This window comes from Plectropomus leopardus, chromosome 4 (assembly GCF_026936395.1).
Source record: "Plectropomus leopardus strain MGB_pleo_1.0 chromosome 4, ASM2693639v1, whole genome shotgun sequence".
In the NCBI taxonomy this organism is placed as follows: domain Eukaryota; kingdom Metazoa; phylum Chordata; class Actinopteri; order Perciformes; family Serranidae; genus Plectropomus; species Plectropomus leopardus.
Window position 1 is genome coordinate 33,994,782 of NC_142179.1, and position 72,089 is coordinate 34,066,870.

The window sequence follows — 72,089 nt, forward strand, 5'->3', positions numbered from 1 at the left end:
GCACGTTGAAAAACTGGACAAAAATGGCATACTATACTATGGTGAACAATGTCAAAATGTGGCCCGTCCCAAAAATAGCTGAAAATGACATTTTATAGCTTGTAGATAGGCATTATACCATACAAAATGGAAAGAAAGTCCAAAAAAGTCCAAAAATGTCATTATTTAGCACGTTGAAAAATTGGACAAAAATCGTGATACTATACTATGGCGAACAATGTCTAATTTTGACCCTTCCCAAATATGGCTGAAAATGACATATTATAGCTTGTAGAGACGCACCATACTATACAAAGTGGAAACTGTGGCCAAAAAAGTCTAAAAATGTCAATATTTAGCATGTTGAAAAATTGCCAAACTTCACATACTATACTATGGCAAACAATGTCTAATTTTGACCCTTCCCAGAAATGGCTGAAAATGACATATTATAGCTTGTAAAGATGCATCATACTATACAACGTGGAAAGAACGGGCAAAAAGCCCAAAAATATCTTTATTTTGCAAGTTCCAAAAATGTCAAAAATCGTGATACTATACTATGGCGAACAATGTCAAATTTTGACCCTTCCCAGAAATGGCTGAAAATGACATATTATAGCTTGTAAAGACGCATCATACTATACAAAGTGGAAAGAACGGGCAAAAAAGCCCAAAAATGTTCCAAAAAAATGTCAAAAATCGCATACTATACGATATGATAGTGAAAAATATCAAATTGTGGCCCGTCCCAAAAATGGCTGAAAATGACATATTATAGCTTGTAGATAGGCATCATACAATACAAAATGGAAACAAAGTCCAAAAAAGTCCAAAAATGTCATTATTTAGCACGTTGAAAAATTGGACAAAAAAATCGCATACTATACTATGGTGAAAAATGTCAAATTTTGACCCTTCCCAAAAATGGCTGAAAATGACATATTATAGCTTGTAAAGATGCATCATACTATACAAAGTGGAAACAAAGGGCAAAAAAAGTCCAAAAATGTCTTTGTTTGCAAGTTCCAAAAAATGTAAAAATCGCATACTATACTATGGTGAACAATGTCAAAATGTGGCCCGTCCCAAAATGGCTGAAAATGACATTTTATGGTTTGTAGATAGGCATCACACTCTACAACGTGGAAACAACAGCCAAAAAAGTAAAAATATCATAATTTAGCATGTTGAAAAAATGGACAAAGATTGCATACTATACTATGGTGAAAATGTCAAATTGTGGCCTGTCCCAAAATGGCTGAAAATGACATATTATAGCTTGTAGAAATGCATTATACTATACAAAGTGGAAACAACTGTCAAAAATGTCCAAAAATGTCATAATTTAGCACGTTGAAAAAATGGACAAAGATCGCATACTATACTATGTCGAACAATGTCAAATTGTGGCCCGTCCCAAAAATGGCTGAAAATGACATATTATAGCTTGTAGATAGGCATCATACCATACAAAATGGAAACAAAGTCCAAAAAAGTCCAAAAATGTCATTATTTAGCACGTTGAAAAATTGGACAAAAAAATCGCATACTATACTATGGTGAAAAATGTCAAATTGTGGCACGTCCCAAAAATGGCTGAAAATGACATATTATAGCTTGTAGAGATGCATTATACTATACAAAGTGGAAACAACTGTCAAAAAGTCCAAAATGTCCTTATTTAGCACGTTGAAAAAATGGACAAAGATCGCATACTATACTATGGCGAACAATGTCTAATTTTGACCCTTCCCAAAAATGGCTGAAAAGGACATATTTTAGCTTGTAAAGACCCGTCGTACGAAACAAAGTGGAAACAAATGGTCAAAAAAGCCCAAAAATGTCATTATTTAGCACGTTGAAAAACTGGACAAAAATGGCATACTATACTATGGTGAACAATGTCAAAATGTGGCCCGTCCCAAAAATAGCTGAAAATGACATTTTATAGCTTGTAGATAGGCATTATACCATACAAAATGGAAAGAAAGTCCAAAAAAGTCCAAAAATGTCATTATTTAGCACGTTGAAAAATTGGACAAAAATCGCATACTATACTATGGCGAACAATGTCTAATTTTGACCCTTCCCAAAAATGGCTGAAAATGACATATTATAGCTTGTAGAGACGCACCATACTATACAAAGTGGAAACTGTGGCCAAAAAAGTCTAAAAATGTCAATATTTAGCATGTTGAAAAATTGCCAAACTTTGCATACTATACTATGGCAAACAATGTCTAATTTTGACCCTTCCCAGAAATGGCTGAAAATGACATATTATAGCTTGTAAAGATGCATCATACTATACAAAGTGGAAAGAACGGGCAAAAAAGCCCAAAAATATCTTTATTTTGCAAGTTCCAAAAAAATGTCAAAAATCGCATACTATACTATGGCGAACAATGTCAAATTTTGACCCTTCCCAGAAATGGCTGAAAATGACATATTATAGCTTGTAAAGACGCATCATACTATACAAAGTGGAAAGAACGGGCAAAAAAGCCCAAAAATGTTCCAAAAAAATTTCAAAAATCGCATACTATACTATGTGAAAAATATCAAATTGTGGCCCGTCCCAAAAATGGCTGAAAATGACATATTATAGCTTGTAGATAGGCATCATACAATACAAAATGGAAACAAAGTCCAAAAAAGTCCAAAAATGTCATTATTTAGCACGTTGAAAAATTGGACAAAAAATCGCATACTATACTATGGTGAAAAATGTCAAATTGTGACCCGTCCCGAAAATGGCTGAAAATGCCATATTATAGCTTGTAGAAAGGCATTGTGCTATACAAAATGGAAACAAAGTCCAAAAAAGTCCAAAAATGTCATTATTTAGCACGTTGAAAAATTGGACAAAAAAATCGCATACTATACTATGGTGAAAAATGTCAAATTGTGGCACGTCCCAAAAATGGCTGAAAATGACATATTATAGCTTGTAGAGATGCATTATACTATACAAAGTGGAAACAACTGTCAAAAAAGTCCAAAAATGTCATAATTTAGCATGTTGAAAAAATGGCCAAACTTCGCATACTGTACTATGGCGAACAATGTCAAATTGTGGCCTGTCCAAAAAATGGCTGAAAATGACATATTATAGCTTATAGATAGGCATTATACTATTCAAAGTGGAAACAACTGTCAAAAAAGTCCAAAAATGTCATTATTTAGCACGTTGAAAAACTGGACAAAAATGGCATACTATACTATGGTGAACAATGTCAAAATGTGGCCCGTCCCAAAAATAGCTGAAAATGACATTTTATAGCTTGTAGATAGGCATTATACCATACAAAATGGAAAGAAAGTCCAAAAAAGTCCAAAAATGTCATTATTTAGCACGTTGAAAAATTGGACAAAAATCGCATCCTATACTATGGCGAACAATGTCTAATTTTGACCCTTCCCAGAAATGGCTGAAAATGACATATTATAGCTTGTAAAGACGCATCATACTATACAAAGTGGAAAGAACGGGCAAAAAAGCCCAAAAATGTTCCAAAAAAATGTCAAAAATCGCATACTATACGATATGATAGTGAAAAATATCAAATTGTGGCCCGTCCCAAAAATGGCTGAAAATGACATATTATAGCTTGTAGATAGGCATCATACCATACAAAATGGAAACAAAGTCCAAAAAAGTCCAAAAATGTCATTATTTAGCACGTTGAAAAATTGGACAAAGAAATCGCATACTATACTATGGTGAAAAATGTCAAATTGTGGCCCGTCCCAAAAATGGCTGAAAATGACATATTATAGCTTGTAGAAATGCATTATACTATACAAAATGGAAACAAAGTCCAAAAAAGTCCAAAAATGTCATTATTTAGCACGTTGAAAAATTGGACAAAAAAATCGCATACTATACTATGGTGAAAAATGTCAAATTGTGGCACGTCCCAAAAATGGCTGAAAATGACATATTATAGCTTGTAGAGATGCATTATACTATACAAAGTGGAAACAACTGTCAAAAAAGTCCAAAAATGTCCTTATTTAGCACGTTGAAAAAATGGCCAAAAATCGCATACTATACTATGGTGAAAAATGTCGAATTTTGACCTGTCCCAAAAATGGCTGAAAAGGACATATTTTAGTTTGTAAAGACCCGTCGTACGAAACAAAGTGGAAACAAATGGTCAAAAAAGCCCAAAAATGTCATTATTTAGCACGTTGAAAAACTGGACAAAAATGGCATACTATACTATGGTGAACAATGTCAAAATGTGGCCCGTCCCAAAAATAGCTGAAAATGACATTTTATAGCTTGTAGATAGGCATTATACCATACAAAATGGAAAGAAAGTCCAAAAAAGTCCAAAAATGTCATTATTTAGCACGTTGAAAAATTGGACAAAAATCGCATACTATACTATGGCGAACAATGTCTAATTTTGACCCTTCCCAAAAATGGCTGAAAATGACATATTATAGCTTGTAGAGACGCACCATACTATACAAAGTGGAAACTGTGGCCAAAAAAGTCTAAAAATGTCAATATTTAGCATGTTGAAAAATTGCCAAACTTTGCATACTATACTATGGCAAACAATGTCTAATTTTGACCCTTCCCAGAAATGGCTGAAAATGACATATTATAGCTTGTAAAGATGCATCATACTATACAAAGTGGAAAGAACGGGCAAAAAAGCCCAAAAATATCTTTATTTTGCAAGTTCCAAAAAAATGTCAAAAATCGCATACTATACTATGGCGAACAATGTCAAATTTTGACCCTTCCCAGAAATGGCTGAAAATGACATATTATAGCTTGTAAAGACGCATCATACTATACAAAGTGGAAAGAACGGGCAAAAAAGCCCAAAAATGTTCCAAAAAAATGTCAAAAATCGCATACTATACTATATGATAGTGAAAAATATCAAATTGTGGCCCGTCCCAAAAATGGCTGAAAATGACATATTATAGCTTGTAGATAGGCATCATACAATACAAAATGGAAACAAAGTCCAAAAAAGTCCAAAAATGTCATTATTTAGCACATTGAAAAATTGGACAAAAATCGCATACTATACTATGTCGAACAATGTCAAATTTTGACTCTTCCCAAAAATGGCTGAAAATGACATATTATAGCTTGTAAAGATGCATCATACTATACAAAGTGGAAACAAAGGGCAAAAAAGCGCAAAAATGTCTTTATTTTGCAAGTTCCAAAAAAATGTCAAAAATCGCATACTATACTATGGTGAACAATGTCAAAATGTGGCCCGTCCCAAAAATGGCTGAAAATGACATTTTATGGCTCGTAAAGACGCATCACACTCTACAACGTGGAAACAACAGCCAAAAAAGTAAAAAAAATATCATAATTTAGCATGTTGAAAAAATGGACAAAAAAATCGCATACTATACTATGGTGAAAAATGTCAAATTGTGGCACGTCCCAAAAATGGCTGAAAATGACATATTATAGCTTGTAGAAATGCATTATACTATACAAAGTGGAAACAACTGTCAAAAATGTCCAAAAATGTCATTATTTAGCACGTTGAAAAATTGGACAAAAAAATCGCATACTATACTATGGTGAAAAATGTCAAATTGTGGCCCGTCCCAAAAATGGCTGAAAATGACATATTATTGCTTGTAGATAGGCATCATACCATACAAAATGGAAACAAAGTCCAAAAAAGTCAAAAAATGTCATTATTTAGCACGTTGAAAAATTGGACAAAAAAATCGCATACTATACTATGGCGAAAAATGTCAAATTGTTGCCCGTCCCAAAAATGGCTGAAAATGACATATTATAGCTTGTAGATAGGCATCATACCATACAAAATGGAAACAAAGTCCAAAAAAGTCCAAAAATGTCATTATTTAGCACGTTGAAAAATTGGACAAAAAAATTGCATACTATACTATGGTGAAAAATGTCAAATTGTGGCACGTCCCAAAAATGGCTGAAAATGACATATTATAGCTTGTAGAGATGCATTATACTATACAAAGTGGAAACAACTGTCAAAAAAGTCCAAAAATGTCATAATTTAGCATGTTGAAAAAATTGGACAAAAATCGCATACTATACTATGGTGAAAGATGTCAAATTGTGGCCCGTCCCAAAAATGGCTGAAAATGACATTTTATAGCTTGTAGAGATGCATCATACCATACAAAATGGAAACAAAGTTCAAAAATGTCCAAAAATGTCATTATTTAGCACGTTGAAAAATTGGACAAATATCGTATACTATACTATGGAAAAAATTTCAATTTTTGACCCATCCAAAAAATGGCTGAAAATGACATATTATAGCTTGTAGATAGGCATCATACCATACAAAATGGAAACAAAGTCCAAAAAAGTCCAAAAATGTCATTATTTAGCACGTTGAAAAATTGGACAAAAAAATTGCATACTATACTATGGTGAAAAATGTCAAATTGTGGCACGTCCCAAAAATGGCTGAAAATGACATATTATAGCTTGTAGAGATGCATTATACTATACAAAGTGGAAACAACTGTCAAAAAAGTCCAAAAATGTCATAATTTAGCATGTTGAAAAAATTGGACAAAAATCGCATACTATACTATGGTGAAAGATGTCAAATCGTGGCCCGTCCCAAAAATGGCTGAAAATGACATTTTATAGCTTGTAGAGATGCATCATACCATACAAAATGGAAACAAAGTTCAAAAATGTCCAAAAATGTCATTATTTAGCACGTTGAAAAATTGGACAAATATCGTATACTATACTATGGAAAAAATTTCAATTTTTGACCCATCCAAAAAATGGCTGAAAATGACATATTGTAGCTTGTAGATAGGCATCATACTGTGCAAAATGGAAACAAAGTCCAAAAAAGTCCAAAAATGTCATAATTTAGCACGTTGAAAAAATGGCCAAACTTCGCATACTATACTATAGCGAACAATGTCTAATTTTGACCCTTCCCAGAAATGGCTGAAAATGACATATTATAGCTTGTAAAAATGCATCATACTATACAACGTGGAAAGAACGGGCAAAAAAGCCCAAAAATATCTTTATTTTGCAAGTTCCAAAAAAATGTCAAAAATCGCATACTATACTATGGCGAACAATGTCAAATTGTGGCCCATCCCAAAAATAGCTGAAAATGACATATTATAGCTTGTAGATAGGCATCATACCATACAAAATGGAAACAAAGTCCAGAAATGTCCAAAAATGTCATTATTTAGCACATTGAAAAATTGGACAAAAATTGCATATGGTGAAAAATGTCAAATTTTGATACGTCCCAAAAACGTCTGAAAATGACATATTATAGCTTGTAGAGATGCATTATACTATACAAAGTGGAAACAACTGTCAAAAAAGTCCAAAAATGTCCTTATTTAGCACGTTGAAAAAATGGCCAAATATCGCATACTATACAATGGTGAAAAATGTCGAATTTTGACCCGTCCCAAAAATGGCTGAAAAGGACATATTTTAGCTTGTAAAGACCCGTCGTACGAAACAAAATGGAAACAAAGTCCAAAAAAGCCCAAAAATGTCATTATTTAGCATGTTCAAAAAAATGCCAAACATCGCATACTATACTATGGCAAACAATGTCAAATTGTGGCCCGTCCCAAAAATGGCTGAAAATGACATATTATAGCTTGTAGATAGGCATCACACCATACAAAATGGAAACAAAGTCCAAAAATGTCCAAAAAATGTCATAATTTATCATGTTGAAAAAATGGACAAAAATCGCACACTATATGATAGTGAAAAATATCAAATTTTGACCCGTCCCAAAAATGGCTGAAAATGACATATTATAGCTTGTAAAGATGCATTATACTATACAAAGTGGAAACAACTGTCCAAAAGTCCAAAAATGTCATTGTTTAGCACGTTGAAAAATTGGACAAAAAAAATTGCATACTATAGTATGGTGAAAAATGTCAAATTTATACCCGTCCCAAAAATGGTTGAAAATGACATTTTATTGTTTGTAGATAGGCATTATACCATAGAAAATGGAAACAAAGGCCAAAAAAGTCCAAAAATGTCATTATTTAGCACGTTGAAAAATTGGACAAAGAAATCGCATACTATACTATGGTGAAAAATGTTAAATTGTGGCACGTCCCAAAAATGGCTGAAAATGACATATTATAGCTTGTAGAGATGCATTATACTATACAAAGTGGAAACAACTGTCAAAAAAGTCCAAAAATGTCCTTATTTAGCACGTTGAAAAAATGGCCAAAAATCGCATACTATACTATGGTGAAAGATGTCAAATTGTGGCCCGTCCCAAAAATGGCTGAAAATGACATTTTATAGCTTGTAGAGATGCATCATACCATACAAAATGGAAACAAAGTTCAAAAATGTCCAAAAATGTCATTATTTAGCACGTTGAAAAATTGGACAAATATCGTATACTATACTATGGTAAAAATGTCAATTTTGACCCATCCAAAAAATGGCTGAAAATGACATATTGTAGCTTGTAGATAGGCATCATACTGTGCAAAATGGAAACAAAGTCCAAAAAAGTCCAAAAATGTCATTATTTAGCACATTGAAAAATTGGACAAAAAAATCGCATACTATACTATAGTGAAAAATGTCAAATTGTGGAACGTCCCAAAAATGGCTGAAAATGACATTTTATAGCTTGTAGAGATGCATTATACTATACAAAGTGGAAACAACTGTCAAAAAAGTCCAAAAATGTCATAATTTAGCACGTCGAAAAAATGGCCAAACTTCGCATACTATACTATGGCGAACAATGTCAAATTTTGACCCTTCCCAGAAATGGCTGAAAATGACATATTATAGCTTGTAAAGACGCATCATACTATACAAAGTGGAAAGAACGGGCAAAAAAGCCCAAAAATGTTCCAAAAAAATGTCAAACTTCGCATACTATACTATGGCGAACAATGTCAAATTGTGGCCCATCCCAAAAATGGCTGAAAATGACATATTATAGCTTGTAGATAGGCATCATACCATACAAAATGGAAACAAAGTCCAAAAAAGTCCAAAAATGTCATTATTTAGCACATTGAAAAATTGGACAAAAATCGCATACTATACTATGTCGAACAATGTCAAATTTTGACCCTTCCCAAAAATGGCTGAAAATGACATATTATAGGTTGTAAAGATGCATCATACTATACAAAGTGGAAACAAAGGGCAAAAAAGCGCAAAAATGTCTTTATTTTGCAAGTTCCAAAAAAATGTCAAAAATCGCATACTATACTATGGTGAACAATGTCAAAATGTGGCCCGTCCCAAAAATGGCTGAAAATGACATTTTATGGCTCGTAAAGACGCATCACACTCTGCAACGTGGAAACAACAGCCAAAAAAGTAAAAAAAATATCATAATTTAGCATGTTGAAAAAATGGACAAAGATTGCATACTATACTATGGTGAAAAATGTCAAATTGTGGCACGTCCCAAAAATGGCTGAAAATGACATATTATAGCTTGTAGAAATGCATTATACTATACAAAGTGGAAACAACTGTCAAAAATGTCCAAAAATGTCATTATTTAGCACGTTGAAAAAATGGACAAAGATCGCATACTATACTATGGTGAAAAATGTCAAATTGTGGCCCGTCCCAAAAATGGCTGAAAATGACATATTATAGCTTGTAGATAGGCATCATACCATACAAAATGGAAACAACAGTCCAAAAAAGTCCAAAATATCATAATTTAGCATGTTGAAAAAATGGACAAAGATTGCATACTATACTATGGCGAACAATGTCAAATTGTGGCCCGTCACAAAAATGGCTGAAAATGACATATTATAGCTTGTAGAGATGCATCATACCATACAAAGTGCAAACAACGGTCAAAAAAGTTAAAAAAAAAAGTCATAATTTAGCTTGTTGAAAAAATGGACAAAAATCGCATACTATACTATGGCGAAAAATGTCACATTTTGACCTGTCAAAAAAAATGACCAAAAACGCCATAGTATAGTATGTTGAAAAATGGCAAATTTTGATATGTTAAAAAAATGACTGATAATGACATATTATAATTTGTAGGCACATATCATAGTATATAAAGTGGGAAAAAAAGGCCCAAAAAGGCCAAAAACATCAAATTTTGGAACGTCGAAAATATGACCGAAAATGTCATAGTATAGTATGTTAAAAAAATGGCAAATTTTGACATGTTTGACAAAATTGCTGAAAATGACATACTATAACTTGTAGACACGCGTCAAAGTATATAGAGTGGAATAAAAGTTCAAAAAGTCATGATTTAGCATGTCAAAAAATGGCAGGAAAGGCCATAGTATAGTATGTCGAAAAACGTTAAATTTTCACTTGTCAAAAAATGGCTGAAAAGGACATATTATGGCTTGTTGAGACACATCATAGTATACAAAGTGGAATAAAAGGTAAAAAAAAAAAGGCCAAAAACATGATAATTTAGCATGTTGTAAAAATGACTGAAAATGCTATAGTATAGTTATAGTATATTATAGTTTCTAGAGATGTGTCATAGTATACAAAGTGGGAAAAAAGGCCAATAAAGAAATGAATTTGTATGCCCAAAAAGTGACAGAAAACACCATATTACAGTATGTCAAAAAAACAGCAAATTTTGACGTGTTGTAAATATGGCTGAAAATGACATATTATAGCTTGTAGAGGCTCATTATAGTATATAAAGTGGAAAAAAAGGTCAGAAAAGGCCAAAAACATCATGATTTAGCGTGTCAAAAAAATGTCCGAAAGTCGTCAAAAAACGTCAAATTTTGACACATCAAAAAAATGGCTGAAAAGAGAATGTTATAGCTTGAGAGACGCATCATATGCATCACACACGTTTAAAAAGTTACATTAAAATGACATATTATACCTTGTAGACACGCATCATAGTATACAAGTGGAATAAAAGTTCAAAAAAGGCCAAAAATATAATAATGTAGAATGTCGCAAAAATGACCAATAATGCCATAGTGTAGTATGTCACATTTTCACAACTCAAAAAATAGCTGAAAATTACATATCATAGCTTGTAGAGACGCGTCATACTATACAAAATGGAAAAAAGATAATGAAAGGCCAAAAAAGTCATAATTTAGCATCTCAAAAAATTGGCAAATTTTGACGTTATAAAAATGGCTGAAATCAACTTATTATAGCTTGCAGACATGCATCGTAGTATAAAAAGTGGGAATAAAGGCCAACAAAGTCCCAAAACGTCATGATTTAGCATGTAGAAAAAAAAATACAGAAGTTGCCATAGAATAGTGTGTTGAAAAACGGCAAATTTTGACATGCCATGTACATTGCTGAAAATGACGTTTTATAGCTTGTAGAGGTACATCATGGTATACAAAGTGGAAAAAAGGCAATTAAAGGTCAAAAAAGTCATGATTTAGCATGACAGAAAAATTACAGAAAATGCCACAGTATAGTATGTCGAAAACGTCAAATTTTGACGTCATAAAATGCTGACAACAACATATAATAGCTTGTAGAGACATATCATAGTATACGATGTGGAAATAAAGGCCAAAAAAGGCCAAAAACGTCCTTAAGTAGCATGTCGAAAAAATGACCGAAAACGCCATCAAATAGTATGTCGAAAACTGTGAAATTTTGACATGTCATAAAAATGGCTGAAAACGACGTGTAATAGCTTGAAGAGACGCGCAGGCATGTCCAAAGCCTGGCCCTGGGGCCAATTGTGGCCCTCAGACCAATTTTAAGTGGCCTTTGGCTTGACTTTCACAATATACTCAAGTCTGTCACACAATATTTGTTAATCAAGCATGATCACTTTGCAGTTTCAGGTATTTTCACATTATATAATTTGGCCCCCATTCAAAAAAGTTTGGACACCCCTGCGCTATAGTATACAAAATGGAAATAAGGCAAATAAAAGGCCAAAAACATTATTATTTAGCATGTCATAAAATGGCCAAAAAGGCCAAAAACGTCATAATTTAGCATGTTGAAACAACGGCTGAAAACACCATAACACAGTTTGTCGAAAAGCCTCAAATTTCAACATTTGGAGTGATGACTTTTTTGACCATTTTCAACATGCTATAGTATGGCGTTTTTCGACAAACTATGCAAGGCCCTAAAACATTTAAAATACTGACTTTCCGCACTGTTTTTTTTTTTTAACATGGCATACTATAAGCTTCTTCTACATGCTATAGCATGACTTCTTTTGACATTGTGAGCAATGACCTTTTCGAACATTATTCCACGTGCTATAGTATGGTGTTTTTTGACATACTATGACTTCAAAACACTTGAAATATTGACTTTTTGGACCATTTTTTCATCATGCCATACTACTACTAAACTTACTATACTATGACTTTTTTCTGCATTTAAATGATGACTTTTTCAACCATTTTTCAAAATGCTATAGTATGTCGTTGACAAACTATGAAAGCATCTAAAACATTTTAAATATTGACTTATTCAACCGCTTTTTTAACATGCCATACTATAATCTTCAGTATGCTATACTATGACTTTTTTTTTTTTTTTTAAATTTGAAGCAATGACTTTTTCGACCATTTCCGAAATGCTATGGTATGGCGTTTTTCAAAAATTTAAAATATTGACTTTTTGGACTGTTTGTTCAATATGCCACACTACGAAACATGCTACACTACACCATATCACCTCTAAAACTAAAGAGATGATCACTAACTTCCAGAAGATTAAGGTCAGGCAGCACTCCCCCCTCCACATTCAGAGAGACAGTAGTGAAGGTGGAAAACCTGAAGTTTCTGGGAGTCACACTGTCAAACCAGCTGACATGTACAAACAACACCTCACAGCTGGTCAAAAAAGCTCAACAGAGACTCTTTCTTCTGTGGAAACTGAAGCGAGCCAAATAACCAAATAACAGCGCCTCAGTGTGGTGTGCCAGCTGCACAGCCACAGAACGTCACAGCCTCCATCGTGTGGTGAAGGCAGCTCAGCGCATCATCAGGTTGGAGCTCCCTGGACTGGACACTATCTACTCCAACAATCTCAAAAAGAAAGCCCACAGGATCCTCAGAGACACCACACACCCTGGTCACTCCATGTTTGAACTGCTACCATCTGGCAGGAGGTTTAGGACAATCAAGCCAAGACAAACAGACTGAGAAACAGCTTTTATCCCAGAGCTACGGCCTCCATTGGCCCACTCCCACCACAACAGACAGTGGTATACATGCACTACCATTGCTGCCTTCTATTTATTCATTTATTTATTACTATTTATTTATTCTACTTTTCACTTTTGATGTGTGTTTTTTTAATGTCTTTTTATTCATATTGAGAGAGATCATTGTACATTTGTGTAATGACAATAAAAGATTCATTCATTCACTCAGAAACTTCTTCAACATGCTACACTAGATGACTTTTATTTTTGTTATTTACATTTGGAGTGATGACTTTTTAAACCATTTTTAGACATACTATAGTAGGGTGTTTTTCGACACATACTTTGACTTTGAAACACGTTTTGGACCATTTTTTCAACATGCTACACTATCAACTTCTTCAACATGCTATACTATGACTTTTTTTAAAGCAATGACTTTTTCGGCCATTTTAGACATTCTATGGTATGACGTTTTTGACAAACTGTGCAAGCGTCTAAAACATTTAAAATATTGACTTTTTTGGACCATTTTTTCAACACATCATACTCAACATCATACTTTATTATGTCACTTAAAAATCATCAGAAACTTCATACGATAGTATGTTGCTCAAAAATCATCAAAAATGTCACAATATAGTATGTCACAAAAAAAGTCATAATGTATTACGTGCCTCAAAACTCATCAAAAAACATCATCGTATAGTATGTCACTCAAAAATATATCAAAAATGTCATACTACAATATGTCGCTCAATGGCAATTCTATTCAGAACATCAGTGGTATCCTCACTGAAGGATGGAAGTTTGCATAGCAAGTGTTTAATAAAAGAATCAATGTATTTAGATGCTGGTTCTGTAAGAGGGCCATTACCAGATATAATGGGGCGGCCAGGAGGGTTATCTTTAGGCCCTTTTTGCACTTTGGTTAGTAGGTAGAATGAAGTAATAAGTTCAGCTGAGGAAACAAAATTCATTATTGTTAATATTGACCCTCATCCAGTGCCTCTTTACGTAGAATGTCAAATTGTCAAAATTGTCAAAATGAGTGCTGGGTTGGATACTGTGGGCAAAAATCTAGATTTGGGTTTAAAATTTGTGGACAAATCATCATTAGCAGGAATACAAACATTTGGAAAGTTATGTGTGTGGCCTGCACTGTGGAAATACCATGTTTTCAGATCAAGATTGCAGTAAAAACAAAACAAAAACAAAAATGTCCACTCTAGTATGGAAAGCACTGGTGTTATTGATGGGGGCAAAAGACAGACAAAACAGAATAGTGTTCTTTGTGCAATTCTACATCAGAAAGAAACTGAAAGAACTGAAAGTTCAAGTTATGATCTTGAATTGAAAAAAAATAAACGTTTTCAGATTTTAAATACTTGTACGAAAAGATTAATTTCTGTTTATATATAATTTTGATTTAAATCTGATATTCTTTTGAATAACTTATTTTCAGTTTTCACTTTTATATATTTTCAAAATGTGAGGTCTTAATCTTTTTAGTCATAGATTTTATGTACTCACTTTCAGATCTTTTTTTTCACTTTCAGATCATATTGTTTCAGTATTATCATCTGGCATGGAGGGTGTGGCATCAACTGAGAGGGGCGTGGGATTGTGAGTGACAGCATGACAAAGAAGGCTTGGGGCCCTCCCCAGTTATGTTGCCTTCAGGAAAGGTGGCTACTTTGATAAATATGACTCAGCACTTTCTATACACTGTATTTAGGTGATTTGCAGGGAATAAAGTGATGTTCAGGACAAAGTTATATTTAACAAGCTGTTTTAGACCACTCTTGGCAACTATCAATATATAGGAGCAGTAAAATATCGAGTTTGTGACGATGGGCGCTTTGTATAGCGTTGCGTAGAGGCTGGAGCACCTGTGAACCCAGTGGGAGTTGAGACTCAGAGTGGGGGACACGTCTCGTTCAGCTCTGTGCTGCTTAATCCCCCTAGGGTTCGTAGACAGGAACATCAGATGTGAGATTATAGCCAACTGCAGCCCTGCGGAGAAGGAAAGAGGAGAACAGGTTTCAGATGGGCGAGGGGTCGTGAGAAGTGAGACCTCACGGCAGGTGACTGAATTGATGAGGCACAGATGGTTAACTTAACGAGGTGCATGCAGGTGATTTGTATCCGTGGGAGAGAAGCATGGCCTTGTTCCTGAACTTCAGCTATATTAACTACATTAAAAACATCACAGTATAATATGTTGTTCAAAATAGCATAAAAAAGTCAAAGTATAAAATGTCAACCAAAATGGTATAAGAATGTGATTGTATAATGTGCCATCCAAAATGACATAAAATCTTCAAAGTATAGTATTTCATTCAAAATAGCATAAAAAAGTCATTGTATAGTTTTATGCCCAGCTCGTTCAAGTGCATAACAGAGAAGGGAGGACCACACGGTAACCATTTAAATTAATGACAAATTGATTTAAGGTGACACAACCAAAAAGCAAACTAAGATGTAGGTCAGTAATCTGTGGTGAGGTGTGGTGGTTGGATGCATGAAGTGCTTTGGTGCTAACTTAAACCACAAGGAAACAAAGGACTAAACAAACCAACCAAACAAAATCATGTTGGGTGCCTGAGAGGCACCACCGTTCCAAAGAGAGAGCCATCTTGGAACTGGCCTAGCTTAAATAGACTTGTGGCAGGTGAGGCGAATCCCAACAACGAGGTGGGAGGAGCCGAGCAGGCAGAGAGATCCTGAAAGAAAGAGCACAGGCAGGCCAAACAGGGACTGACAACAGTCCCATGGGAATGAAAAATGTATAGCACAGCATGTTGTACAAAGTAGTATTAATAAAAATTTCAGTGGTGCATGTCCTTCGACATAGCGTAAAAATGTGTGTCATATGTTGTCAAAAGTAGCACAAAAAAGTCATGCTTTAGCATGTCTTTCGAAATACCATAAAACAGTCATAGTATAGCACATTCTCCAAAAATGAATTTAAAATTCATACTATAGCATGGTGTTCCAAATAGCATAAAAAAGCAATAGTTTGACGTTCTACGAAGCATGAAAAAGTCACATTATAGCATGTCATTGAAAATAGTGTAAAAAAAAGTCAAAGTACAGTATGTGTTCCAAAACAGCGTAAACATTTCATGGTAAAGCAGGTGAAGGAGCCCGTCAGGCTGAAGAAGTAGGCCTTTCGGGCTTTCAGGCCGGTGGTCTCCTGCAGCCGCACCAGTTGGCCAGAAGGGCTGCTGCTGAGGGTGTTGCCAAAGCAAAAACCTGGGTGTGGCAGAAGTTTAGGGAGGCTACGGAGGAGGACTTTCGGTCAGCCTCTGAAGTTCTGGCAATCTGTGAATCGTCTCTGGCAGGGCGTGCCTCAGGCTGTGATCAGTAGGGGAGGAGATCTGCTGACTTTCTGATCTGGGGACTTTTGAGTGGTGGAAGGAACACTGTCATCCCTGGAGTAGACAGAGCCTGAGGACTCGGGGGAACCCTCGTCCATATCCCTGGCAGAGGTCGCTGAGGTGGTCAAAAAGCTCTTTAGTGGCAAGGCGCCAGGTGCGGATGACATTCGCCCTGAGATGCTGAAGGCTCTGGACATTGTTGGGCTGTCTTAGCTGACACACCTGTTTAATGTCACGCGGAGGTCAGGTACGGTGCTTCTGAAGCGGCAGACCGGGGTGGTGGTTCCCATTTTCATAAAAAGGGGACAGGAGGATGTGTTCCAATTATCGCGGTATCACACAGCGCAGCCTCCCTAGCAGAGTCTACTCCAGGGTGCTGGAAAGGATCAGCGCTATTGTCGAACCTCAGATTGAGGAGTAACAGTGCGGATTCCGTCCTGGTTGAGGAAAAGTGGACCAGCTCTTTACCCTAGTGAGGCTGCTGGAGGGGTTGTGGACGTTTGCCCACCCAGTCTACACATGCTTTGTGGACTTGGAGAAGGCCTATGACTTTTGTAACAAGTTAGCGGATGTGTTAAAAAGATTTCAGCTCTATAAGCCTCTTGATGATTTACTATGATCAGGATATTTTGAAGTTTGGAAAATAAATCGTCTACAAATGCAGATTTATTGAAATGAGTTGCGCCCAATTTAAGCAGTCATTACCAAATTTTATGCATCACCTAAGGTATGAGTGATGACTATAGATAGTGTAAACCGAGTTTTGTATGAATCCATGTGGCTTATTATGAGGTATATAATGTTCGCATTTCTGCCGCCCTCTAGTGGCAGAATATACAAAGACTGCTTAGCGAAGCTTGGAAAAAGCATCTGCACATGTGCACCAAGTTTGGTTACAATTGCCTACGTCATTTTTATTCATGAGTATTTATGTTAAATTGAACTTTAAGACAAATATTTAAAAAAAACAACTGACAAAAAAAAAACAAATGAATAGACAAATCAAAATTTCTCTGCTGCTTGTAGATAAGCAATGTCTGTAGACGGTCCTACCAAAATTACAGGACAGCAGGGCCAGTGGTCTGGGACTAGTTTGCGAAAGAGAGATTTAGGGAAAACTGAAGAAAAGTGACAAAACGTTAAAAAAAAAGTAAACAGAGGACCATAAATTAAAGGTAGAGATGAACTGAGAGATTAATGTGTTGAAAGAATTTTGACTCTAAGCCAAGCTGTTTTCCAGATAATTGCATAAATGTAAATTTGATTGTTACAGCCCCACATCGAGGTCACAGAGTGTCATCAGAATTTGCAACCAGCCTGCCAATTTTGGTGAGGATTTGTTTTAAGGTTTTTGCTGCCTGAACATTTTTAGATGAGAAAACAAAGAAGAGGAACAAAGAAAGAAAGAAAGAGAAAATAATTTGAACAAAAACAACAGGGCTCCAGCAGCATGTGATGTTGCTTGGACCCCTAAAAAAGGCACATGCTTAACACACAAACATAAGGTAAATGTGTTTAAAAAAATAAAATAAATAATTAAAAAGTATAAAAAAAAGAGTTGCTTAAAAGTTTAGTTTTTGCACACAATGTATTTTTTTTTTTTTTTTTTACAAAATAATAACATTTACCCATTTTTAAATTACATGAAGTATTTCCACGTGATAACCCTATGCCATTTCTTTCACTGACATTGGAGTAAATGTCTTGCTTGAGGGCAAGCTGTTCAAGCAGAGAGGAGCAATATTCAGTCATGGACCTTTAAACATCAAAATTACTATCACCTGGGTTACGGACCTCTTTAACACAGCTCAGGACTGACACATAGTGTTTTTTACCAACCATGGCTAAATTTCAACATATACAGTAATCGTTATGGTGACTGAAATCTTTGCTGCTTTGTACACTCACATTTTACTAGTAACAAGGTTTTGGTTAGTAATGCTACAACATTTAGGCATTAAGACATTTAAGGAATGCAACCTTTAAAAAAACCCACCACCTCCAGCTTCAGTACTGAATGTGAAAGCTGAATATAGACCTCACAGAGTGTGTTGTTATGTAGCTGTTCACATGGTGAACTTTTGAACAAGCAACACTATGGCAAATGTGTTTTTTAAAAATGTATTTACCAGATTAGTAATAATTAATTAAAACCAACTGTAGTTCACTGATTGAATTGGAAATTAATTTTTTCAATTATTCAACATGCTGTATTTTCATCTTAACACTGCGTTCTGCCATTACAATCTCACAGGCAGGTTATGGTTAGCTTAATGCTAACTATAACCCACTGTCTTCAAACGAAAATTTCACAACTTTTTCAATTTCACAACCGTGCACTTTTTGGGAAAAAAAGCGCGAGTCATCATTTCTCTAGATGTGCCACAGCTGACAGGTAACTGAGACGTGCCTGAGCAGCAGCTGGGTAACTGCAACCCTAATCAAATCCTTGTTTGTTTTCTGAAATTGCAGAGTTGGTATTTCCATTAGATTTGGATAATGCAGATATAATGCACCAGAGTGCCAGAAATGTTAGACCAGCTTAATTAAAGTGGCTCAGGATGTTTTCGAGGCTTGAAAGTATAACATGAAATATCAACAACCTACTGCAGTCAATGAATACTGTTTGAAAATAAAAATCCAGTCCAGGTATTCCGTACCATTTTTTGACAAAATAACATGTATAAAATGATATGGCTCACAATCAGGGCCAGAGCTGTTTCTAGTTGTGTCAGCCCTAACCCTGTACAATAAAAAAGTGCTTAAAAAACAAAAAAAGTTAATCCCTGTAATAACAAGTCCTCAGTGCATGGCATGCAAGTAACAATGTAAAGTCCAGTCTGTCCGTCCTGCACGCTGCACGCCGCTGGTGCAAACAATCAGACAGCGCTGCAGTGAAAAAGACTGCAGAGGAAACAGACAAGACAGGACGGCTTTAATAAAAACTCAACTCTGCTTTTCTGGATTACGAGCAGCTGCTCGTTAGGGACGGTGGACAAAGGTGAGTCTCATTAGGTTTACTGATGGCTGGCACTGTGTCCAAAGTCAGACCTTTGGTGGAGGGACTGGCCTCAGAGCCTAGAGGACAAAACAAACACACATTCAATGTATAAACTTTAAGGAATATTGACATTTTGTGAAAACTCCTTTGTTTTTTTGCCAAGAGTTAGATGAGAAGAGTGATACCACTTGTGTGCTAAATAATAAGCTACAGACAATAGCCAGTTAGCTTAGTTTACCATAAAGGCTGGAAGTAGAGGGAAACAGTTAGCCTCGCTCTGTCCGTCTGCTGTAACGTCTACTAGTGCCTCTTAAAATCACTGCGGTTGTTTTTTTTGCTGTGCTGGACTTTTTCTTTCTGATGGATTAAAGGAGCTCTGTGCAATATTTAAAATATAAGTGTTATTTGGACATGGTTCTCAATATGGCTAAGCTGCTAACGCCATAAACAGCACTAACAACAGCACTGCTGACGGCTAACAGTGCTGACGGCCAACAGTGCTGACGGCCAACAGTGCTGACGGCCAACAGTGCTGACGGCCAACAGTGCTGACGGCGAACAGTGTGGCATTCATGAAATTGTTCTTGGAGTGATCCAAACAATATCGTTTGCCACTTTTGTTGTCTTTACAGCTGTAGTGTGGACTCCACCATCCAATTGTGTTGGAGTGATTTTTATCGTTATCGTTCTTGGTGTGGATGGACTTTAACCTCCATAACATGTAACAGATATGAGTGTGTATCTTTGCATTCAAGTCTTTGCAGCAAACATAAAATACCAAAAAAATATGTGCCTTGTGCTACAATACAATGTATACAACTTGTATGTAAAGTTATAAAAATATTTGTATAATGCTACAATGTAAAACACAATATATACCTAACTAGGAATAAGAAATATGTATAATATATATGATAAGTGAAACATATGTTAAACATATGTTTAGGAGTGATTAAATATATAAGAGTTAGATACATAATGCACAGTTGAGTGTAATCTAATCATTGCACCAATAATTGTACAGTTAAGATAGTGTTATGAAGAATTATTTGACCTTTATAATATATATAAATGCATTTAGCATGATTAGTCAGATCAGAGATTTAAGCAAAAGGAGAAATATAAAACCTAAAATCTTGCCTGTGCTTTTGTTTTGCGGCTTTAAAAAGAACACACAGAGAAACACATGGCATCCCAGCTGGTACCAGTTTAAATGACATAGTTCACACCAGATCACCCCATTCCTGGTGAGGAAGACTTTGATTACATCACATCAAAAGTTGAGTTTTTTTTGAGACAGCGTCAGAGGCCTATGAGCTGTGTGTAATGAGGCAGGAATCACTGGTACCTGGCGTGCAGCAGTGTAGCTCTGGCCTGGTTTTGGTCTGTTCCCTGCTGGTGGTGGTGGAGGCGGAGCTCCTTTGGGCTTTGGCCTTCCAGCCTTAAATTTCAAGTATAAAGTGAATGCATTACATAGTTAAATTACATATCCAGACTCATTATCTGTATCACTGTATATCCTATCATATTACCTGCACCGGCTTAGGTTGACCAGGAGCTGGTGCACTCGCCATGCGGTGAGCGGAGCTGTTCACTGCTGTCGGCTTCCTCCGGCTGTGTGCACTGTTATAAAATGAAAGAATTCATTTATTTTCAACTCTTGTTAAAGGGCATTTTCAGTGACACATCTAAACCAAGACCTACAACAGGGTTGATGATTACTTACGTTGGCAACATGGTATTTTGCCGTCTTTTCCAGAAGCAGCCTATCACACCAGCAATGATACCTAAAACCACTAGTAGAACTACCACTATGATGGCGATCGTTGGTCCTGCAGAAATGGAATAGAAATCAGTACTGTTTTTGTTTGGTTTTTACCACATTTCCTATACCCATCAGTTAAAGCCTGTGCTAAAGCTCGTTTTGTATTGTTCTGTTTTGCTGTCTTTAGTTTCACTATGTCATTGTTTGTCTCTCTTGACTATTGCTGTGCTTGTTTTCGCTTGTTGTGTTGTCACTGCAGTTCATAATTTAAAAAAAAAAGGAAATCAGTGTTGCTTCGGTGCAGCAGTGCTACGTCAGTGATTCAAATTCAACGTTGATTGTGCAGAAAGCACACATATTTTTTATACCGTTATGAACAACTGTTGGAAGGTCCTACCTGAAGTACTGGGACTTGGATCTGCATCCTCGGACTCGCAGTAAGGAGGCATCCACCCCGGCTCACACTGACACTCACTTCTGTGGTTGCACACCTGAAGAACACAACAAAAATCCTGTCCTTAACAGCTTTTATCACATGCTCTGTTTAATAGCCCCTGCTATTACATAGCACCATTAAAAGACTACGTCACCCACAAAATGACTATTTTTATATTGATTACTGATATTTCTCTCACATTGTCTCCGCGGAGAATGGAGATTCCAAAAACTGAGAAAATTTTTGATGAAATGAAGTAAACGGGGCCGTGTGTAACTAAAGCAAAACTATATTTTTATGTTTTTAAGGCTGCATGGGTCGTGCAATAACGTCATGGTGGTCATTTTGTATATATTCTTTAATCTTTTATCTTTTTTCTTACGTTTATGGATTGTATGTGGTTCCGTGTAATATGGGTAAAGTGCAATATGTGTTCAAGCGCTTTTCTATTTTGCTGTATGCTTTTCTGTTTACATGCTTTTCTGTTTACATATGGATTGTGTTTGTTTCTGTTGTTTTATTTATTGATTCTTCTGTGGAGGAAGAGAAATGCGTGCAGCACTTTGAGTCCAAGACAAATTTCCCCAAAGGGGAAGTATCATATCGTGTATCATATCGTATATCAGGACATCTGTTTATAAACTCTCATGCAACTTGTGCAGTATAATCAAAGTCTTATTCATCCACTCACACGCTCAGTATTTCCTAAACACATGCATTTCTGCAAAAATCTTACTTTTAAAAAAATTTCAGTTTGCTTCTGTAAAAAGTGGACCCCTTTTATGCCCCATCATCTAGAATTTTCAACCTTTTTGGATTCATTCACCATGGAGGGTTGTGAGAAAAAAGTTTCCTTTGCAGATTCAACTGGGTTATTTTATGGATGAAATATTCCCTTTACTACAACATCCAAAACTAACCATTTTTTTGGTCTATCAAACATATTTATTAACTCTTTATAACATATAAAATTTATTCATAACTCACATATTGCAATATTGTTTGTGCTGCCACTTTTTCCACCAATTTTATCACAAAGGAGATTTATATGACTAATATTTAGTAGTCAGATTGAACATTCAGCCTCAAATATTTTATATTCAACATGGCTTTTTGCAGTCTGCAAGTGTGTGGATCAGCCTGATTTAGTACCTGTATCATTTAAAAGATTATTTTCAGACAAATTTAGTAATTCACACATATCCAACACCAGACTTGTAAATCATGTGCATCCTCTTACAGGATTTAAAACAACTCTGTCAATTCTTCATCAGATACAAGGAAGCTCAGTTGTGGAGTAAATACTGTTGTATTGGAACACAAGTCTGTCTCAATCTTTAAATTTGGGTAATTGCGTTTTGTCCTCTTTTTAGCAGTAGAAAGAATGTCATGCCTGCTAGACACATTTCAGGTGTACTTTCTTTAATTTTGTATTAGCATGCTTTGCTCTTATTTATCAGTTTTCTTCTGCAACCGCACCACTAGATGCCACTAAACAACAACAAAAAATAAAATAAATTCTGAGCCATGTTGGCATGTACTTACAGCATGGCCTCTGCATTTTGCTGAACAGTTTGTATTTCTGTATGCTGTCTCAAGCTCCACACACTCATTCTGGCTGCAAACCTTAATAAACAAAAAGTGACAAAGACGGTGCATACTTTGATATATGCTGCAGACTGAATGCCGCAAGTTGATTGTGGTAAAATCATGAGCACAAAACATATTTACAGAATGAATAAGCGTATTTTTAAAAAAGCTAACAGAGCTTCTTACCATTCCATCCCCACATTTAGTCCCAGTGTCCACCTGGCCGTAATCTTTGGTGTAGTCGTCGAAGAAAGATGCCCTGCAGACACCGATGGAGACCATGCGGCCATAGTTTGGGTTGGCATTACCGCCCTGGCAGAATAGCTTCCCACACATCACGTCTCTAAACAGTAGGAGGGGGTCAAAATATGTGCCCATATTCACTTCAGAGCCAATTCAAACTAATTCTTCAAATGAATGAACTCAGTAAACATTTATTCCAACACAAATACTTGACTGATAAGCATTCTAAAGTACAACAAAGTTTTAGGGCCACATTGAGGAAAATCCTTTTTTTTCTGAGACTAGAAAAAGTCATAATACTATGAGAAAAAAGTTGAGAAAAAAAAGATTTAATGTTAGTAATACTATTAGTTAATTAAATTATCAAGTCAGAGTCAGAATTTTACACACACACTGTGGCAAGGTTTGGCACAGTACAACACAGAAACGAAACTGGGGACAGTGATTGCCAAGGGGTCGTCTGTGTTTTCGCCTGTTTGTTGGTAATATGTTTATTTCCGTGATATAATATTCTCTTTCTCATAAAATTACAACTTTATTCTCGTAAAATTATGACTTAATTCTTGTAATATTACAAGTGTATTCTCATAAAATTACGAGTTTTTTCTTGTAAAACTATGACTTTATACACAAAACATTTTAAGTTTATTCTACTAAAATTAAGACTTTTTTCATAAAACTATTAGTTTATTCTCAAAATTACGAATTTATACTAATACTATGACTTTATTCTCGAAATCCTTTTTTTCCTAACATGGCCCTTGTCCTCTATCATATTAAAGGGACAGATCAACCCAAAATTACTTGATGCTTTTTGGAACCAATATTACAATGTAAACCTCACATTCTACTGTAAAACACTGTCATACATTTAATGGCAATATACTTTTGAAGTAATTTACAGTAGTGACACTGTAAAACTACAGTGAACTGGCAACTACAGCTGCCAGTAATTTACTGCAGTTTTACGGGAAGACTTAATACAGTGGAAATTTCTGTAAAAATACAGCTAAATTATAACAGTAGTATACAGTTTTCCCAAAATACAGTAAATCTTAAGCTTTTTGGAGCCAGTATTACACTGTAAACCTCAAACTCTACTGCAGGATACTGTAAGAAATTTAACGGCAATATACTGTTGAAGTACAAGGTAATATAATGGTAGAATGGTGGCAACTACAGCTGCCAGTAGTTTAGTGAAATTTTATGGGAAAATGTATTACAGTGCACTCTATGTCTTGCTGAGACTCACTCTCGCTGGCAGGGGATGTACTGGTCCCTTGAGGGACGTCTGCAGTAGCCATAGTAGACTCCTCTTACGTTATGGTTATAGCAGCCTGAAGTGGCCTCTGTAGCACCTGATGACATGAGAGGATTACATGCAGATTTATAAGGTAGATCTAGGATAGTTATCCTATTTTTATATTGTCTCTTTCCTTAACAAAATATTGTAATATATGAAACAAAACATTACAACCAATATGTGTGACAATATACTCACTTGATCCATACATCCTGACACACTGGTTTGTCTTCTGTGGACACTGGCCATTATAGCAGTATCCCAGGTCTCCATCGCACGGAAGGCCATTCACAGCAAAGACATCCTCAGGACAGGTGGCGCTCTTCCCATCGCAGTACTCTGACACATCACAGTCATCCTGCTTCCTGCGGCACTCGTTGGTCCGAGGTGAGATCTGTGTGGAAGGGTAATGGTATGTTTGATCACATTATATATATCATGTCATAGATTACTCAATGTGTAATGCTTTACAAGCTTCCGGGGATGTAAAGCACTGTGAAATTGTCTCGGTGTATGAATTGTGCCAGATAAATAATCCTTCTGTGCCTGGGTTGTGCTGGAGGAGGGTAAATACACCTGCACTCTTACAGACACCATTTTTTATTTTCTTAATTATTTTTTTAAAAAGTTTTTTGGGGGGCTTCGATTGCCTTTAGTGTACAGGACAGCTTGAGCGTGAAAGAGGGGGAGAGGGCAAAGATCACGGTCACTGTAAGCATATGAATGCAATATCTCATGAAGACCTCTGAGAAATTCTTCAAAGTTGGAGCAAATGTCCACTTATACTCAACAAAGAACTAATTAGGTGTTGGTGGTAAAAGCTCAAGAACACATTTGCACACATTTACATTTGCTAATTATGAAAAAAAAAATCCCACAAATGTCTAATAAGGTAAAATGATGAAGTGTCGACATTTTATATCCTAAAGGATATAAATGTCACTTCACTGTGACATCATGATTTTCAACAAAAACACTTTACTGACTATTATTCAACCTCAGAAACAGAAGGGGAGACGTATTTGAAGCGTCCAGGTTTTAAATTTTTTTTAGTGTCTCGGCAGCAACATCCATATTTAAGGATGTCACTACTGTCATGGCTATACATTAGTCTATGCAGACATGAATGTTAACTGCAACTCAATTGGCATACAACTATGAGGCAGAAATTTTAGTTTGTGTCTGTAACTGATAACCCATTATGAAAATCAATCAGTTGATCAATCAGTCAATACCTAAAATATTTAAGATAAATAAACATTTTTTCTCTCATTAAAAACCCAGACATAACATTGTCTAAAGTTTGTCTGTTGGACACAGCATGCCTCTGACTTCACAGTAAAGCAAGTTAGGGCTAGTGTGTGTGTTTAGTGGAGGCTTCAAGTTTCCACATCACTCTTGTGTAAACTGCATACTGAACTACAAATGGCTTCAAACTGTTTGTGCTGTCACAAAATCAACTCATACATTCAGGTCTTACAAACTCTGGATTGTGAGGACAGACATCAATGTGAGGCAACAAGAGGTAAACACTTTTTGACTGGAGGGGACTTAAAAAATGCTGTATTTTTCTTTTTCTCTAATAAGTTCAAATGTTTGTAATGCCTTAAATGCCCACTAGAGGGCTGTAGCAGAGCAGACACTAGGATTACAGTACCTAGAGAAGATGTCATGCAAATAATATATTTAAGTATGTCCTTGAAACATACACAAAAGTTTATTTATTCATATCTACTCACCTTACAGTCGTCACAGCACTCGCCATCAGCACACTGTGCGCCCTCCTTCAGGGTGCAGGTAGTGGCGTTGCAGCATGGGTTGATGCACTCCTGTGAGGACAACAGAGAACTCATTAGGCTGCCAATCATTTGCACCAGCCAAATGCTGACTTAAAATGCAAGTGGCTGCTAGATTTGCTTCACTTACCGGCAAAAACACAATCTATTGAGTTGCTGGTAGATTTTGCAGTCTAGCTGCCACAGTGGCAGGTAGACCAAAAAAGTTCATTTCCTACCCTGATGCCACTCCTTTTCTTTATTAGGTTGTGTTATACTTCCTTGTGCTATGTTCCCCTCAGGAATGTGCCTGCATTTTTAGAGATCCTTTAAGGCGTGTATTTCTCCTCAAATAAAAAAGTTTAAAACTTTGGCATATACTGTGAAAACAATTGATCTGAGCTGACAGTTTCTAAGAACTATTACTTCTTTTCATTTTTCTATGATACAAAATTTCCAGATGATTTGAAGAAAATCTTTGTGATGTTGTATCATAGATACCACCAAAACTATATGGTAAAGGCTGCCATACATGACTTAAAGGATCATCCTCTCTATATGATCCTCAAAAAAGTGATATAGCAGCAAACCGCCATATGCTTTGTGAAGATATAGTGGTGTTATGGTGTCCAAAGCAGAAAATGAAGTCATACTTCCTGTTCCTGTTTTCTGTGGTACAAAGTATTTCTGCACATGCATGTTGGATCATGTGAGCCACATGTGTATGTCCCACTGCCCCTCAAAACCCCCAGGTTAACAGCTCTCAGCACTGCTGCTGTTGTTAGCAATGTTCGCTTTGTTAGTGTCATTAGCTGCCAGCTGCCGGCTCAGCCACCTCCATGTTGAGAACCATGTGTAGAAAACATCTGAATGACCTAACTCTCCTAACTCTTTATTTTTGCTCAAAATTACACAAACATTACATTTACTATGGGTTTCTCCTTTGAAAATTAGAGTTTTGACTAAAATCTCAATATTCAATGAGGTGCTATCTCTTAAAGGGCAGGAATTTGGCACTCCAGCTGAACACTACCTTATTTTGGGTGGGATGATGGGGTTGGGGTGCAACCAAGCCTATTCAGAGCTTGGGTTTGTAATTTGTGCTTGTGCTGAATACCAGCAGAGGCACAAACAGGTCTGAACATATTCACAGCTCTTCTCCTTTGAGTGAACTTGGCCAAAATGACTAGTTAAGAGCTATTTGCCACATGACAACTTATTATGATGGAATGTAGAAAATGCATCATTAGTCCATTTGCCAGCAATAAATGTTGATGAGGGTTTGTAAACTGTGGATGCTCATTGTAAATATTCAAATCAATTCAGTTCATATTGATTGATAACATACTTCTGTATGACAAAAAAAGTCTTAATTAAATAACTGTACTATGTGCCTGCAAAATTCTGTTCCTCCAGGATTTCACAGGATGTTTTTGGCATTGTTGCATTATGGAATGCTTGTATTCATAGCAGTTTTTCTAAATAAAAAAAAAAAACAATGCATGTTGCTGCGCTTGAGGAATGTTTTTGCAACAAAAAATAAAAATTGCTATGGTGTCTTGGATTCGGTGCCTTTAATTGTGAGCATTCAGTGTCCTGCCCTGTCTGCCTGGTTAGCACGAGCTCACACACAAGCAGCAGCCAACATCCAACACTGAGCCCTCAGACAGTCATGGACAGAAAACCATGAGGCAGGATTTCTTTAACCTGCTGAAACATTTAACCTTGTGGTAGGGGCTAGAAATCAGAGACAGGAGATCAACTCCAAACTGATCTCCCTGTCTCTGACACCCAGTGGGCAGGTTAGAAATTTAGGTGTTTTCTTGGATTCAGAATTAAATTTCACAAGCCATATTACGAGTATGCCTAGGACAGCATTTTACTAACTAAAAACATTTCTAAACTTTTTTTTTTGTGGTCTTTTTCTTTTCAGGTAGTTTTTTTTGTATGTTTTACTTATTTGTTGCACATTTTTAGGTCATTGCTTTTTCAGCTGCTTATTGCCGTCAGCCCATGTTTTTGACAGAAATCATTTGCTCAGGTTTCAAAGGGTTAAAGAGGAACAATAACTGAAGTAGTGTAAACTTTTAAAATAGCCTAATCAGCGAGCAGATTGTAGGTTAGCTGAGGTTAACTGAATATCAGCCCAATTAAAATATAGCTGTTTCTGAGCCAGCATGTATGGGCTTATGGACAATGGCGCTGAAAGGACAATCCAAACATCTTTAAGAGTTTTAAGACCTCACATGCATTCATTGTGTTAGTCTGTGTTGATGAGTCTGTTTTGATTCACGTGGATAATAAGACAGACGATGATTTAGGGATAGATGTGTCAGTGCATGTCGAACAGCCTCATTTCAAAATACCTCCAGGCAAATAACTATCCAAAAGAGTCTAGATCAGACAAGGACAACAAGATGTTGAGGCTCACTCCCAGCAATAGCAGCCTTGAGACACATAATAAATCACAGTTTTGAAACCAGTGCAGGGAGTGCATTTCACACAGAATGCTTTTTCATATTGCTACAATGTATAATTTATGGAATAATTTGCATAGCCTCTGCTTAACCAAAGTAGATCACCAAGACGTATGCTGCTAGAGAGTGCATAACAGTGTTGTCCAACAGCTAAAGCTTGACCTTGTTACTTTCAGTTGTAAGTAAATTACATCACTCTGATTCGCAAACACATTTGTGCAAGGTAATCCCCCCCATCCCCCCTCTTTTCAAATATACTTCTAATTATATATAAATATGGCTTTTCACTATATACATATGTTTGTAAATCTGGGCCTTGAAGTACTCTAAAGAAACTTCATTTACCTCCACACTGCCACAGTCACAATGCTCTCCTCTCTCCACAAAGCCGTTCCCGCAGACTGAAGGAGCCTCCAGAGTTCTGTAGTCGGGTTTGTCCAGCAGGCAGCCGGGGGTGCGGCTGATGAGGTATTTCTCGTAGTTGTTGCTGCTGCAGCTGCTAAAAGTCCGAGGAACATTCCAGCTGAGGATATAAACAACACGTTTTCCTTGTCAAGTCTAAAGTCACATTCTCTGAAAGACAGAACTTTTAATGATGCCTTATTCTCCTCTACTTCTTTTAGCTTTACAACAAAGCCTCCAGGGAAATGTTTTTGAGTGAATCTAGCTTTTGTCATTTGTCTTTTTCACAGCAGACATTATAACCTGAAACAAATAAATGCTTTTATTGTTTACACCTGAGCTCACCAGAACACCTTCTGTTAAAAGAGTAATCCAGTGATTTAGAATTGCACTTAAATAACAATGTCAGACTCACAATAGACATTTTAGAACAAAATGAAGGTTACAATATTGTAAGCCTGGTTCTACACTACAGTGCAGATGAGGTACCTTTACTGACCCTCCTGGACTCTGAGTAATACTCCTGTCCAAATTATGAGCATTCATTTCCCCACTGAAAGTTGCATAAATACAGCCAGTCCATCAGGATGCATCTACCAAGTACGTTCAGACCCTGAATATGACACGGTCAGCTACACTGTAAAATCTGACAAGTTGATTTCACTTAAAGTCTGGGTAAAGTGATAATTAAAATGTGTTCCGAGTTTGTCACATCACAGAAAGATGTGTTATTAAACATCTGACCAAATTTGAATATGTAGTTGAAGTATGTAAAAGAAGATCTCACATCATGAAAAAATGCACAGTATTCTCTGATCTGAAACGCTGGGGGCGTGTCCGCCGAAGGGGCGAAGGCCACGCCCAATCGCGGGACTATGTTAAAGATGTTTCTTGTTTTTCATACTGCTACATTGTCAGGGGCGGGCTTTGTGCTGAGTATAACTCAATTGCATCATCAAGCTATGGTTTTAGGCCCACCCAAAAATCTTAAAACAGGAAAATGAGGAAAAAACAGTCAACTGTCAAACTCCACAATTCAGTACTATATAGTAAATGGTCTTTGTAACATGTTTTCAACAGTCAGTTTCCAACATTTGGAATATGTTTTGAAACAAATCTCTAAATTCTCTTTACCCGGACTTTTATCTTGAAAACCGACTGCCTTGAAAATGGAAAGTAAGTATCACGAAATCCTAATTAACGTCTACTTTATTTAAGTGGTAAGTTTACTTGAAATTTAGCTGAATTTACTTTTGTAAATTGAAATTTTAATTTTGTGAAGTTGTTGCAAATTAAAAATGACAAGTGAAATTAGCTTGTTCTTTATAAGCGTTAGCAACTTCAGTCAATCCAGTTAGTCTGACTTAACTTGATCATGGAAAAGAGGATTCTGCCAATGATGAAGTTGGGAGATCTATGAGTTCTGTTTCGTTAACATGCTTAGGACTATATAAATATGACTGACTAGTATACAATTGGATAAATACAAATATGTATAGCACAGTATGCCTGGTTAACTACAGTTGTAAAAAAAATTCATTAAACTTGTGATTTTTAAGTTGCAATAACTTGATTAATAGCTATATTTACCTACATTTTTCAAGGCAATCAGTTTTTTTTTAAAGTAAAATCAACTTATCTTACATTCTCTTCAGTGAGCAGCGTAGAATCAATTGGGGCCCTAGGTTTATGGCTCTGCTTGTACTAATACTAGGTAACAGAGGTTACAATGTTGTAGCCTTTTTCTACCTCACACAGTTAGGGCTCTGCCCTCTAATGGACTCTATGGGTACACTGGGTGGATCCTGACTAGCAAAAGATGATCACTGGGCATCACATCACTGAAGAGAAAAGCATAGCTGATGGCATCATAAACCGCCTTATATACTGTGGGCACTGCATATTCAGTCAGGCACATCCTGTTTATGCAAATTTCAGTGGGCGTATGCGTGCTTGTGATTTGAGGAGAGTATTAACCCTAGAGTCCAGTAGAGGTCTCCACCAGTGTGATATAGAACTAATAACCCTGGTTCCTCACAGACTTACACCTCCTATGCAAATAAACGAACTGTGGGTAACAGTGAAGACAGAGGTCAATACAAAGCAGCCAAATATTAGTTGTGTGCTGCAATAAGAAAATCTAAATCCAGCTATGCAATGAAACTGGAGCACAGATCTCACCCAGTAATACCTGATCAACATGGAAAAATCTTAAGGATATGACGTATTACAAAAAATGCCCTTGCTCCCTTCCAGATAATGACCATGACTTTCCAGATCAAAAAAATAAGACTCTGTTTACATTTGGTTTTAAAATGCATCTCCAGTAATCGCATGACAAGTGTAAAGCACACAATACAAGTGTAACCGACCACCAGTGCACATTGTGATCCGATCACTCAAACCACTTGCAGAGGTGGTCATATGCCAGTGCCACCCTTTTGCATCTGAAAGGACAAGGTAAGGGCTACGTCTAAGAGAATGAACATCAGGAAAGCAGCCATTGTGTAGCTCAATTGGCCTTGGTGTTTTTTGACAGGGCGACAGCTTCCCTCAGTGCTTCAAACTGTCCACCATCGTCCCTGTGCCAAAGTCTTCAAAGATCGCCTCCCTCAATGACTTCAGACCTGTTGTCAAAGCATTTGAGTGCATCATTCTACAATGCCTGAATCCTGCACCTCCTCATTCATGAATCCATATCAAATTGCCAAGCAAGCCAACCGGTTTGCTGAGGATGGAGTCAACTTAACTCTTAACCACACCCTGTAACACTGGGGATAGCCAAACACCTATACATGCTGTTCATGGGCTTTACTTCTACCTACCTATCCTAATTGATGCAACAGAATCAGCATTCTTCTTCTTTGTGTGTCACTCCAGCATCTGGATCACCTTTATAGATACACTTTTTGATTGAGGGTATTTTTCAACAGCTTTTCATACCTGAGTGCTGCAGCCATGATGCAGCTATCTCCAGCGCAAGCACAGGCACTAGAGTCATCGTGGTCCATGCCCAGGTTATGGCCCATCTCATGGGCCAGTGTCGCTCCCACTGCAATGGCCCGGTCATTGTGATCCTGAGAAGTGGAAGTCCCTACATTTAGTTACTTTTATCACCGTGTTACATTTGTTTTAAAGCAAACATGCAGCAAGGTTTGCCTGCTACCTCGTGATACAAATATATTTCCTCAATCTGCTAAGCATTGTGAGTTTCTGACCACAGTAATGTTCCCATGGCAGAGTCTAGACATGTCACTCTTTCACCATGTGAAAAAGGTTACACTTCCTCTTTAAAATACTAGATAACAGGATTTTAGATATTTGATGACATATTGATAATAATGGGGAACTTGGTAGGGAAAAATGTGATTTTTTTTAGGAATGGATTATATATATATATATATATATATATATATATATATATATATATATATATATTAGTGCTGGGCATAGATTAATTTTTTTAATCTAGATTAATCTCACTGCAATCCTGTAGTTAATCTAGATTAATCTAGATTAAAATTATAGATTTGAATTTTGCCAAAGACATTCAAAATAATATCTATCTATCTAAATGATGAAAATGCATCACAAACTGCTTGAGAAAGCTTTTCTACTATAATATTTGGTAAAGAAAAATAATGTTCCATAAGATTTATTTTGGTGTTTAACTTTTTTTTATTTTGTTAAACACAGACATTTAGGAACACAGGTTCTGTCTCCATGTGGAAAAAGCTTTTTCCTGCTAACTGGAATGAACAGCAGAGGGCGCAGCCTCTGATAACATGACCCTAACTGAACTGTGGGCCTACATTAGAGGTCATGAAGAAGACCATTAACAGTCAGCAGCTTTGTGACACGGCTTGAGCCAATCACTCCAGTCACTCAGGCAGACCAGCTTCCGCCTTGTTCACGCCCCCTCCGCGTAATTCGACCAGGTATACATCCGCGCTACAGTGAAATTGGTGCCTTGCTCACTGTATAGACCCAACTTAGTGAATAGTTAATAGTTAATTAATAGCGCGATAAGGAAATTATCGCGCGATAAGAATCCTGCGTTAACGCAGCACGTTAACGCCGTTAACGGCCCAGCACTAATATATATATATATATATCATTTGATTGTTTTCTGACACTAAAATAAATATGCAGAGGTGGGGAGATTTACACCGGCTGAATACCCTGACTACACAGTCCTGCCTCACTTTTTTGCTCTTATTGAGGTTTTGTCCCCTTCACCTTTTGTTACTCATACAATAATAATAAGTTCATGCTAGTGGCACACTGAGGGATCGCTAAGATGCTAATGTTTAGCAAGTAGTATTCACCATCTTACTTACAGCATATCATGCTAACATTTAGCTATAACACAAGTACAGCTGAGGCTGATGGAAATGTCTGTATTTGCAGGTATTAGGTCATATAGTATTGGACATATTAAACATTTTACTAGATGAACAAAGATAAATAAAAAAAGTTAATACAATTCATCCTGTGGGGGACATGGATGAAGTGTCATCATCCAATAGTCTTCGAGATATTTTACTGCAAACTATAAAATTCAACTTCACTGTGTTGCTAAAGAAAAACCCAAGGGGTCGCCAAAGTTAGTAGGATACATCATCAGGGGATCATAAATGTCTGCACAGAATTGTATTGCAATACATCCCATCATTGCTAAGATCTTTCAGTCTGGACAAAAGTGGTGGACTAATCCACAGACAGACATTGTCATACATAGAGCCGAGCCATGCTATTAGAAAAATGTCCTCTCCTTGGGTATTGGAGACATAACCCTGCTTACTCTCCAACTCCTTCTATTACTCATTGTCTTTGTTAGTTGGGTTGGTTAAGTTAAGGCAAGACGAGTGATAGGTTAGGGTTAGGCTAAGAATCTCAGGGTAAGCCAATCAGAGGCAGAGAAAGACAGAGTAAAGCAGGTCATGCCTTCACCATCCAAGAAAAAACCCAATTTTCATGCTGTTGATGTGACTCAATATGAATTCCTTGTATGCTGACAATGAACCCATGCAAAACTATGTTGTTTACAAGGTATAACAACCACATAACAGATGGATCGAATGTTCTGCCATTGCACAAACACCTTACCTGTACTACTCCAACAGAGTGACCTGAGCAAAGAGTCCCAATGAAAGCCAGTCCAACAGTTGCGCCTTCAAAGTCGATACCACTGAAAGACAAGTGATGACGATATGAGAAACCCGTATACATGAATTGTGACAAGAACCATACCTATGGTGTATCAATTCCCATCCATCCATTTAGTTATCTATTTATTAATGTGATTTATTAATACTAATATCGCAACCCAATCACCAGAACTAATAAGGACATTGTACATGTCTGAAAACCACAGATATGTTTAATTTGCTTGTTATTAGGATGTGTTGAAACTTAGATACATTATTATATAAACAATGTTATTTCATAAAATGTAACAATGTAACAACAAAAGGGCTTACAATGCAAAGATATAAAACACACTAAAGCAATAAAAATAAACAGCACTTTAGAGTGAAAACTCTGTGCTTCAAAATTAAGTGTTTTTTCTACAAATACGTCATGTTCTCGAGTCACTCTAGGTCTATTCACAATGGACCCCCTCACTTTTGGACTGCTTTACATTTCAGAAATGTTGTGTTTAACATGCGATTAGGTTTAGGCACAAAAGCACTTGGTTACACTAAAAGATCATGTTTTGGCTTAAAATGCCTCATTTAGGGGTCACGAGCCCACCTGGAAATGCAGAAACATCTCTCTTTAAAACAACCACTTTTCATTCCAGTATCCCAACAGGAAACACATTAGTGTTACTTTTCATGGTATTATCCCTGCTTGAAAAAGTGTGATGGGTTGCAAAAAACACACCAACATTTAGGAGCTAAAAAGCTGTTGAAAACATAGTAATCCCTTTTTAAATCACAGACAGTTTCTCTAACAGTGGTCTGCATCTTGGCAGGCTTTGTGCCGAGGTGACAGACCATCCCCTCCACCTCCCAAAGACAAAGTCAGCTCATAATACATCATTGTAGAAACACTGATATGAATAAACATGTAATTGTTACAGATTTGTGGGTTGCAGAACCATACAACAGCATCAGCAGTCTCTGAGCTTTAGTTCATTATCGTGTTGATTTTCTCTTGTTTTCAGGGGAAAAAAAACAACTTTGCCACTCACACAAGATTGGGTATTACATGACTTAACAGGTCAACAGGAATTAACTAGCGCTACAGGGTGTGACAAAACAACCAAGTATTTCAAAGTCTCGGTTCTTAAATGTTCTCTTTGGCTGTTTGTGGGGAGTTTCCTCTGGCATCAACGACAAGTTCCGAAAAATTAAGGTTGGCAGTTCTGGTGAGCCAAAAGTAACTTTGAAATACTTGTTTGCTCAGCTTATCGGTGCGGCTTAAACACCTCTTTGTCATGACTGAAATAATACAGGCTATTGTTTAAGAGTTGCTGCCTGGAGGAAATTGCGTGTGACTGTCATTCTACAGCCTTCTGTGTGCTTAACTGAAATTTGAATGTGAAGTATACGAATGTTGTTTGTGACATCAAATCTAGTGATGAAGACAATTATGTCCCAATATGCTAATATACAAAGTTACACAAAGCATGATGAAGAAACTTCCAGTATGTTTTCTATGATACAAGGACAGATGTACCAACCCTTTAATGACTTATCCCAAAATGACCCAACATTTCTGTAGCCCTGTGTGAAATCCCAAATAAATGTATTTATTTAAGATCAAACTGCACATTTTAGAGTGGCCTTTTATTGTGAAAACCCAGTGCCACAACTTTATCATTTCTAGAATTTCAGGACTTTGGGGGCCTGGCCTAGATCTGTGGAGAGGGGTGTGATGAGATCCTCCCTGTGGTTTCTTTTCTTTTCTTTTCTTTTTTTTTTTTAACAATAAACTCTATTTGAATTATTTTTATACACTCTGGTACCTTATTTACCCTTAAATATATATTATTTTTATTTATGAATTGTGATGTTAAAAATATTAGTAGCTGTCACTGATTAGTATTGAGTAGAAACAGACAACTTGCAACTTCTATCATTAAAAATACTGTGACTAGAGTTGGAAAAACAGTTTACTGTATGGATTTATGTGTGTTAACAGTGGTGGAAGTAAATTTATCCAAGTATTAACTGAATGACTGATAATTAGATACAGGGCTTTCTTTATTTTTATTTTTTATGGCATTATATATATCCTATGCATTTAGATTTGAAGCTTTTGATAAAACTTTCAGGGCTGAAGCCTCAGATGCTCAGGGCTAATGATGCTATGTTTAATCAGTCTAATTTTTTTTTAAAAATAATTAAGAGACATTATATTTAACCATTTACAACATTTGAGAGTTTGGTTCCACCTATTGAGACTGACCTGATAAGATGCGCGTTGTCATGCTTTTTCCTTTTCAACAGCTCAGTGTTCCTCCACGTCATGAAAGCGTTCAGGTTGGCTCCGGCTGGGGGGGTCACAGTGATCAAATCACGATTTGACCAGATTTCCAGCCCCACCAGAGCAACGAAGGTCCTCAGGGGCTTGTATGCCTGCAAGGAAGCATGACATCACCAGAAACAAACCATGAGAAATGATTTGTCTACACTGCTAACAAAAATGACACTTAGATTACAGCTGATTGTTGGTTATGTGTCATTTATGATATAAAATGTCCCAGAAATAGCAGAAGCACTGACTCACCATGTTGACAAAGTTGACAATTTCAAAGACCCTCTTTCTCAGCTCTGTCTGATCTCGCTTACTCTTCACATACTGAAACACAAAGTTAGAGCCAGGTCACATCCTCATTCTCAGCAATTGATTCATTAACAAATTCCCCACATGATTCATGATTACACACGGATTTTGACCCAAATAACGTGATTTTTATCAAACCCAAATATTGGATAAGATGTACCAACATTAGCCATGTCAATTACAAATCAATAAATGAATAAATAAAATTAAAAATAAAATAGAAAAAAAATTCCTCACTGCTCGATTATCAGCAACGAGGAAGAGCTCGATGTATTTCTGTTGGTAGACAATAGATGAACCCTGGAGGATAAAAAAAGCAGATAAAGACACCTTTTAGTTCATATCCTCTTTAAGCTTTTAAATTGTCTTAAAAAGACTTGTCTCATCTTGTCTTGTAATTAGACTGAAGGATGTGTTAGGATCTTCTTTGCAGTGGTGTTACCGCTGATCTGGAGCGACTCCGGCTTGTTGGAGGTTCGTAGTCGTCGCTCCAGCTGGTGTTAGTGACACCACAAACTGCAGGTGTGAAGGTCTTGTTGTCAAAAGTCATCACTGCATGATCCCCCTCATCTCCTCCAGACAGGGGCTCAATCAGGTACCTCTGGGCAGACATTCTGAAGTAACCCCTAAACCGAGATCACACCAGTTAGGCTTTTACACGACAGACATTGCTCTGAGGCAGGAATTAATCCACCTGTTGAGTCACAGCTCACTTAGTGGAGCCATTTTGGGTTTGGTTTTTTTTTTTCTGAAGAGCAGGTTAGCTATCTGACAATCATACAGTAACTGAACTTAAAATTGGAATACTCGTGTCGCTGCTCATGATTTAACTGCTCTGTATCATATACAGTTAGGTACTCTAATCCACTGGTTCCCCATTTGGGGTCAACAGTGGCACCCCCCAAAATTTTTCTTAGTGGCCAGATGGGGCTAATGAAAATCTTGGGGTGGCACACCAAAAGTAAACTTCATGACTGATTTTTAGGAATTTGACTATAGTAAATCACTCAAAATGTAAAGTTAAGAAATCGCATACTGATACTTTGGTTTATTTTCTTTTTTGAATTTACTAGTGATCTTTTGTACACTCAGTTTGGTTGCATGAACATGAATGATCCATTTATGAGGCTTTTCCTGGTTATGATCATAGTCATGCACATTGGGAAATCAGATTATTCATTATTATTTCCCATGTACAGCTCAGTTTCTTTCTATGAGTACTCAAGCAGTATATGGTGTTTACATGCTTAAACACATTAACAGGATACTCCAAAAACCCAAACATAAACACGTTATTCATGTCCACGTAAACGCACTCATAGGCTAATACTGGTACAATTAACTTTTTGAGTTCCACAACAATGCTGTTTTTATGTGTTATGTATCTGTACATGTTAGGTGATTCATTGTTCTTTAGATAGGCTGACTGTTCTCTCCCTAACAAGACATCTTAAATTACAAGGCCTACTTTGAAATAGAACTCATTTTTATTTCGGTATCTTGAGGTGAGAGCTTAAGAGACCCCTTTGAAAATGGCAAGGCCAAATGCTCCCTTGCAAAAATTTAGTCTAAGTGTTGTTGCAGAGTTGTTTAGCCCAGACAACTCATGCTGACACAGTTGACATCAATGGATGCCTAAGGTTGTCTAGTTTCACAGAATATCACTACCTCGCACCCCCCTTGGGGTGCCACTGTGGGTCAGAACCCTTCCTAATATAAATCTAAAGGGGCTAAATTTTTAGTAGGTTAAGGAAGTTTAAAAATTGTATTAATTAATTACTTTTGGACTTTGCTACATCATTTCTCCAATCATAGATCATAAGAAAAAAAAACGTTCTTTCAGTATAGTACTTAAGTTTAGTACTTCAGTAAATGTTCTTACAGGTTCACTGCTTGTTTCTGCTTGCCTTAAAGATCAAAAAGAAACAAGACCTCTATTACATCATTACAAACTGAAAATTGGAATCTCGGGGTTCATCTCTTGAGGTTTAATCCACCTTATTATGTTAGCACGAGGTTAATTCTGTTTATAATGAGAATGTGAAATTTCACAGTATGTGATATTCATTCATTGAATATTGTCATGCATTGAACATCGAATAATGTCGCATATTCTTTATCTGTACTTCCTAACTTGATATGTAAATATCCCGGTGCCTCTGTAATCATCTGTAATCTGTCAATTAACTCCACTGACTCCACGGCATAACAATGTCTTCAACAACAACTACAGGTCCTTTTTTGGTGGTGGGGGGTGGGTCTCGGTTTGTTATTGTGTTCTTGGTTTATTTTCTTTCTTTATGACTTTTTTTTCTTTTTTTCCCGTTTTTCAAGTGCAGCATCTTGGATTACGATGCCAGTGACATCAATCACGATGACTGGCATCCCGACCTAGGAGGTTGTGGGAGGCAGAAGACAAAGCAAAACTGCTTGTTTTGCTGGTTATTGTGAAGGAAAAACGTCTGTAAAATGTAAACTGTTGAAAATGCTGCATCTGCCCTGCCTTCACAAATAAAAACAGTTGGGAAAAAATTATATGTATATATATATAAAGGGAATAAGATTATTGTGAGATGATTTAAGGACAACTTACTCTTATGAAGTAAGGTTCAAGAGGACAGTTTTGAGGGCTCACCTGAGTCCATCACAAGTGCTGATGCTTACAGATGATTCGCTGTCATTCACAATGCTCCCATGATAGTAGCAGTGATCCTGGTAATGACACGAGCATTAAGCACAATTTTTTTTACAGTCAAAGAAATGCTTGCCGAATAGAAGGTTTGTCACATCCTCTGTATGGGGAACTGAAAATCGATTACCAAAGCGAAACACTTACGATGTCATTGGGAGCTGTGGTGACTTGAGTGCCATCATCCCTGTAGTACGTCTCGGTGTAGTCTTTGGTGAGTAATTCACTGATGATAAAAAATAAAAATAAACTGCCATCATGTTGTACCCCCGTAGTCTATATGACTGAATTGATTTAGTTTTGGAATTTGGGAAATCACGCCAGATGTTCATATAGAAAACAACTGAGTTCAGCAGTAATTTGCAAATTTGTAATAAAAAATAATTACATTGTAAGGCTGTAAAAATCTGTCAAACAAAAGAAATAACATCAGTGTGCCTAACTGCAAAGATGAGAACCAACGGCATGAAAATCTATTTTTGTGAAAAAAAAAAAGAGAAGTAAAATCAGGAAGTAGCACTGAAACATTTTCACATTTTCACATATCACTGACACAACTTCTTATCATGTTATGACCTGCTTTTCCTCTGGCGTCACCATCCAGTGAACCAGCAGCACTTGATGTCGCCTCTGAATACTCAACACTCAACAACACTCAACAAGCGATCAATATTTTTAGATATTCATTAACACTGGATCGAGAGTTTTATTACTGTTCGTTTTTGACAGAGGCATATTTTTAGGGAAGTGAAAACTTACTCATTTTTTTCTAGTTGCATTTCGATGTCTCTTCCTCCCACAGTCATTGCGTACTTCACAGTCTCAGGCCTGAGATTCTGCGGAAAAGAAATATTTATTCTTATTTTTAAATAACTGACATCACAACCATAGCTTGATTGCATATGCAGGTCTGCACGAACACTGTCACCTACGTAAATCTTAAAAAGTTGAATGTACCTCCGTGTGTCTTTTTCTAACTGTGTGAAGTCTGACGGGTCGAACCACCTCATAGCTTTTCATCTCCTCAAAGTCATGCCCATGGCTTTCTGTGGAGACACAAAAAACATCATTACATGTTGTGTTAAGAAAAATGTGCTCATTTTGATAATGTTTTAACTAGAATCAACTGTTTTATAAAGGTTAGGGTTGGGTTTATGCATAGCACTGTGAAGAGTCACTTCACAGTGAGGGCTTCAATATCACTCAAATACTCCCCAGCACTCCCTGGTATGTCCCCCAGCTGTAAATTTGAAATGGGGAAGCATTTTAATTTGGCAGTTTTGATTTAAAAAAATAAATAAATAAATAACAACCTCGATAAATATGTGAATAAACAGCAATAAAAAATTGGAATAGATACATATTCTAAAACTTCTAGATCTATATACATCTGTTCCAGATAAGTAAGAACGTGAAAAATTAGAGCTTTAAAATAGAGACACACACACACACACACACACACACACACACACACACACACACACACACATACGTGTATGCCTTACATGCAATGAAATATAAATTAGAAAATATAAATGCTCACGATAATAAGCGCTGTAAGGGCTGAGGTTAAGGTTAGTCCAGCACTTAACCAACTGCCTCCTTTTTTGTGCTAACTAAGTTAGGCTTAATATGTCCCATGCATTATTCCATTCTAAATGAAAAAATACATTGGCATTGCCTTCAAATAAGTGTGGGAAAAAAGTGCTGTAGGTATGGAAACATTTGTGGTCATAGTTAAAATCACTTGAAGAACCACGTCAATAAGATTTGAGAAATATTGTTGCTAAACATATTTCGGTGCATCAAGCCAACATCCTGCTGACCTTTTTTTTTGGCAGAGTTTAAACAGAAACATCATCTCACATTAAGAATTGTAATTCGTTATTTCCACAGCCTAGAAAAATGTCATTAACATTTGTGAACATAAGCTAAGACATAAGCTACTCTCTCTCAAAGAAACCAAAGAAGTCTCAAACTGTTAGTTTTCTTCTTTTTTTTTTTTACACTCAAATGAGCTTTATTATATTGTAGAATTCTCATTTCTGAAACAGAAAATGTACCTGTATATTCATTCCCTGACTGCTATCAGTGTCATCTACAACATCTTTCACCATTCATTGTCTATGGAGCAGCTCTTGACCTAGTAACAAATTTGAGTTTAAGCACTCTAGTTTTGGATCTGGGAGACAGTTATTTTTTGGACTGACCATAGGAATATGAATTTAAAAACGGCTGTAGTTTCCCTTATTTTTAAGATGATTTTTTTGGCTTTTTATGCCTTTATTCCATAAGACAGGTTAAGCGTGAAAGGGGGAGAGAGAGAGGGGATGACATGCAGCAAAGGGCAGAGGTCGGAATTGAACCCGCGACCACTGCGACGAGGACACAGCCTCCATACATGGGGAACCCGCTCTATCCACTGAGCCACTGGGTGCCACACATAGTTTCCCTTTAAGCATACGTTGCAGTACAGTACTACCACATGTGATCTTCTAGCAAAGCACAAGGACCTAAACTTGTCTTCAAACGTAATTAAACATCTTGTCATTCCATACATTTGTATTGACAAATCCAAATTGTTTCATATTTGTGTGATGGATGCAGTGTTTTGTTTTGAGTTTTTTTTAACATAGAAGTTAGAGGTAAAATTCAATTATCTGATTTCTTTAAATTGTGGTTTTCCTTTCCAGCTGACAAGAGAAACACCCAAATGATGTATCTAACATGGAATGGACTGCACTTGTTTAATGCTTTTTTATTCTCCTGACCACTCAAAGCACTTTTACACAACATGTCACATTCAAACCATTCACACACACATTCACAAGGCTACCATACACAATTCACTTGCTCTTGCACTCACACTACAGTGATGCAGCATTGGGAGCAGTATGGGGATCAGTATGTTGCCTAAGGATACTTCAACATGTTGCCAGGAGGAGCCAGGGATCAAATCACTGACTTTAGAGGATGACCTGCTTTACCTCTTATCCACAGCCGCCCTTAAATCATAGACTATAAAAATAATGGATGTAGCTACTGTGACGTCAGCCATTGGTTTATGGATTACCGTTTTAAAGCCTCAAAGTCCATGCCATATTGGTTTTTGGAGCCATAAGTGACCATATTTGCGAGGGGTGGATCTGATTGAGGAGCTGAGGATACTATCGGCAGACAGCCTGTCACTCACAGTGGCCCTCAGCTTAAAGCTTTGAAAAAAACAGGTGAGTTATATAAACCCTGTACACTTGTCATGATGGTTGAAATTAGCAAGAGAACAAAACCATTTTTTGTACCAGGCTATAAACATGTTTTTTTTCTGCTAATATGTTGGGCATTTTAACATAGGAGGTCTATGGGGAGTGACTCGCTCTTGGAGCCAGCCTCAAGTGGTTATTAGAGGAACTGCAGTTTTTGCCACTTCTGTGTTGGCTTAATTTTTCAACCCTGGGCGTCTCTGCTTGGCCATGAAGGTTAGCTTAGCATAAAGGGGGAAACGGTTAGCTTGAATCTGTCCAAAGATAACAAGTCCACCTACCAGCGTTTCTAAAATATTGTGTTTGTTTACATAAACCAAAGCACAAAAATGACATGTTCAGGCATGAGAAATGTAACAATCTCCTCATCTAATTGGTAGGAACGCAAATATTTGTGTTTCATATCAAACTAAAAGTTTGTTGTTTTCTATATGAACATTCATGTGGAGTTTATTTAGAAGCTGAGTCGATAACTCCGGGTTCTTTTTTACAGTCTGACACCTCCTGTGACCCCATCTGCATACTAATGACCCCATACGGGCCGTGAGCCTAAGGCTGAGAAACTGGTCTTGCCCCTGGCCTATGCAGAGAGGACAAAGACAAACATTGACACAGCTGTTTTACCACAAGTTTAAGTCTGCTCTTTTTTAAATGACAAAAACTAAAGCCAGCAGAATGATTACAGCTACAGACTGGATCCTTTGATGACATATAGTTATGGATATAAGCTATTTATATCACATTTACAGCAGATTGGAGATAAAATTAGGACAAAATACTTGCTAATGCTTGCCTGTATGCCCCTGGGTGTTTCTGGCTCAAGCTTAAACACTTGAGTAACCAGCCTGTTCAGTAATTACGGGATTCAATGTTGCCTCTGCTTACTAACCCATGACGCATTAATATGAAGTGTATACAGTATCAACACAGCACCTGAAGCTCTGTCATGGAAACCAGGGATCGGTGGAGGGGTTCTTTGACAACCTTATCGGCAGGAACACTGAAGGCTTTGTGTGCAGGAAAATGTGGCTGTCCTTTTATCAGACTAATCATGGTAAACATACTGTTTAACTACTGCAAGGGTGTCATTTACATTGGTGTCCCCTTCACTTTCTAAAATAGCATTTATTCTTTTCATACTTCCAGTTGGTTTCCTACCAAAGTGTCTGAACATTGTTCACTTATGGGGTTTTTTTCTGACCTGCATTTCACCTCTCAGGCTTCACAGACTGCTTTGCTGTATTACTACCCCAAAACCCTACATGAATTCAGATTAAAAAAGAAAATAATCTGCATTTAAGTTAAAAAAGAAATTAATGGGTCATATTCTAAGGCTAAAGCAAGGAATCACTGAGCACACTGTAATTGTAATAAAGATGCAACATTATCTATTATTGCTGTCAGTCACATTATTTTCAATAGCATCATACATCAGCAATACAAGATATTTTTTTACAAGAATTTATATATATTCTTTTATATATATATAATCAATCAATTTAATAATTTTCTCTCTTGATTGTTTGCAGTTTGTGTATAGATGTGTTTAATATGGCAAAAATGCACAAATTGAGTAATCTACAAACAAATTACATGATATATATGTATTTTATAATAATAATAATAATAATAATAATAATAACAGTAATAATAATAATAATAATAATTATTATTATTATTATTATTTATCATTACTATTATTTTACCTATTACAATTAAATACATTACATACACAGTCTCACATTTGTTGTCGAGTAAATTTGTGCATTTTTTTTCCCATATTAATAAAACTGTATGGAAAAAAACCTTTCTCCACCTCTTGCGTTCTCTGTTGATTTCATCAGTTCCTGAACATGAAACTCTTCTTCCCTAAGTTCATTGTTGGCATCTTCCACCTTATCTTGTCCTCTCCACAACATAAAAAAAACTATTTTAGCAATCCTGGTTCTTCCCAGTCAGCATACGTTGGCTCAAGGAAATGACTAAGACATTCTGAGTCACGGTTACCTGTCTGCCAGGAACACAGTGGCACCTGAGAGGGTGGTGCCTTTGTTGTGATACAAATTCCAGCCTAGTAAGTGTGTCACAATATTAACAGTGTGTTTAAAGTAATTCTCTTAGACTAGGAAACATTTTTAGACAGTAATGAGTGTGCTTATAATTTAACAACAGCAATGACAGGTCATTGTTTAGCAAGATATTACACCAGGCAGGATAAAGGCACACTGTCACTGTCTAGAGCATTTCCTTCCTAATCACCTGTGGCGAAATTTAATTGCACTAGGACCAAAAAGTTCCATTATCTCTGATGCAAACAAGATAAAGTCAGCCCAGTATATATCAACTATATTTTCTGGTGGAGACAGAAATCATTATCCTGAAGCTAATAAAAGTATAGTGTCTTCAAAGAACATTCACAGTCATTTTATTACAATTTCTGATATCACACTTTTTACTTTATGCTCAGTAACAGAAAACCAAGAGTTAAAGTGCTGTGAATAAATAGGAGCTAGGCTTTAGTTATTAATTAGCCACCATGCAGAGAGGAGGTAACAGTATCTGGTGACTTACCTGAAGGTTTGAGGGAGGCATTTAGGATGAGGACCCACAATAGGAGTGTTGGCATCATTGTCCAAGTGCAGACAGTCCCTGTAACAGAGCAGATCGGCACTCTGATCAGGCTTTATGCTGTCTACCTGCATGCTATTTTGCGAGGCCACACCTTCGCCTGCCTTCCAGGACCTGTCACAGCTACTTCCTCTTTGACAACACATCTACAGCATGCTCACAACCAGCCTGAACACGCCCCTGTTTCTCTTCAAGAATGCAGGAAGAAAACCATCAAAAACAGTTGTGGGTAAAGTTTAACTTGCAGTCTCGCACATTAAGTTTCATGACATTCATATCAGATTACAGAGCAATAAATGATATATATTTTAAGACAGTAAATTTCCTACCTTTTTGCAAGATAAGATTTTAACCACTTCGTCTTTTTTTAGACATAAAAGCCATAAATCAGCTGTTTGACTCATACTGCATTGTGGTTGCCTGACTCACAATACTTCAGCCGTATGGTAATTTCCACACACGTCACTTGTCACGCTGCCGTCACTGCATTAACTGTCACAACATTTGGTTAAAAAAAGACCCTAAAATCTGCAGCAGCGTGGATGCTCCTTCCTCTGCTTGGTCCGTCACCCACTGAACACATGCTTGGAGTCACAGCAGAGGCAAAGTGTAAGAAGACAATAAGGCCAATGTGCGTGCTCCCTCAGCGGCAGGCCGGGACAATTCAGGACACAGATCAGTGTTTTGTGCCTCAGTAGGTGGAACGCAGTGGAGTTAAAGTAACACTGCAACAGTTTCATAGACACTATGTCTAACATTTTCTTACTTATTTTCAGTATAATTGAGCTTATAATCAGTTCATGCAGCTCTTACTGTAACATCAGGTGTATTGGTGGTTTTGTTGTGTAAAAGAGGCACACAAGAAGTACAAATACTACATATTTGCAGTTTGATTGGAATGATCACAATTATAATGGTTATCTCTGAAAACCCTCACAAGTCAATGGGGAAAGAGGGGCAACAGGACTAAAGTAACTACAGTATTTTGTAACCCTGGTTCTATTAGCACAGGCAGAGCCCTCTGCTGGACCCATTGGGTAATACTTCTCTAATCACAGCACATTCACACACAGAGAAAAGTAACAGGCCAATCAGGATGTGACTACCTGATTACGTGCAGACCCCACAGTATACAGGGAAGAAGATTCCCGCCATCAGACAAACTACATTAGTGATACTCAACTTATGGCCCGCAGGCCAAATCCCTGACAGGGTGCTGAGTGGCCCCCCAACAATTTTCTAATTCACAATGAAAATAAAGTGATTCACACTATAAATTGTTTTTGTACTTTTAGTATACATAAGGTGCCAGCATCAAAACAGCTTCAAAATAGAGCCTGTTTATCAAAAAGAGTGCCAGTGGAGGATCCACTTCAACCCTCGACATAGGTTTGAGTTGACTGATTTGATTTAATTTTATTATTGTGTCATGCATAAACAATATGCCCTGCCCAACGGGCTTACAAGACACCATTAAGAAAACAAAAAGACCAGAAACCAAAAGCAGACGATGATAAAACTAACATTAACTCAATAAAACATCCTGACGTTTCTTCCAGGCTTTAGAGACATAAGTGGCTAACTTACAGACATCGAAAGTAAACAAGCATTCCATCCTGTCATCATCAGTGCTCCAAAACATTTCAGGATTTTGAACGTAAATTTCATTCATCAAAGGTGATCTTAACTCATCATAAAATGTACAATATAACAGGAAATGAGATTCATTCTCAACTCCTCCTGAATCACAAAGTTCACACATTCCTTGTTCCTCTGGGTTGTTTTTAAATCTGCCGACTTCAAGAGCCAGAGGAAGGATTTCTGTTCTTAACTGAGCGACTAAACATCTCTGACTTTTTGTTAAGTTCGCTTCAACATAAAATTCTGTATATTCATGCTTGATTTGAATATATGTCTGTAATTTAGGCTTTAACAAGATGTCATTTAACCATTTGTCTTCAAATTCACCATTGGACTTTTTTCTAATTGTATTCACACTGTATGGTAAAATATTTGTATAGACACATTGTAAATCAACTTCTCCAAAAACAGCAAAAGCAATTCTGCAATTTACTCCAAAGAAAAATGTTCTTATTGATCCTGTTATCAGACATATTAATAAAACGATTCCACAGTCTGATCATTCCACATTTCCTTCTTATTAGTCCAGGAATCAAACCCATGTCACCTTGAGCTGCTAAAGAAGGTGCAAATTTATGAATGCCCAGGAAACAACGTAAAGCTCTGTTCGGTATAGAATCTGAAGTTGTGCTCTCTTTAAATCCCCATACCCCCGCAGCATAATTCAAAATGGGAGAAACACAAGCATCATATAGTTTAGAGTAGGTGGAATATCCAAGATCTTTGCATAATTTTAACTTATTAACAACAGACCCCAAAGCTCTGCTAGCTGAACCAGCCAAAAGTTTAATTCTATTTTCATAAGTTAAAAATCGATCAAGCGGAAATCCCAAATATTTATACTCAGGTGTATATTCTAATGTCATATTCCCAAATGTGAAAGTCTTCCTGCTTCTTGGAAACTGTTTTTTCTAAAGTGAATTATCTGAGATTTACTTTGGTTTACTGAAAGCCTCTGTTTGTAACAACAAGTGTGTAATAGATTTAACATGTTCTGTAAATCCTCTTTTGATTCAGCCAGTAGAGCAACATCATCTGCATACAACAAAATACCCACAGTTAAATCATTCAAGTGTATTCCTAGATTAGCATTAATAATTTTAAGTGCCTGTTTAACACCAAAGGGGGTTCTGAACCAGTCTGTAGATGATTTACTTGAACACATCAACAGAGCAACTATACATTGATCTTGATAAAATTTGCTGTCCACCGCTGCTTCTAATAATTTTAACGAAAGTAGGTCTCTATTTATCCAATCAAAGACTTTTTGGAAATCCACAAAACATACAAAAGTAGATTTACTCTCTGTGATTCTTACCCTAACAATAGTTGAAATTGAGTGAATATGTTCAGTGCACGCTCTGTTTCTTCTAAAGCCATTCTGCTCATCAACCAAATAATCTACAGTTTCCAAGTACTGTGTCAGCCTGACATTCAGAGTATTAGAATATATTTTATAAACTGTACTACGAAGACTGATTCCTCTGTAGTTTAGTGGTATATTAGGATTACTTTCAAATTATTTTGGGATAAGTATGATAATGGATTTATACCACGCTGAGGGAACAATACTGTATTTAAAGCAAAATCTAAATTAACCGAAAAGTGTGTCTAAAAGAGGTGGTGACATTATTTGGGATTTGTTCTACACCTACAGCTTTTTTCAAATTTGACCCGTTTACAGCTGATCTTACTTCCTCCACGGTAATATTATTATTCCAAATTAAATTTGATGAGTAATGTCCCCGATTCATATTTCTCTCCATATCATCCTTAGATTTACATGCATCTTTAAAAAAAAGTATCATCAAAAATAGGTGGAATATGACCTCCAGAATATAAATTGGCAAAATCCTGCCCTCACTTCAATACAAACTCTTTTCTGCATTATTTGTCTTTAATTCCATAACTTTTGAAGGTGAAAGTTCCAGTACAGCTTTGAGCTTCTCTTTACCTGCTGAGATTTATTTTTAATTAAATTTCGCAGTTGACATTTGTTGACTTCTAAAGTTAACATATCACAAAATCCATTATACCATCTATCAATACTACTTTGTGAACTTTCACAAGTTTCGAGTTGTCTAATTAATTCTGATAATTCAAAGTGACACACGTTGGAGGACAGAAAATCCTCAGGAAGAAGAGTGTTTCTTCTTCTTTGGGTTGTGAAACTGTTATGTTTTCTTCTGCTATTGCAACTCTAGCTTTGAATGTTAATAGCAATAAGGAGTGGTCAAGTAAGCGACATCTCTCACCAATGAGATTAATACAGGTTGCAGCATTTTGATCCATAAGCTCTGTTGCTGTAATTATTTCAAAGGCTAGACAGGACTCAAGGCAGTTATGAAGTGTCACTATATAATCCACTGCAGCTTTTCCTCTTACTGATATGGAGCTGAAGTTATCATTATTCATATTTTACCTACCATTTAAAACACAACATTTAGAATCCCTCAGAAATTCAAGAAAGGATTCACTGTAAGTATTACAGCACAAACTAAGGCCACTCTTGGTGGAACGTTGTCTAAATCCCCAATACAGTCCTCTTTATCAGCAATTTGACTGTTGAAGTCACCACAGATATAGATTGCGTCCGTGTCCAAGGAATAAACCTGGTTTAATAAACAACTGAAAAATGAATTAGAGTCTCTCCCTCTTACAGATCCATCAGGGGACAGATAACAAGAGTAAATCACAAAGCTATATTGCTGACCCCTATGTTCAAACCGCACTCCAATAATACCATCCACAGATTTGTTCACAACATTATTTTTAAAGTGTTCAAAAAGTTCCTTTTTAACTAAAAGTCCAACTCCTCTGGAGCCCTTTGGAGCACGTATGTGTCTGTTTCTGTTGTTTCCGTACCACGTGTAGCCACTTAACGCAAAAGCATCACCACTGGATATGTGTCTCATTAAGGGATATAATATCTGTATTTAGCGACTGTAGTAATAAGCTTCTAAGCTTGTCATTTGTAATAGTCCAGCTATTTACATTCCAGTGAGCTAAGAAAAACAGGATGGATCTTACAGGTTGGGCAGCAGCTCCCCAGCGTATTTTTGCACAGGCGCTTCGCTCACCTCTTGCAGGTGCTGTTGCCTCCTGTGCACCTCATTTGATGAGCCTCCCGTTCCCTGACACATACACATCCTTCCTGACTGGTAGATTCCACAGAAAAAATTTAAAGTTGGATTCCATGAGTCGATCACTGTGTGACTTTGCTGATTGAACATGCACCTTTTGAAAATTCATGTTGGATTTCAGGTTATGCTTCCCACGCAGCACTGCCACCTTTTCGCTCACCGAGGCAACAGCGCCTTTCACCACACCGGGGCCCGTACCTCTGGCTCACAGTCTCTGCATTGCAACTGGTGTCAAAGTTTGCTCATTCAGCTCTTTTTCAATGTTGTCCATTTTCATCTGAATCACTTTCATCTCTCTCAGAAGCAAGTTTGTCTCCTTATCCGTGTCTTTGTCCTGCACTCACTGATTTGTTTTTTTTAATTATTTGTTTTTAACTATAAAAAGTCTCGATTACACACAAATGTTTGTCAGAGACCCTCCTGTCCACGTCTGGCCTGGTCTGACGTCACCAGTCACTGGTGCCAGCTAAGTAACTAATGTCCTAAAATCCTAGAAACATCCTAAATCCTAGATGTGTCCTAAAATCCTAGAAATGTCCCAAGATCCTATAACTGTCCTAAAATTTAAAATATGTCCTTAAATCCTAGAAAACATTCAAAAATCCCAGAAACATCCTCAAATCCTACAAAAAACATCCTTAAATCCTAGAAATGTCTTGAAATCCTACAAACATCCTAAAATGCTAGACGAATCCTAAAATCCTAGAAATGTGCAAAAATCCTAGAAATATATTGAAATGTAAGAAACACTGTAAAATCCTAGAAACATCTTAAAACCCTATAAACATGTATGGGCCAACTGCGACTGGTCCCTGGCCTCCTGTCATTTGCAAAAGTGGCCCCCAAGCAAAGCTAGTTGAGTGTCCCTGTCAATCAGCCTCTTCAGCATAGGCGTGACAGGACCCAAAAACAGAGGGCTCCGCCTGTGCTAGCAGAACTTGGGTTACAATATTGTAACCTTCGTTCTAGCTCATACTGGCTCCACCGTCTACTCTATGGGTACAGTAGGTGGAACCAGATGAAAAACGCCCTGTTTCGACATAACATGGACCCAGCATCACTGATCTTGTACACCTAAATGTAAGTTGCAGTGGCCGACTTACGTTTTTTCCCCCCCGAGAAGTAGGAGCCCCAGCCAACCCAAACGATAAGCAATGTAACTGGGTGGAGCTTTGGCCTAACCTTGCAGGGGTTAAAAGACAGTGTGCTACTCACTGTTACTGAAGAGAAAAAGGATGTATGATGGTAGGAATCTGCCTTCCTATTTACTGTGGGGGCCGCATGTATTCGAGTAGGCACGTCCTGATTACGTTTATGCTTTTCTCAGTGAGCGAATACATGCTCGCGATTAGAGGATTATTGCCCAAAAAAGAGAGATAGAACACGAATTCTAAAGTAAATGACATGATTACCTAACACCTAATGCAATCAAACATGATCTCAAGGAATAAAAAGACCTGGTGATTCTATTAAATCACACATGAAGTAAACAACTGGATTCATTTGATGTCAGATAGAATCCTGTTTCATTCATACAAATCCTGCTCATTAACTTGTGTTTCTGCAGTGTTATGATGCTCATTCATTTCATGATGCACCATTCACTGAGGACATGACCTGACTGAACAATTGCCTCACTGTGAGCGGGGAGGCCACAACTGCACTCAGCAAAAAGTCAGAACCGCTGCTTTTCTGGCTTTGCACTCTGGCTAAGGACAACTCAGGACGAAAACAATATGACTTCAGATACTATGCAAATCAACCATGACAATGATTCTGAAAGCATCTTAAAGGTCCACTGTGTAAGATTTAGGGGCATCTCATTATCTATATTTATACAAAGGCATTCTCTAACTTTTATTTAATTTATTTTTTTCATTTCTATTTATTTTTTTCAATTGACTTATTTTACTCTTTGTCATATTAGCTCCTTTGTCCCATGTTGAAAAAATTTAGAATTGCTCTACATGTTTTCTATTATATATAATTTGTTTTGTTAAGAATTTTGTTTGTTATGAAAAGTGCTATGTAATAAAGCTTATTAATATCACTATTATCTATAGGCAGAAATGTAATTTAATATTCATAACTATCTTTTCATTAGTTTATGTTCACCTGTCACTTCATTACCTTAAAATAAGCTATTTGTATCTACATACGGACAGGGTCCTCCTTTACAGAGTCCGTCCAAAGCAAACACTGGCTCTAGATAAGTCCATTTGCATTTTGGCATCAAGATAATGATGTACTATAACTATAATAATAACTTGTTAAAGCAAATTCATTTTAAACTCAACAATTTTTTTTGACACACATTAACCCACACATAATTGTAATCATGACCCTAGGCCCACCCCGTAGTTTGGGAGGAACAGTAATGTTGTGGACAGCAAGGAGAAACAAACCTCTGTACAAAAAAAGGCATAAAGAATGGGTTTTTTTTGAATGACAAGTTCTGCTATAAAGCCCAGCCAGATGGTTCTCTCAACAACACCAAAGTTATCTGTATGGACTGTCGATGTGAACCGAGTTACCACCATGGTACGAATCAAATCTCAAATACCACTTGCCAGCCAAACACACAACTGATGCACAGAGCCCTCTTCCCCCTCGCCAAAGGCAGACCACACTAGATACTTTGCAATGCAGACACCTGGACAACTCTGTAAGCAACAAACTTTCAACAGCAATGTTGTTGCTTGTTGGGCTTAAGTATGCCATGGTATGCTTTCAGCATTTTTTTTAAGCATGCAGTACATTTGACATATACATCAAACGAGGTGCACAGGAGGCAGCAGCACCTGCAACAGGTGAGCGGAGCGCCAGTGCAAAAATACGCTGGGGAGCTGCTGCCCAACCCGTAAGATCTGATCCATCCTGTTTTTCTTAGCTCACTGGAATGTAAATAGCTGGACTATTACAAATGAGAAGCTTAGAAGCTTATTACTACAGTCGCTAAATACAGATATTATATCCCTTAATGAGACACATATCCAGTGGTGACGCTTTTGCGTTAAGTGGCTACACGTGGTACGGAAACAACAGAAACAGACACATACGTGCTCCATGTGCTCTTGTACATTTCCAAATGTGCTCTTGTACATTTGGCTGCATGTGGAAAATAAGTGAGGATAACCAGGTTTTCATTTTGACTGTTGGTGAGCAAGCCATTCCTTTATTCCATACTGACACCATTACGCAATCTTTAAAAGTTATAGATAAAAATCAGAGAGGCTTTAAAACTTCAATATTTCTGTTATTAACACTATATGTAATTGATATATCACCTACTAAATCATTTTGCACGAGGAAGTCCAGAACAAATGAGGGAGAAGTGCATACATTAAGGATATGTGACTACAAGTTTATTTGGTTGCCATATTTGTATGTATAATGTTATAATAATATTTAGTTCAACTGTGTCTGAAATGGATGCATCACAACAAATCATATACAAAAATGATGCATTCAATGTACTCTGTGAAAACTGTAAATCAGAATCTTTTAAACGTGTCATGTGTGCAATTTACAGCGAATTATTATAACAACACACAGAAGTTTTGCTTTTTATAGTATTTGTTTCATTAAAAAGTGGGTTGGATGTAGTAAAAAGATATGCCAAGTCATCATTGATATCGGCTGTCAAACACAGTAGGGATGTCGGATGGGGATAAGGAAGTGAATTTAAGAAGTACATTTTAAATACAAAGTCATTATCAGCAGTCTTATCACAGCTTCTGCTAAGTATGCAGATGAGTAAAAAGCTTTTCTGTGAAGCTTTCATTGATGATTGAAACTTTTCTTCCCTAACAATATGTCTGGTTTCCGTCAGAGGCACAGCACAGAGACAGCTCTCAGAATCGCAAATAACACCTTTCTTCTGGATTTCAGCACGACCTTTGATATCAGCATAAGCTATAATTTTTATTAAAGCGTGCAAGTGAGTTGGAAAATCTTCTCTAGCACTTGAATGATTTTCCTCCTTTGTGTCGTGTGTAGACTGTTTCGGATGGGATCGCCCAAGTGAAGCAATGACTTATACAGGCGTGGCATGATCACTCAGGCTATTTCTTAACTTGTATTACTGTTATCCAAACAATGATACACCACATACCTGCACAAGAATGAGTGTATATCAAATATATTGCCATTTTTTTTTAAATGCCACCACAATTTCCTATGATAATGTCCTTTATCTTCTTAAGTCTTAAATTTCTCACACGGACAAATAGTCAACGCATCATGTTGCATCTCATCATGTGACTGCAGATCCTTCTACTCACCGTGTACACAACACTACAAAGTAAGCAATGGGAGCTTAAACTGTTAATAAAGAATCATATGGAGATGCAGCATTATATGTCATGAAACACAAAAATAAGTAAATAAATATCTCACCATGACCCTTGGGGAGCTCCGTAGTCATGCCACATGATGAAGACATCCTCACTGGTGTTTTCTTCTCCAGGAGCCCCCTCTCTCCTCTTGCTTTGGATTAGAAGATCCTTCATGATGGCAGAGGGAACATGATTTCTAGGTAACAGGAGGAAGGGGGGAGGTGAGGAAGCATATGTTAGGATGATGAAAAAAAACCCAACTTACATTCAAAGCAACTAGCTGCTTTATATACCCTATCTGCCGCAGGTAATTAGGGTGACAAGACCACTTGAGGGGGGATCTACATCTTATGAAATGATAAATATTTATACAAAACCAATACCTAACCAATAAAGAATCCAAAGAATGAATGTTTACATAAATAAGAATTCCTATTAATAAATCAATAACACATAGACCCAAAATAATCACATAAGTCAGCATTATTTATACCTCTGTACCCCCTTCATCTTAATGGTTCACTCCTAGAGATCTAATGCAGGTGAATTGGCCTTCCTCAGTCTTTTGCCACTGGCCCCTGCTGGAGAGACAACCAGTAAATGGTGAGCACTGCCAATGTTTGACTGAGCTGTTTGAGGTAGCTTTTTAAGTGTCAAAGACAAAGAATAAACAACACATAATACTCTGCTCTAAACTGTCACTGCCACTGATCACTGAGTTTCTTTAACCACCCTCTGGAACCACCCGAGCAAAGACAGTTATCAAATGTTCACACACAAACACATTTACACAACTTTTTCTTTCCAGATATGCTGCACAACTCCTATTATTGCATTAGATGATTTTCTTTTTCACCGAAATTTCAGATATCGTAATGGATTTAATCATCTGAAAATTTGAAGACAGTTTGACTCACTTTGACACTGTAATAATAAGCCTGGTGACAAGTGTTGACATGGCCCCTGACTCAGAGTCAAAGGATTTATCCTTCCTGCTTGCATTAAATCTTCATAATTACTAGTTTGCACTTTGCAACATCACCACCAGAGAGCGCTACCTTCATGCATTAACCACTCAGCTGCTGTGAGTCTCAGCTGCCTGTAATGAGCTGCCACATAAAGCCTATTACAACAGGTCATGTTAAAAAATCTTTTCACACTGGAGTGCACTCATTTTTTGACATCTTTTCTTTAGCACTGTCAATTTATTGAAATATGTAAAATCACTGCACTAGTTTATTTGCTCTCAAGACAACACAGAATTTCCCTTTTTTTGTAAAAACTCAAAGCTAGCCCCACATGACCTCGAGAAATGGGCTGCTGGTGCTGCTGGATGGCCGTGCTGTAGAAGGACAACTGCGAGCGTGACTGGGCCATGTGGAAAAATGTGACTTTATTGACCGCACACACAGAAAGCGCAACAACGTGAATTATGAGGCTGATGGAGTTATGCCAGGGACACTGCAGTCTGTTCCACACAGCCATTCTGACCTTGATGATCACAGATGAATCAGGCAACAGGATTTTCCAATTTCCCTGCAGGCACAGATCCATAGCACATCAGTGCTGCTGAACAGCTTCAAATTCACTCTCAAATTTGTCAGATCTTAGTCTGCAGGGATCCAGATATAATCTTTTCTCTGTTCATTTCTCTAGCTTTAAAGGTGAATTGGCATCAACACCTTGCATATTTAATACAAACCAGATCTCAGCTACTAGCATCCTCAGAAGAAAGTGCCTCTCACTGTTGTTGATCAACCCACTCATTAACAGCTGACCCTATAGGAGATACAAACTATTTAAATTTGCTGCTACATGAAGTTTGCCAGATTCTATCTGTTTCCCTTTTTCTATGGGAACAGGGGAATATCATGCAATGTAAATGCATTATCCATCAAAACATGTGTTACATGGGAGTCTGTGGACATGACCAGATGTAACTTTACATTACAGTAACAGGTAACCCATTTGCCAGAACAAAAGGTTGGAATTGTGTGTCTCCGCAAACCATGGAAATGTTACATTTGTACGTGGTTATGCAGCAGTTAGACTGAAAGTTTTCATTGAGACTTTATACTAAAACTTTTAAGTTGTGGTTTGATTTAGGGCACAAAAAAAACAGGTTAAAATTTAACATTTTAAACACCAATCAGTGGACTCTCACATGCAGACTGAGAAACACAAAATCACCTGGAAAGCAGGACAGAAATGCCAGATATTGCTCACTTCTGAACGTAATCCAGATACTTTTATGATAATATAATACTTCCAGTATGTTCCATGTGTTCCACTCTAAAAAGGGTTGTTTTATCAACATTTGACATAGATAATCTATGACTGAATTTCTAGTGGCATTAAAAAACCTCTACTTTGCCTTAAACTGCAGGAACCCTGCAAGAGAAGCAGTGATGGCCCTCAAACAGTGGTCTGCAGCTTAGCAGGCATCCTACCTAGGTGACACACCATTCACCATTTCTTCCACCTTCTGTAGACAAAGTCAGTTCTTATGCAAATGTAACATATTCGACGTTAGCAGAATCTAACAATGCAAACATTTTCATCCGGTGATTGGGTTTTAAATCTATTTTTAAGAAAAACCATAAAAAACAAAACAAAAAAACAAACATGACATAGAAATACTCTATTGTAAGTAAAAATCTTGCACAGAATACAGATGTACTACCAGTAAAATATAGTACAGGCATCAAAGACCTTTATCAAAAATCATAACTGAGTAAAAGTAGAAAATAATTTGTTTATTTATAATTAGTTCGTTTTTGTGCAGAATTGATTATTTCGTAAAACAAGATAAAAAGTTGGAAGTTTTCAGAATTTAGTTAGTAGGTTATTATAATTAAACTGACTCACCTAAAATAGGTGAGGTCTAAACTCCCAGTTGTTTTATTTATTTTACTGGTTGTAATCTCTCTCACTCTGTTGTTGACGTGCTAAACCCAAGTGACATCCAATCCTTAAAACTTGTGCCAACACATAAATGCCAAAAAATGCAGTTCTCTAATAACCACTTGGGGGTGCCTCAGAGAGCAGTCAATCCCCATAGACCCCCATGTTAAAACGCTTCAGTTTACAGCAGAAATAAACATGTTTACAGCTTAGTGTAAAAAGAAAAAAAAGGCTTGTCTGAGGATAGTGTCCTCATCTCTCAGTCAGCTCCACTCCTTCCTCCACCAGAGCTCCACCCTCTCATCCAAATATGGACACTTCTGGCTCCAAAATAACTGACGACAGTGTCAACATTCATTATCTTTAAACCGTAATAATTCTTGTTACTGTAATACAGCCAGTCATAGTGACATCACATAAACCCCAGCATATTGTTGCATAACTCAAATCTGACCAAACGTAACCCGCCACAGTAACAGCAAACACCTGTGTGGAGGTGCAGGACTGTGACTTTGTAATGATCCTATTATCTGTTTATCTTTTATATGATAAGAAACTAGTAACTGAGGCTGTTGTGTGGAGTAAAAAAGTCTCATATTTACACATTACTTAAATGTAATAAAATGGAATAAATGGAATATATTGAAGTTAAGTACACTTTCCAACAGTGTAACTAAATGTAGTACTTCAGTAAAAGTATTTACGTAAGTAAGTATGTTTACAGTACTGCTGGTGGCATGGGTGGACTATGAGACAATGGGCCCGGGCTCGTCGGGGGCTGGCACACTTGGCCCCTGCATGGCCCTATGCTCAGGCATAGTTATCCATCCAAGGCTGGTGGGTAGTTAAATGCAATTATTATCATACTATTATATGCATAATTATTGAGCATCATATTCTAAAAACCGATCTGTTATAAGTCAAATATTTATCTGTTTAGTGGAATTTAAAACACAACGTAGAAATACTTCAGTAAAGTACCTAAAAAAGTGTACTGTACTAGACTTTGTTACATTTCCATTGCTGCAAGTTACATTGAATATAAAAACACATCAGGAGAAAAATCAGGAGCACATTTGCCTCTATGCTGATGATATGACCTGATAATTTTTGCTTGTTTATGTTCAAAAAAATATTGCAATGTCATCTGTCATTGCTCCACCGATGAAAGCTGCTCTGGACGGTTAAGCGGCAAATAACATGAAAAGCAGGTCTTACAGCTTAGAGCTTAGAGAAGTAATGCTCTGAGCACTTGTCATCCAACACTGAATTTGCGCTGCGATACAGAGCCTCCAAAACAAACTCAGAAAAAACAAACAAATGGAAATTTAATAGAAGTGTAAAGGCTATTTTGCACATCAAAACACACACTTCTCATTATGATGTAGTGCTGAATATTACAAAAGAAACTCTTCCATAACAGCATGTTCTGGTTAGGGACATTGTAACACCACACAGGCTGCGTGCACAGATCCATCTTTTTTTGTTTTCCTTTGTTTTGTCATGTTCACATACAAACTACCCAGTCTCTGCAACAAATCTCCCCCCTCTGGCATCAGCCACTCTTAAATGTTTGAAAGTCTGTATACTGATGACATATGGTTGAGCAGTTCTCGGTTTGTTTTGTATGCATTCCTCATCTTTTGTGCAATCATTCCAAGAATAGCTGTATAATAATAACAATACACGTGTCAGAAGAAGTGATGGGTTTTTTTGTAGCTGGAGAGATGCTGCTGCCAGCTTGAAGATCTCGGGCTGCATTAGCGCGCACACATGGCTGTTATTTATTTACGCCACGTGCCGCTGCCCAAAGTGGAGCATGGGGGATGATGCCTGCCCTGCTGTCCCTTCTACTGCAGAACACCGACTTATGATCAGCAGTCCCTTAATACCAAATTCTGAACCTTATGACTCCATAAGTATTGCAGTGTGCATGCTGAGTGGTCCCCTAATACCTGCAGATATGGAGTGACTGTTGACCTAATTTCGGTGATTTACTAGTTATCTTTCACCTCCACTCCTGTCACCTCCCTCTCTGCCTTCTTTGTTGTTGTTGTCACATATTTTAAGATGCGTTTCATGTGAGATCAAGAGGCCGGAGCTCAGATAAGAGATTTCGTTTCTCCCCATTGTTCTACTCTATTACCTGCCATGGATATAATACACCCTAGTGGTGAGTTTACTCATCCACGAGATTTCTCTCACTAGCAGACCGGTTTGAACCAGCCTGCAACTGAAACTAGGCGAGCTCTCAGTTCCACCTCCAACCACCACAGTAAGCATCATTAAACCTCCCTGAGCTCATCAAATTTCCTTAAAGACCAGCTGATAGGCTTCCTCTTAATCTGTTTCATGAGCAATGTATAATATTTTTTCTTGGTTTTTCAACCTTCTGAAACCTAAGCCAATTGGCTTGGTTTCCTTCAAAATCATGGGAAGAGAGAAATAAGCAATGGAGGAAGAAATGGCCCAGAAATTAGCAGAAAATTATTATATTTTTTTAAAATCAAGAAAATTACCTGAAAATTATAAATAAATAAACTAAATTGAAATGAAAATCATATAAATAATATAAAATAAATAAATAATAAAAGGGAAAAGACCTGGAAAAAGCTCTTAAAAACAATAATAATCTTGTACCATAATCACTTTTCCTTTGTTTTGTTTTTCCAAGACATTTTCCTTATAGCTTTTTAGAAATAATTTTCTAAATCTACTGATTTCTTGAATAGTGTTGAGCATTTCCCCATGTTTTTGAATGAAAGTGCACAAACTTGTTCTGCGTTCACAGGTTTAAATATTTGTGAAAGGCGTCTGAAATCAGCACAAGAAAAGTGTTGTTGTTCCAGAGGGTTAATGTTTATAGATCATCATATTACTCTTGCACTGTGAGCTGTTTGTTTCATTTTCCTGCTCAGACAGCAGGGTTGTCTGCCAGGAAGAGTCTCTTAAAGCTGCTTCCAATCTCCTAGTCTGTCTCACTACAGTCTAATAAATGTCTAATAACCGTAAATGAGAAGTGGTTTATTTTGCATAAGTGGCGTTTTCCTCCCTGTTTCTGCAGCAGTCTAATTGTGTGACTGAGAGTGTCTCAGACTGTCGGTCATGCCTCTTAAAAAAGGGATGAGTCAGTTTCATGGTTCCCATGTGTCTGGTTTGGGTTGACATATGTGGCAGCAAAGAAGTGCCATTACCTTCTTGTAATTTGGACACCTAGTAGAAGGCACACTTGTTTAATCTCTTTACTACATTTCAGAAAAACACATATTACAGTCAAAAAGGCCAAATTAACATGATTTCTTCTTTTTTTTTTAAATTGTTCATAGTCTGGTCTGTATTTCCTTTGTCAAGCATTTTTGGTTTGACACTTTAAAGGGCAACTTTGGTACTATTCAGTCTGGACCATATTTTCCCATGTTTTTGTGTCTAAGTGACTAATCGGAACAGCATTTTTAGAGGCAATGGCAAAAGAGTCTGTATGTAATCTCTTGGGGCAACTGAGCTCTGTCAATTTATGTCCACTATAAATGCTTGGTTACGGCACTGACAGACTCAGGTTGTTATTGCAAGTGTCTGCAACATTATGGAAAGGATCCCTATAAGGGTTACAAACTGTAAGCACATTCAGTAAGTTATTATTGGTAAAATTAACAGTCGATTAATTATTATTTGAAAAAAAAATAAAAACTACCAAATGCGTTTTCTCCTCAAGTAAAGCTCACAGACAGCAACGTATTGCGTCCTATTGCATATATGTTGGTTCTGTACATGCTTGAGTTACTGTTTTTTTTTTTTAGGGCTAGGGCGACGCGTCGACGTAATCGACATAATCGATTACGTGAATACGTCGATTCACGTAATCGACATAATCGATTACATGAATACGTCGATTCATGTAGTGTTACACTGTTTCACATAGTATGCGTAATGAGAGTGTGCGCAGCGCCCAGCGTGTTGTTTTTTTGTTTCGGTGCTCATGTATCAAGTTAGAGTGTGCACACTGCTCGCCCGAGCAGCGCTTGTCAGGCCTCTGAGCTGCGTGTCAGCTGCAGCACATCTACAGAAACGGTGGCTAGCCGTGTTTTTACGCGTAACGCTCGTGTTTGTTGACTCAGTACCACTTTATACTGCAGTTTAAAGTCTCTGTCTGTCACAGAGATGAGGAAATACAAAGATGTTTGTTTTACCTCAACTTCCTTGCTTCCCTTTCAAAACAAAAGCCCGATGACTGTGTCTCTGTGGACAGAATACCATCAGTTGCTGATACAATGCATTTTATTTTGAAACATTTACAGGACGTGGTTGTCAGCTGTGCAGGAGCTTCTATAACTTCATAAATGAGTGGAATATGTGCTTATAAATATGAAAATACAGCACTCATATCAGCAGGCAGCTGTATGCCTTAAGGCCCAGTTAAGGCTGGTCTATTTTGATGCAGAAAGAATGTACTAGTTATAATTATTTCTGTTAGAGTAAAGTTGTAGTGTTATTCAAATTGCACTAATTTTACTGTAAGATGTTTTGTTGGACTGCTAGATTTGAGGTTTGTTACTGTAACAAAGAGTAACTGTTTTGTTACTCCTCCTGAAAGTATGTGAATTTTACATTGTTTTATTTATTTTGCTGTTGGATTGCTAAATGTAGATTGCACTACATTCCTTTTACTTGAGTGGAACAAGCTCTTGCATTAATTTTATTTTGGAGAGACTTTATATCAGACTGTAAAACACAGATTACCAGGTAAGACTGGGCTATTTTTTGTTGGGGAATAATGCCCTGCAGTGTATGACAAGTTTTAAAATTTTATTTTCTGTAAATTCATTGTTATATTAATCCTGTAATTGTTAGATCAATAAAAAAATAATCGATACATTAATCGCTAAAAAAAATAAGCGTTAGGTGCTCCTTAGTTTTTTTAAATTGAGTCTGGTGTGTTTAGCTATGGCAGGTGAAGCAACAAGAATTGCTTACTCTTTAACAAAAAGGTCCATCTCTGTAGGGATCCTTCACATAAGCTGTTAAACACTGAAAATAATCATTTGAGCCCATCAGTGGCAAAAACAACCACTTTTGGTGAATGCAAATTGATGGTGCTAACATTGCAACCAGTTTCGTCACAGCTGACTGCAGCAGTTTCACACAAAACTGGACCAATTTAAAAAAAATCTTGTTCTCTTTAGTCACTTAGACATAAAACCATGGAAAAACAGGGTCCAGGTTTAAAATTAGGGATGTACAGTTTAATTAAATGGAAATAGATAATTCGGGGAAATAAACTTATTGGTTTTCTTGGCAAGAAATGAACGAGAAGATTGTCTTCTAACCTATTTCTGTGCATGAATTTCCCAATATATCAAACTGTTCCTTTCAGTATACTTAAACACCTATAGGTGTTTAGAATACAGTTGAAAAAAAACTGTGTTTGAACTAAATATTTTTCAAACCTTCCACCCCTAAACTTCTGTTAGCATCGTCCTCATTTAGCCTTTATCTAAAAAGCAATCCAAACCTAAGACTTGACACGCGAATACCCTCAGCACGACATTTCCTGTCAAAGGGTTCATTCTCTCAGATTAATCAAGACTCTGGCCACAGATTACTTGTACATCAGTTTAGACTTGCATGTTCCTCCCACCGGTCTCTCAGATGTGACCTTGCCCTCCCGCTAGGATGAACAATGGGCCTGCTGTCGGCCGGCTCCAGCACTTTCCTTTACCTGGCGCTGGACCAAATGCCATCAATTCATGTGGTTCTCTGTTATACTGTTAACTGGATGTGGGGTCAGCACATTTGACCATCTCACATCCGTCCATTTATGTACCGGCAGATGAGTACAAGACTGTGGATGTACTGGAAATCTTCCAGTGTCTGTGTGAATCAGCCAACAGAAACCGCGATCTGATGAAGAACTGAAGCATATATAAAAGTAGGGGTGAAGGGGTTAAAATGATAGGGAAATATGAGTTTACAGTTTTTTTCAGTTCACTGATGTATTTTACAAAGCAAACTGTGTATAACTGACAGGCTATAAATGACCGCCTACACACCTAATTCGGGAATATTAACCCTTTGATAGCTGGATCGACATCAGTTTTCTTGTGCTGCATTCAATGCCTTTTACAAGTATGCCAACCTTCGAGCACGGAGCAAATGGGTTTGAGTTCTTTCAAAATATGGCGAAAAAAAAGGCAACAAACAACTTGGCAAGAAATGACTTGCAAATTAGTTAGTTAGTTGCTAGCAATATCGCAATTATATTTAAAAATAAAGAACTATTAGAATTTTGAAGCACTTTTCCAGGTAATTTCCTTTTATTTAGTTATTCATTCATTCATTCATTTATATATTATTTATCTATTTATTTATTTTTGCTCATTTTCAGGTTTTTGTTTTTGTTCTTTTTACTAATTAATTTACCATTTTTGGAGTAATTTGGGGGGTTGTTGAAAGACAGTTTTCAAAGTCTTTGTTAATACTTTATTTCAAAGTCAATTTTCCCAGGTTTCAAAGAGTTTAATACAACATAATTATACTGTCACCTTTTCCAGATCACTCAGCAGAGCCTGAGACTCACCCAGGCTCCATAGAGACTGTTTGTGCCTCTACTAACAGGATGTTACAGTGTCTCAAACACACTGAGTCACTGCTTGTTTGCTGGTGCAGTGTTATGGTGACCCAGTCAACTCACAACGTCCTCGTTCCACCTCCACCCACTGGCTCTCTTGTTGCCCTCCATTGTATCGCCACGGAGACGGTAAGGCATCTGAGCTCCTGCTAAGCTGTCGACAGCAGTGCATCCAGGGTTACCTCACCACGAGTGAACAGAGCTGCACTGTGCATCTCTGCTCTGCAGACTCAGCGAATGATAAACAGAAACTGTAACAGTGCACATGGGCATGGGGGTTTTATAGTATTCCTATTGTGTAAATAGTACTTGAAGCCATTAAGGCTCCAAGATTTGTTATCATGAGTGTATCTATATCACTAATTTACAGCACACGTTGCACTTAGCTCTGTTTTACATGTTGCAGAGAATTAGTTCAGACTGAGACAACTCAAAAACAAGACCTATGCTGTGTCCAACTCTGCATACATTAGGGGTGTGAATATTTCAGTATCTCACGATTCAATTCGATTTCGATTCTCGGGGTCACATTTCAATTCAGAATCGATTCACAATTCAAAATGATTTCCAATTCAAAATCAATTCCCGATTCAAAATATAGGAGGTGTAATTTCAGGATCTACTCCAGTATGTTTTGCCAGTGGCGTATTATGTTATGAAAGCAAAGTGCGTATGAAATTATGGAGGTTTTATTATGTACAAGCTTCTCTGTGGTAGAAAACCTTTCTCCCAAGTGTTAGGAATCAGAAAGTGAAAAATTAACATTGTAATTATTATAGTTGATAATTACAACACAGAGTGAACACAGAGTTTGCATTCATATCAGGCCCTCCTGCTTGTTAGACTGTCTCCTGATTTACCCTTGTCTCATTATTATTATGGGGGTATTTAGTAAATATAGTCTATAATCGATGTTTGCGATTTTTGAATCGATTCCGAATCGTTTAAAACGAGAATTGAGATTCTTATGTGAATTGATTTTTTTCCCCCACCCCTAGGATACATGCACCACATGCTCAATATGTGAATTACCATTTTCTGGTGTGAATAAACAGTGTGTATCTTTTGGACGCACTGAACTGTAATTACCATATCAATTCCTGAGAGCTTTCTTGTAAGTTGGACATATGTAACCGCAGTAATATCTCAGTAACATCTCGTGCCAATCACAACTCTACCGGCAATTTAAAAATTAATTTTAAAACAGTTTATGTCTATCAAAATTAAATCTTGAAATGAAATGAAATACTTAAGGACTTCATACACTGGGAGCATGATGAATAAGTGACACAAATACTAACTTGCTGAAATTTCACATCAAAACTATTCATACTGGCAGCAAAGCAAGTTTTTGGCAACTACTGGGAGGTGTCTGTGAGCATGTCTGAGGTTAGCTGTTGTGTAGCCTTAGCTACTGTAAGCTTTTTTATTGAGTTTTATTGTTCCAAGATGCTAAATGAATTTAACTTCCCTCTGCTAAACACTTCAGCAGTGTATAGCTTTTGTGTACAGCTTTTTTGTGAAAAGTAGAACAGAGAAAATTAAACTCTTTCAAATATTTACCAAATACTGCCTCTATTTTTTCCCCATTAAAACAGGGATTCAAATGAAAGTGAAAAGTGTGATGACCCCATTCTCCCCTTCCTCTATCACCCTATAGACCATTGACCTTAATATGATCCACCTGATCCAGCAGGGCCTGGACGTGCAGGCACAGATCAGGAGCCTGACTGGGGAGCATCGTGTGGACAGATGTACAGTAGATTTGCCCTTGGGCCCCTGCGGCCCAGCCAGCCATGAACCGAGCGGCGATAGCCGGATTGAGCTGGTTCAGTGTAATGGTGCCTTGCCTTGGTGGGTTCAGCGCTCAGTCATTTAATCTGCATGCACAGACCGATCCCTGGGTGGAGGGGAGCAGAGGGGGGTGGATCAAGTGAGAGAGGGAGGAGCAGAGGAAAGAGGAAACATGAACTCGGCTTTGCGTGCAAGTGTTACCGCTCAGTCCATTGTGGCGCTGATGCTGCTCACCCTAGCAGGTTGTGAAATATGTACCACTCCTATCTGCCTCATTAAAAAAAACCTCGGTGATTCCGCTGAAGGCTTTGTGCAGGTTTCAAAACAATTAACTTGAGACGCCACTCATGTTAACCCTATTCTATGTACGAAATGAGAAACACATAAAAACAAAAGAGGAATACTTAATGAGGCAGCCATATAATTCATGCATTATGTTGAATTAAGTGATTTTTTTCAAGTTTGTCTGATAATTACCTTGTCGGAAAACCTGAGCCATGTTGGGTTTATAGTCTGCTTGCTATGTGTCATGATGTACTTCAAGTAAATATTACACAGTTGACCCTTTTCTGGGAAATCTGTTCCTGATAAGCATTTTGCAACTATTATTTTCTGCTATTATTGACCATAATTGGGCCGCTTCTTTATTGCCTTTACTTCCCCCCCTGCTTGCACAATACCCTTAATTTCACATCAAATTCTCCCCTTATACTGCTGTTTTAGTGAGTCAGAATTGACCAGTGTTAAAATAGTTGGCAACACTGATTGGCAACAACTCAGTGTCTCCACACCATCACCAAATAGGAGGTTATTACTATAACAGAGCATAGCGGAACTATTTACTGTGGAAAAATCACTGAAAAAAACCCAAAATCTTCACAACTGGACAGGTTCCAGCAGGAATATAATCAGAAATCAGGGAGAAATGAACAACACTAGCGGCCAAGATCACATGTTTCCCTGATGTTAGCATGTAGCTACATGTAGCAGTAAACTTGCATCCAAGAAATGACTGTAACATTGTTCCCCAATGTTAGCATGGAGCTATATGTAGCGATGGACTTGCAGCCAGGGAATCACTCTCTATTGTGAAAAATCACCAATAAAAGCCTCTAAACAAAAATCTTCACAACCGGATCCAGTAGGAATATGATCCGAAATCAGGGACAAATAACCAACACCCAAATCCAAGATAACATGTTTTCCCAATGATAGCATGTAGCCACATGTGGCAGTGAACTTGCAGATGTGGAATGACTGCAACAGAGTATAGCAGCACATTCTACAGTGAAAAATCACCAATAAAAGCTTATGAATGAAAATCTTCAGAACTGGACATGTTCCAGCAGGGGAACTTTACAACATCCACAACCAAGGTGACATGTTTCCCCAATGTTAGCATGTTGCTTCATGTAGCAATGACCCAATAAAAGCCTATAAACCAAATATCTTTACAACAGCATATGATCCAACAGGAATATGTTAAACATTTAGGGAGAACGTATCTGCCATCAAGATTCCATGTTTTCCTGATGTTAGCATGTTGCTATATGTAGCAGTGTACCTGCAGCCGGGGAGTGACTATAACAGAGCAGCACTTTCTGCCATGAAAAATATCCAATAAAAGCCTCTAAACCAAAATCTTCAAAACTGCACAGAACGTTAAAGAATTAATGGCAATCAGACATGACACCAACAGTGCTGGTAAAATTTGAGTGATGTTTTTAGGTGCTTAACCCATGTGCCACCATTCTAAAAGTCTCCAGAACCAGCCTTTCTACCACACTTTGCACTACAAGAAGCTGTGTTCATTGTTCCTGTAATACACACATGAGAACACTTGCCCCCTAGAGACTCGCACTCCCCAAATGTCCTTCCTTCATGTGCTCATGTTACATAAGCAGCCTGTTGCTAAACAGACATGCTGGGTGTTTGCTGCCAGCAACTGATTCCGGTAAGGTTCTGCAGTCGGATATAAACACAGGCCGATTCAAGAAATGCATTCTCTTACTGTAAACACAAAGCCCGCGGGGATTCATTATTCACCGTTATAAGTGTGGAATTTCGTGCAAGATGCCGTGAGTCATTTAATTCTGTTTACTGCTATTGAATCTTGAAACAGCTGTTAGTTTCTTTATACCTCTGGCACACAGTTTCACTTTGACTCTACTTAAATAGTTCAGTAGGAGCCATAGATTTGCTTCTAATGTATCGAATAATATCTTCCTCTCAATCCTAATAATAAGCAAATTATCAGTGGCATTATGTATTTTCTGGTGGGTTTTAAACACACATGACTGTGAAGTCAAAGGTCAAAGTCTCAGCAGAATCATCCCCTGATAAAGCTGTTTCTGCTTGCCTCATGTGTTCGTTGAAATTGTCTCGATATCTGGGACACGTACCGATTACACAAGAGCGATTGAAGCACTACCAAAACACAGCACGTCCATTTGAGAGAAAAGCAAACACCAAACAACGTGAGATCAGTCCTTCAGTATCTCCGTATTACAGAGAACTGCATGAGTACAAATGTTTGTCTTTGTATATCACGTAGTGTTTCAACAAGCATCACTGTTTGTTCAATGGTTTCCCTATCAGCTCCGGTCAGGTTGTAATGATCATTCTGCTGCCTTTGGAGGAATAGTCTGACTTTTAGAAAATACACTTAAGAAGACTAATACCATTTTATATATAAAGCTACAGCCAACAGATCACCTTTAGATTAGCAACAGATTTAGTTTAGCATACAGCCTGGAAAAGGGGGGACAAGGCTTGCCTGGTTCTGTCCCAAGACTTTAAAGGAGCCTTGCAGCTCAATGACTTTATCTTGTTTACAAAAACTGAAGAGTAAAAACAAGTTTCATGAGGGGTTGTGTGCCGGACAGTTTCACAGCTAACTGTCTCCTGGTTGTCACTTCATGTGTTTTTGAAGTTCTTACAGAGTGTTTTTTAAAGAAAGGGTTGGTACATGAAAGCAACAAAAGTTTCGTGTAATTTCTAGGTCACAGGATGGATACTATTACAAGACATGGCTTAAGGATTTTAAAAAATTGAATAGACATGTTGAATATATATAAAATTAAAATAAGTGCTTACACTGTAATAATAAAGTATTTAACTTAAATAAAGTTTGTTTATGGGCTGCCTTAAAATTTTAAGTTTACTGGATTTGAGAGGACAAGTTGAGGTTATTTAGTAATGATTCAACTTTTAATAATAATAATAATAATAATAATACATTTCATTTATAAAGTGCTTTTAAAAGGAACTCAAAGACGCTGTACAGAAGTAAAAAGCAATATAAACAAAATTACATAAGCAGACTAATAAACAGTAATCAAAACAATAGACAAACACCTGAAGAATCACACATTGAAAGCTTGTTTAAAAAGGTGAGTTTTTAGGAGGGATTTAAATATCGATGTGTCGGCGCAGTTCTGTATGTGTGTGACTTGGGCGAAAGTCTGCATTTGTTAAACCCATCCACCACCAAAAATCACAGACTTCCTCGATCTTTATACTTTGAGGCTCTGCTAGGAAACAAATTGTCTTGTCCTTGTATCAGCTTTGGGTCTCACACTGTTCAGCCAGGGCCTTTTCAACACTTATGAACATACTTTTAAAAAATCTGTCTTTTCCTTCCTTTGTTGTCAAAAAAAAAGTCAACAAAAGCACTGTTGTAAAAAAAATCCCTATAAAAGAAGTTGTTGACTAATCAGAAGCCTCTAAAAAAAAAAAAGCTATCTCCAGATGGTTACCTGAAGCAGTGACCTCGGCAGCACATCCTGATGCATCTGTTACTTAATGTAGTGGAAGAGCATCTGCGCATTTATGTGTAAACATGAAAAAGTCCTATAAGCAGGTTAGGGCCAGCACTATTTTGACCATGATACTATTTTATACTAGACGATTCTTGTTTTTATGTTGTTTAAAGCTGTATTATTGTGATGTCTTGCCTTAGATTGCTGAATTTCCTGTCTGTACAACAAATTTACCCTTCGGTATAAATTTGAAAAAACTTGATGTCCTGCACGAAATGTCACCTAATTTGTGTCACCCCACAGAGGAGATAATACACACACTGATGTTACAAAACTTCACCCTGGAAGGAGTTTTACAAAAAGCTGTTTTTAATGACCTAAAATGAAGTTTGTTTGTGGTGAAGAGGTCAAAATGCATAGCAAAATCTATGCTTTCGAGTACATCCTTGTCCATGTGGACATGGCCTAGGTGTGACAGGACTTCCTTATAGATAGAGAATATTGGCTCAGTTGATGTTGGACTCCATATCAAACAGCGGCTGTAAAACTATTTATGTCTGTCTACCTGTTGCATTATGTAACCTTCCTGTTGTCTTCCCAAATAGTTTTGCAAAACATACAATTGAATTCAGAGCATTTCCAAATCCATTCTTAATTTTAAGCTGAAGGATTTTGCTACCGAGGAACACCTTCTTGTATCTCAAGACATCTCATGCCAGAGAAAAACAATTCTAAAGGTGGTTTCAGACACATGTGCTATCACATTTTATTACTTAAAGTACAGTACACCCATAAAATACATACGACGATGATGCTGATTCGGTCTAGATAGATAACGCTGAACATTGACCACGTTACTTAATCAAGAGGTCTCCTCAAAGTTGGTGCAGGTCTCAACATGCTGCCTGCTTTTCTTATCTGTGACCTGGACTCTATTTTTGGGACATTTTGGGAGTGTGGTTATGTCATTTGAGCCAAATGGTAAACATTTGTAGAAGGATCTTATCTATAAGGGATACAAAAGGGAGTACCATCTCCTGAGGATCCCTCCCAATGGAGAAAAAGAGGACAGGACTTTGACCTCCCGTTTAAATTTAGTGTCTCTTTTGTTATGATAAAGCGTGAATGCTTGGTGTGGGCAGGAGAACAGGGTCAGCAGCTCAAGGCTCCAGTTTCCGTCTGCTGAGATCTCATTGTGCATTGCTCGTCTCTCGTGCTGCCGGGACGACTTCGGGGTCATAAATATGCCGTTTCCACCAGTCGACACTTTTTTTTTTTTGTGTGGAAGTGAGATTTGTCTGACTCCAGTCATAATTGCCACGCCAGCTCGATACAGACAGGTATCCTGTGGCGACACATTGTTCTCACAGACCTGGAAGCTGTTAGTGAGGATCTGGGTTTTGTTTCACTTCAGACTCAGCAAGGTTCTTTATTGTTCAAGTCAGCACACAAAGTCAATGCCACATGCCGGGCATACCATGCATGAGCTCCATTCTGCAGAGGAACAAATGCACTTCCTGAGTCATTTATCACTACTGACTTTTTTTCCATATAAGGGACTATAGGCTGTGGGGACACTTGTAGAGGGGACAGTTTTTTAGGAGAGCCTCACCAACATGAGAGTGACACTTTTTGTTGTTTATGAGCTGAGTTGCCTCTTAAGGGGGAACGCCTTGCAGCCTTATCATCCCAAATCAGCCAGGCTGCATGGGCCACGGGTCGACTCAACTTGTAAACACAACTCAGTGACCCTCCTGGCTGAAGGCCAAAATGCAAACCACATATTTTTAGCACTGCTGACTAGAAAAGGGAGATATAATCGTCTGTCGCAATTTTAGAAATGGTAAAAACACACTTTTAGTGACTAAATAATACCCAAATCTCAAGTTAATTAGTGTAAATCTCACTTCCAAAATAAGATGTCAAAAATAGATGGTAGTTTGAACACTGTGGGTGTTGTGTATAAAAAACTACATTACAACAGTAGGTATAAAAACTACATTTA

General features: G+C 37.3%; 1 protein-coding gene across 2 annotated transcripts; it reads right to left on the reverse strand.

The window, feature by feature from the left end:
- Nucleotides 1–18,082: 18,082 nt before the first annotated feature.
- adam28 (ADAM metallopeptidase domain 28) lies at nucleotides 18,083–46,416 on the reverse strand. 2 transcript variants are annotated; one of them, XM_042488246.2, is made up of 23 exons: nucleotides 46,209–46,416; nucleotides 45,823–45,900; nucleotides 40,949–41,037; nucleotides 40,751–40,827; nucleotides 40,139–40,217; nucleotides 39,938–40,014; nucleotides 37,745–37,928; nucleotides 37,540–37,602; nucleotides 37,246–37,317; nucleotides 36,925–37,094; nucleotides 34,615–34,696; nucleotides 32,449–32,582; nucleotides 29,449–29,626; nucleotides 26,591–26,680; nucleotides 25,050–25,245; nucleotides 24,801–24,906; nucleotides 23,492–23,648; nucleotides 23,261–23,341; nucleotides 21,677–21,770; nucleotides 21,241–21,346; nucleotides 21,047–21,137; nucleotides 20,863–20,955; nucleotides 18,083–19,591 (listed from the first exon to the last, which is right to left on the reverse strand). In XM_042488246.2, the coding sequence occupies exons 2-23, from the start codon at nucleotides 45,878–45,880 to the stop codon at nucleotides 19,559–19,561; spliced, it is 2,310 nt and encodes a 769-aa protein (XP_042344180.2). In that variant the 5' UTR covers nucleotides 45,881–45,900; nucleotides 46,209–46,416; the 3' UTR covers nucleotides 18,083–19,558. The 2 variants fall into 2 exon arrangements, with proteins under 2 accessions (XP_042344180.2, XP_087933300.1); XM_088077174.1 differs by lacking the exon at nucleotides 46,209–46,416 and having other exon boundaries at nucleotides 45,823–45,985.
- Between the last annotated feature and the right edge of the window lie 25,673 nt (nucleotides 46,417–72,089).

Coding starts and splice junctions, on each gene's coding strand:
- adam28 (XM_042488246.2), bottom strand. CDS start 45,880: ATGATGCCAACACTCCTATTGTGGGTCCTCATCCTAAATGCCTCCCTC. Junction 37,318..37,539: donor TCGTTGCTGATAATCGAGCA/GTGAGGAATTTT, acceptor TTTGTGTTTCAG/TATGTGAAGAGTAAGCGAGA. Junction 21,771..23,260: donor CAAAATGCAGAGGCCATGCT/GTAAGTACATGC, acceptor TGTGTTCTTCAG/GTGTGCAACCACAGAAGTGA.